At 34.8% G+C, this 63,307-nt stretch overlaps 13 protein-coding genes, 1 long non-coding RNA gene and 1 pseudogene across 16 annotated transcripts; 5 read left to right on the top strand and 10 right to left on the bottom strand.

Moving 5' to 3' along the window:
• Positions 1-5,224: 5,224 nt before the first annotated feature.
• Positions 5,225-6,607, bottom strand: LOC9302129 (21.7 kDa class VI heat shock protein). The gene is made up of 2 exons (XM_002864304.2): positions 6,173-6,607; positions 5,225-5,627 (listed from the first exon to the last, which is right to left on the bottom strand). Exons 1-2 carry the CDS (start codon positions 6,489-6,491, stop codon positions 5,365-5,367), a joined length of 582 nt encoding a protein of 193 aa, XP_002864350.1. The 5' UTR covers positions 6,492-6,607; the 3' UTR covers positions 5,225-5,364.
• Positions 6,608-8,706: 2,099 nt separating this feature from the next.
• LOC9300426 (formin-like protein 5) lies at positions 8,707-13,327 on the top strand. Its single transcript, XM_021030467.1, has 6 exons — positions 8,707-9,366; positions 10,146-10,770; positions 10,862-11,477; positions 11,570-11,769; positions 11,863-12,098; positions 12,224-13,327. Exons 1-6 carry the CDS (start codon positions 9,193-9,195, stop codon positions 13,079-13,081), a joined length of 2,709 nt encoding a protein of 902 aa, XP_020886126.1. The 5' UTR covers positions 8,707-9,192; the 3' UTR covers positions 13,082-13,327.
• A 116-nt stretch (positions 13,328-13,443) lies between these two features.
• Positions 13,444-14,726, bottom strand: LOC9302128 (histone H2A.6). The gene is made up of 2 exons (XM_002864303.2): positions 14,292-14,726; positions 13,444-13,859 (listed from the first exon to the last, which is right to left on the bottom strand). Exons 1-2 carry the CDS (start codon positions 14,478-14,480, stop codon positions 13,656-13,658), a joined length of 393 nt encoding a protein of 130 aa, XP_002864349.1. The 5' UTR covers positions 14,481-14,726; the 3' UTR covers positions 13,444-13,655.
• Positions 14,727-16,688: 1,962 nt separating this feature from the next.
• LOC9300425 lies at positions 16,689-18,767 on the top strand. Its single transcript, XM_002866007.2, has 2 exons — positions 16,689-17,781; positions 18,004-18,767. Exons 1-2 carry the CDS (start codon positions 17,010-17,012, stop codon positions 18,654-18,656), a joined length of 1,425 nt encoding a protein of 474 aa, XP_002866053.1. The 5' UTR covers positions 16,689-17,009; the 3' UTR covers positions 18,657-18,767.
• Positions 18,768-28,582: 9,815 nt separating this feature from the next.
• Positions 28,583-31,199, top strand: LOC110225687 (ankyrin repeat-containing protein BDA1-like). Its single transcript, XM_021015593.1, has 4 exons — positions 28,583-28,998; positions 29,390-29,673; positions 29,937-30,681; positions 31,092-31,199. Exons 1-3 carry the CDS (start codon positions 28,686-28,688, stop codon positions 30,633-30,635), a joined length of 1,296 nt encoding a protein of 431 aa, XP_020871252.1. The 5' UTR covers positions 28,583-28,685; the 3' UTR covers positions 30,636-30,681; positions 31,092-31,199.
• Positions 31,200-33,285: 2,086 nt separating this feature from the next.
• LOC110229429 (ankyrin repeat-containing protein BDA1) lies at positions 33,286-35,498 on the top strand. The gene is made up of 3 exons (XM_021029585.1): positions 33,286-33,696; positions 33,811-34,094; positions 34,513-35,498. The coding sequence occupies exons 1-3, from the start codon at positions 33,384-33,386 to the stop codon at positions 35,200-35,202; spliced, it is 1,287 nt and encodes a 428-aa protein (XP_020885244.1). The 5' UTR covers positions 33,286-33,383; the 3' UTR covers positions 35,203-35,498.
• Positions 35,499-35,749: 251 nt separating this feature from the next.
• On the bottom strand, positions 35,750-37,287 carry LOC9300424 (50S ribosomal protein L24, chloroplastic). Its single transcript, XM_002864302.2, has 4 exons — positions 37,003-37,287; positions 36,512-36,550; positions 36,149-36,379; positions 35,750-36,072 (listed from the first exon to the last, which is right to left on the bottom strand). The coding sequence occupies exons 1-4, from the start codon at positions 37,114-37,116 to the stop codon at positions 35,860-35,862; spliced, it is 597 nt and encodes a 198-aa protein (XP_002864348.1). The 5' UTR covers positions 37,117-37,287; the 3' UTR covers positions 35,750-35,859.
• Positions 37,288-37,301: 14 nt separating this feature from the next.
• On the bottom strand, positions 37,302-40,518 carry LOC9300423 (calcium/calmodulin-regulated receptor-like kinase 1). Of its 3 annotated transcripts, none has more exons than XM_021029579.1 (9): positions 40,332-40,518; positions 39,977-40,232; positions 39,437-39,807; positions 39,011-39,164; positions 38,635-38,761; positions 38,368-38,453; positions 38,206-38,277; positions 37,919-38,122; positions 37,302-37,834 (listed from the first exon to the last, which is right to left on the bottom strand). In XM_021029579.1, exons 3-9 carry the CDS (start codon positions 39,751-39,753, stop codon positions 37,481-37,483), a joined length of 1,314 nt encoding a protein of 437 aa, XP_020885238.1. In that variant the 5' UTR covers positions 39,754-39,807; positions 39,977-40,232; positions 40,332-40,518; the 3' UTR covers positions 37,302-37,480. The 3 variants fall into 3 exon arrangements, with proteins under 3 accessions (XP_020885238.1, XP_020885230.1, XP_002864347.1); XM_021029571.1 differs by having other exon boundaries at positions 39,982-40,232; XM_002864301.2 differs by lacking the exon at positions 39,977-40,232 and having other exon boundaries at positions 40,332-40,517.
• Positions 40,519-47,116: 6,598 nt separating this feature from the next.
• On the bottom strand, positions 47,117-48,429 carry LOC9300422. Its single transcript, XM_021016247.1, has 2 exons — positions 47,750-48,429; positions 47,117-47,298 (listed from the first exon to the last, which is right to left on the bottom strand). The coding sequence occupies exons 1-2, from the start codon at positions 48,085-48,087 to the stop codon at positions 47,241-47,243; spliced, it is 396 nt and encodes a 131-aa protein (XP_020871906.1). The 5' UTR covers positions 48,088-48,429; the 3' UTR covers positions 47,117-47,240.
• Positions 48,430-52,011: 3,582 nt separating this feature from the next.
• LOC9302127 (glycine-rich RNA-binding protein 4, mitochondrial) lies at positions 52,012-53,686 on the bottom strand. The gene is made up of 4 exons (XM_002864299.2): positions 53,357-53,686; positions 52,661-52,729; positions 52,452-52,558; positions 52,012-52,342 (listed from the first exon to the last, which is right to left on the bottom strand). The coding sequence occupies exons 1-4, from the start codon at positions 53,538-53,540 to the stop codon at positions 52,232-52,234; spliced, it is 471 nt and encodes a 156-aa protein (XP_002864345.1). The 5' UTR covers positions 53,541-53,686; the 3' UTR covers positions 52,012-52,231.
• A 218-nt stretch (positions 53,687-53,904) lies between these two features.
• On the bottom strand, positions 53,905-56,968 carry LOC110228204. The gene is made up of 3 exons (XR_002331787.1): positions 56,494-56,968; positions 56,217-56,307; positions 53,905-55,474 (listed from the first exon to the last, which is right to left on the bottom strand). It is a non-coding gene; the product is annotated as an uncharacterized LOC110228204 (long non-coding RNA).
• Positions 54,190-56,997, top strand: LOC9302126 (putative beta-glucosidase 41). Its single transcript, XM_002866006.2, has 12 exons — positions 54,190-54,359; positions 54,451-54,517; positions 54,608-54,666; positions 54,837-54,912; positions 54,994-55,153; positions 55,238-55,493; positions 55,575-55,690; positions 55,780-56,003; positions 56,088-56,119; positions 56,226-56,328; positions 56,411-56,519; positions 56,600-56,997. Exons 1-12 carry the CDS (start codon positions 54,213-54,215, stop codon positions 56,838-56,840), a joined length of 1,590 nt encoding a protein of 529 aa, XP_002866052.1. The 5' UTR covers positions 54,190-54,212; the 3' UTR covers positions 56,841-56,997.
• Positions 56,998-57,705: 708 nt separating this feature from the next.
• On the bottom strand, positions 57,706-58,952 carry LOC110228194. The gene has a single exon (XM_021024819.1). It carries the CDS (start codon positions 58,890-58,892, stop codon positions 57,822-57,824), a length of 1,071 nt encoding a protein of 356 aa, XP_020880478.1. The 5' UTR covers positions 58,893-58,952; the 3' UTR covers positions 57,706-57,821.
• A 595-nt stretch (positions 58,953-59,547) lies between these two features.
• LOC110228190 lies at positions 59,548-60,896 on the bottom strand. Its single transcript, XM_021024801.1, has one exon. The coding sequence runs from the start codon at positions 60,819-60,821 to the stop codon at positions 59,733-59,735; it is 1,089 nt and encodes a 362-aa protein (XP_020880460.1). The 5' UTR covers positions 60,822-60,896; the 3' UTR covers positions 59,548-59,732.
• A 904-nt stretch (positions 60,897-61,800) lies between these two features.
• The window catches only part of LOC9300419, a 3,887-nt pseudogene continuing 2,380 nt past the window's right edge, over positions 61,801-63,307 (bottom strand).

Below are 63,307 nucleotides of genomic sequence, written 5' to 3'. Positions count from 1 at the left end.
TAAAATGGTTTGTAATATTTTTGAATATAAATAATTTTGTTTTAACATAGAAATTTTTTTTTAATGAAAATTTGATAATGACCCTTATTTTAAGATGGAATCTTCTTGTTTGGTTTCAACAAAGATGTATAAAATATCTAACCATAGGATGTATCGGTAATCTCACAGATTAATAAAATAATTAGGAAAAGCTAACTATAACGTGTCGGTAAAATGAGATACGTCAGCAATTTTTTAGACGAGAGATTCTTTTCAGAAAAAGTGGATATTTTAACTTTCCGAAATTACCCTTAGCATTAATCCAAAGATTGTTATATGCAGTCACGTTAACTTTCTGGTTTCAAAAGGTATGGGCTAAAATTGTCCGAATGAAAAATTGTCTTTTGTCGTGTAATTCTTAGATTCTGTCTCTACCCCTGACGAGTTGTCAAATTTCATGTGAAAAGAAACAATGTTAAATCTAATGGTCCGAGCTGAATTAGCCGTTGAAATATCGTCGTTGATGTGGTTAAGCAAAATTGATGATTAAATTCACATTGTTGAAACATTATGTAGTTTAACAAATCTTTTATTAAAAAAAAAAACATTAAGAAGTGAATTTATATTGCAAAATTTATTATTATCTTTGCTATTTATACCAGTGAATACGATTTAGTTACATATTTGGGGATAAAGCTTATTTATTTATTATTTTGCCAGAAAAAATATACAATGTACATGCAGTTATCTTTATATAGGACCCCGAAAAAAATAGTGATTGACGACATAGAAACATTTAAGTGCACATTCTACTATTCTAGACGCATTAAACATCTTTTAGCTTTATACGTACTCTAAATATATTTCTAAATTGGATCATGCAACAAACAAAAATAAATAACATTTTCTTATATTTTCATGATTGGAAACTTTATGATTCACCTTGTAACCGTTTTGTAAATGAATTTGTGATTATTGAGATGGTTTTGGAACTTTAAGAATATATTCAAATATATTATTACATATTATGTCTGGATAAAGCAAATACCACTTTATGCAAAGGGTGATTAATTAGGCGATGCAAGGATCATGCCAAATTTGATTTAGTCAAATTAAAGTATATAATTAGAATTAAGTATTACTAAAAATTGTATTAGACTATGTGTTTTTCTAAAAATCGTGGCGTCGAATATCAAGTTGAACAAGTCTGAAATTCCGAGTTAACAAAATGGTATAATATATAAATACAAAACGCGCATTTCATAGTTTATTGTTATAATTTTTATGATTTGTGGTCTGCATGTAGCTTATATCTGAACTTTATTGTTAGACGAAGTGGTCTCTATTGGAAATTTAAATTGATTAATTAAAAGGACAAGTTAATTAAATTCCGAAACCTATTTTTGAGAACTATCTTAAAATATTTAAAATATTCTTTTAAAATGAAGTTGATATTAAAAGAGTGCGTTAAACTATTGAAACTGGATATAGCTGCGACTCAAAGTTATAATAAGTCATGCAGGTTATTTATAAAGAATCCCCTATATATTAATAGAGAAACATTTAAAAAAAAACTTTACTATCATGTGTTACTAACAAGATTGCCACGCTGATGTGTCGCTCTCACAATGATTTGGCTTCTATTTAGATAATTATCCAAGATTTATTAGACTATTTACAGAATTTGCCATTAGTCTCATACATCCATATATCCCAATAATAATTACAAACATACACTTTTTGTTTATCTTATATTACTATATTTTTATATTTATATTTTTCTTTATATATATTTATATAAATTTTCTTTAGCAGATGGGTAAACAATCTTTTTATTTATATTTATATTTATGTTTACATTTAATGATAAAATATATACATTTGATTCAAGAATCTCGAATTCAAAACTACAAAATCTTAACATCTTTCATAATTTTTTTAATTAAATAAATAAGATAATCTCCTTTCTATATATGTTACAAATACTTAAAATCCTATTTTTTGGAAGAGTTCTAACTTTTCGAAGAAAAACATTATAACCACATTTGTATATAAACTAAAATCTGGCCACATTATAACCACTTCGTAAATAATCCATTCATAATCTAAGAATCTTAGATTTGGAACACTACAAAATCTTAGCTTGGAAACTATCAAATCTCATCTTTGCTAAATTTTAGACTTATTAAAAAAAAAATTCTTTTTATACTACAAAATCTCGAAATCTTTAAAACATACGGAAAGACATATTGCCATAAATGGTAACATTTTGTCAATACTTTTTTATCACGTTGAAGTTTTATTCAAGGTTCAAATATTTCACGGATAAAACATATTCTTATATGAAATAGTCCCAAATTTGAATAAAACAAAAAAATTTGTAACATGTTTCGTTTTACACAAACAGATCTTGGATCCCGGATAATAATTTTACTTGAATCACTTCATCCCACACATAGTGCGGATTGTTATCTAGTGAAAATATTAATTCCCACGTCGTAAGTTTAATCTCAATATCTCATGACCACAAAACATGTATATTTAATTTTCTCCTTAGTTTAGGAATTGTTTCGTATGATGTTAGTCCCTCACTTGCGTCAAATGGGTGCCAAGTATTTTATTTTATTTTATTTTTTTATCAAAAAAAAAGTATTTTATTTTATTTTTACTTTTTTTCTTTGCAACTTTATTGAAACAGAATTAGTTCATGGGAGACTTCAGCGTTAAGCCATGATTTTTTACTCACCCTCATCTAAGTGAATCACATTATATAGTACTAAAAACAATTTAGATATTAATTCTTAATACAGTGTTTTCAAATTAATATATGCAAAATATAGGTGTAGAAACGTTAATCTATTGACCAACTTCTAGATAGTGATATGTTCAGACAATGTAATTATCATTTTCTTCAAATGAAAATTTTCTATATAAAAATAGATGTTGAGGGAATGCACCAAACACTTCCCATGAAGAAAAAGTTGTTGCCAGATCTATTTTCTTATTTATGGTAGAGAGCTCCAAATATTTCATCTAAATTCTTTCTCACATCAAACTTAGACCTACTTCTTCTGTTAAAAGAATAGTTTAATACTGTTCTGTTCTGTTACATATATTCTTAGCTTGTTCCACTAACACACTATGATCAAAGCCATTAAAGAAAAAACACTAAATTAACAAATTCTTTTTCATTTCCCATTAGAGCCATTTGAAAATCAAGGAAAATTTTCAGAGTGTTGAGATCTCTGAAAAAACAAAATCTCAAAGTCGCATTGTATGGACAATTCAATCTCATTCTTTTAGAAAGAAAAAAACTAAAAATGTCGAGAATTATCATTTATACCTATACACCAATGGATATATATGTATTTCATACTTTTTCTTTTGCCTTTTTTTATATATGTAAACACAAATAAGTGGTCCACTAATTTGGAGGTTTTTTTTTCTGTACCTGTACACAATAATAATTATTTTTATTCACCTAATCGGTAAATCGACCTCACCACATCTATTATATAGAAAGTTATAATTGGGTCATTGCGTTAGACATCATTGATGTAAGAGGGATCAACTGCTAATAAAGGTGAAAACTTATATAGACTGGAAAGAATGTTCAGATTTTTATCAAAAAAAAAAAAGAATGTTCAGATCTGGGATGGTATAATATAAATTTTTTTTTTTTCTTTTTTTTTTTAATAAACCCTATCGGCTATCCGGTCGGCCCCGGTAGGAACGCACCGAGGTGCTACATAGTGGACTGCTCCACCGTTTTAACGGCTAGGCCCTTCGGGCTACCACTCTGCCTATCCCGAGTTTGGAATGCCTTCCGACTAAGCCAGGGGTAGTCAGGCCGCCTGCATTTCTGACTACCAGGTAAACCAATTGGGCCAAAGCCCAACTAACAGACTACCCACAATAATGTTGATAACAGCAGGTGGAGTCGAAGCCAGGGTGGAGGAAATTTCACCCAAACAACCAGAGCCCACCAACCACTCGCCCACCACCATATGGGTAAATTTTCATATTTTAATCATAAATATAGAGTTTCTTAAGTTTAGCTCCATCCTTCTGATCTGCCCAAACACTTCATGCTTTGATTTAGATTCGATGACTTTTTAGAGTTCCCGAATTCTTATGTGTGTGTGTATCTACAAGACTACAAGTAGCTAGCTATTAGTTATTGGTATGAGACAATAATTCGTTAGGATTTTGTTTTGTATTCAACCCGAGAATGAAAAATGCCGATGAAGATTTGAATGTAGTCACATTTTTGTGGAAACAAGGGATACAGTACATGATGCGAATTACTTCAATTGGTGATGACAAACCAACGTTTTACGTTTACTATGTGAAACTAACTTTTACAAGATAATATTTCAAGAGGATTTTCAATATATATAAAGCAAGAAGTTAGAATCCTATGACAATACATTAATGTTGTCTAACCAAAGAGAATGTACTTTTGTGACATAAGGAGTTTTTCTTGCGTCGGTTACATTGGTAATGACTAGTCTACCTTTGTGTCCAACACATAAAATCATTCTGTGAAAAAAAAACAAAGAAAATTATAAACCTAATATATATTCAGATTAATTAAACTTGTTCTTGGAGCTAATCTTGGGATTCGGATCTCCTAGAAAGAGTAGTCGTTGTTGTTGGAGGGGAAAGCTTCGGAATTTATGGTGTCAGGGTCACCGGGGTGCTCGAGACTATGGACGACACGTAGCCGTATTCCACCACCGGCCGCTTCTCTAGTCGTTGTTAACAGCAGATTTAATTTCTTGCTGCTCCATTGGCCGCTAATCATAATTATTTATATGATACAGACTATGGATACACCACATCATCCACTTAGTCCAATTTTCACTGAATCCTAGTCTCAATAGAGCATCTATGGAAGTTCTACTTGATCCATTATCATAAGTCTTTCTCATGTCTTTTTGGTAATGAATTTATTAATTATTACCTGACCTTTTTTCTTTCTTTTAACATGACTTATTGGTTTGAAGCTCATGAAAACAATATTTCATGGGAGATGATCACACGCGCCAGACAATAAACCTATTGAGTCTGATATTACGTACATTCGAAAACACATTTTTGAGCTGAAATAGTCTTCAAAAGTGAAATTAGTGCAATTTCCGTATATACATACACTAAAAACATCTGCATTAACGTATTTGTGTGTAATATCAATAAATTATTTGTATATCAGTATATGGTATACTTGATATATTATATACTATGTATATATATATATATCATATCATTCATCCATTGTGTCTCCACCACAGAAATTCATCACAGATCATTTTACAATAATAGTTAAAGAAAACAAAATCAAGATAAGAATCTAACGTTAATACTCATCAAGCCCACATCAGATTAAAACTTGTTCTTAGAATTAATCTTAGGGATACGGATCTCTAAGAAAGAGTAATCGTCGTTGTTGGAGAGGAAAGCTTCAGAGTTTTTGGCGTCGGCATCGCAAGGGAGCTCGAGCCGGCGGACGTAGCCATGTTCCCACCACCGGCCGCTTCTCCAGTCACCGTTAGCCGCCGCTTTCTTGTTGTTGTTCCACTGGCCACTAATCTCCATCACTTTTCCGTTAACGTCCACATACACCTGCACGTTATTTTTTCCCACCACTAATATACAAGTACCAAAATTTTAATCAGTTTTTTTTTCCTTCTTGAAACATCAAGAAAAGGATTACATAATTTATTTTATACCAGTTTTAAAATATTATTTGATAATTTTATATTTCATATTATATCATGTTTCTCGTTACCATAATAAGATTGTCCAATCCAAGTTGTGGTTCGATCATTTTGATATTTAAAGTAAATTTGACAAAAGAAATCCTAAAATTGAATGAAAAAATTTGTATGAGTTTGGTATGTTTTGAGATTGGTTCATGTTTAATTACACTCTTAATCAAATATATCCTCACTTTCAAAGAAACTTAGGTTTCTGTTCATATTTGTAGTTGTACTATATCTATTCATCAGTTCACATGTTAAATTTTGATCGTTATGAATGTATAACAAATTATTTGAACGAAGATTTAGTATATATTTTTATTTTTTTAAAGTTCCGATCTATCCTATTTTTAATTTTATTCTAATGCAGAAAAAACGTTTTCCAGACAAAAATAAATAAGAGAATTGTGGCGTGAGAAAAACGTATGTACCGGGGATATCAGATTTAAGGACATAAGCTAGATCGGTCTGAGACCAATCGACTCTACACTGTCCTCCTAAGCTCCTAAGGCTCGCCAGCAAAACCTCAGCCTCAAACTCCCACAAGGGAAACGCATCTGATGGATCAAAGTACTTCCCGAACAAAAACGGGCTAAAAAGAGATCCCTCACCAAACACAGCCTTCTCGGAGCCTCCTCCCCCGCTCAAGAACCTTCGGAAAACATCATCGCCGAGAGGTACGCTCCACTTTCCCGGCGTCTTGTCGTCGGTGTGGATCTCTAGTTTGAGACTTCCACTACAACTCGTCATGAGAGAAATTGAGACGAATGAAAAAAAAAAGGGAAAGTGGTTGATTGTGTGTGTGAGTTTTGGAATCAAGGTTTGTTCTTATAGTATGATTTTTGAGATAGCTAACAAAAAAGGATATAAAAAAGCTAATCAAAAGAATTTAATTACAGCCAGGTCCATAAATAAATTTTAATGGGAACATAAAAATTAAAATTAATTAATATTTTACACAAAGTAATATTGTTTTTATTTTGTGGAGGTACATTTGTAGCATATTTAAAAATATATACTTAGATTATTGACATGATAGGTCCAAAAGTAGATTAAAGAAAGAAAAAAAAAAGTTAAAAACGAAGATTATGGAAAACTAGTGGGGGCTCAAAATTATTTGATGATAAGAGAAAAAGTAGGGAGAGATTCTTATTTCTTTGTGACTATACTTTAGCATGCTTTAAGTAAAGAGAGGAATGAATATGTTCTCTTGACGTAGAAATTGCTCGAAGGGTCACAAAGAAATGTGTCTTACTTGCTTTGAGCCATACCACTTTGATTCTTCATCTTCATAGTTGAATTGATGTCAAATAATTCAATAATAACATCAATTTTAATAATTGATGTTAAACCACTTATTTTGTATCATTTATTAATAAGCAATTTAAATTAAAATCACTTGTTTTTGTGATACTATTTAAGTGATACAATCTACTCTTTTTTTTATAGTATACTATGATAAGTTGATAAACTAATATTTATAGAAATTTTTTTTTTTAGTTTCCATGTATAATATATATATATATATATATATATAAGTATTTATTACTATCAAAAGATGTATCAGAAATTATATTAGGATAAATTAAAGACCTACACCTTAATTATCGTTCCTCTTTTATAAAAACAATAGTAAATCAATATTTTCACGATATTACTTATTAAAAATTCTTCCTTCAAAAGTTTAGTTAGAATTCAAATTTAGTCATTATGATCTCCTCTCGTTGAGGCAACGTGAACACTTTAAATTATCATGAATAGTCGGATTTTCTATAGGCTAAAGGTTAGTTTGTCCATGTGTTTATCTTGGAAAAAATTTCTTACAAAAATGGTATTCTAGTTTATACAATTTTTAATTTAGGTTAAGTTATTCTATTGATTATTTATATTAAACCTACACTACTTTTTTGAGGTGCAGTTTTATTGGATTCCAGGTACTGTTATACATCATTCGATTCACTGGCTAAAGCTCCGATGCTAATGGAATGGATGTGATTATGTTTTCCATTATTACAACGTATTATGGAGAAACTACATAAATAAAACTATGGAAAATTATTGATTTATTAATCAATGACATTCAAATGTTTTTTTTTGATAAAAAATAATCATAAATAAAAGTTATTTCTATAATAAGACCATACATGTGGATGGCTGAGGTATAAACAAATTTGACTCAGTACGAAACTTAAAACTTATACGCATTTGAGTTTTCCAGTTTCAATGATAAATGGAAAAGGATAGTTGTCCTCATGGAAGAATCTACAATTTACTTTAAATTCATATTATTTTTTTAACTTTCGTAAGAAAATACTAGGTGTGCAAGGAATAGCGTAAATGCGTAATGCAATAGATCAAGATTCTCTAAACAAATTGAATCAGTCTTTATTTATTTTAATTTTTAACTCTTTGCTTTCCCAAGCAAATTGAATATTGAGAGATATCCCATGCATCATGCATGCATCTCTAATCATGGAATAAAATGATTTATCTTCAGGGGTTAAATTTTATTTGTTTCTATTGCTATTTACTTAGTTAAAATATAATCCGGTTTAAAAGTTGTATTATATGTTGTTACAAAACAAAACAAAACAAAAACTAAACATGATTATTTGTTCAATTAACTGTAATTTCTATATATATTTTTTGGTTGAAAATATGAAGATGAAAAAATCAAAATAAATTTAATGTTTTCATTTCTATATTCAAAAAAAAAAACTTAATAGTTAATACACAGGCGGACAAAATAAGACAAAATCAAATTTCATAAAACTGAAGTTTTAGTATTAGATTTTAAAAGATTTGCTTGCTTTTAACATTATTTCTATATAGGATACATTAATATCAGAATAAAATAAAATAAATAAAACTGCGATTTTAGTTTACCTTCTTCTTTTTTTTCTTCCCCTGAGAAATAAAATCAAGAAAAAACAAAATAATCCAATATATTAATAACTCTGCGTAAATTTCGCGTGATTGAGTTTGGAAGAAAAAATGAACTAAAAAGCTTCGAGAAAATTTGATGAAGCTTGAGAGCTAATATCTCCGTGAATTTATCTCGTCGACTTTTCTCGGAAAAAAAAAGGTTGAAACTTTTTTTGGTCTCTCTCTGGTCAAAATTTTGGTTTTGGTAGAACGGACCGACGACAAATCGCATTGTCAAAATTGGATCTGGCCAACAATCATTAGCACCAACTCTTCCCCTTTTGTGCTGTCTCTTGTTTTCTCGAAACGTGTAATTGATCTCGTCGCATTGTAGAAGAAGCTTTATTAAATTAGTCTTCCAAGGAAATTGCATCGAAGTCAGCTCCAAATTTCGATCAGGGTTGTTGAGTTTTTGTGTTAAAGTTTCGATCTTTATCGAGTTTCAGCCAAAAGGGTCTGCTTTCAAAACCTGTATAATCAGCAATTTGATTCTATTGAGTATCTGATGAAATGAGAAGCAAAAGATATGGTTGGAATGATTCAAGGAGGAATGGGTGATCAGAATTGGACTCGTTTAGTTTTCTGGTTGATTCTGCTTTCTGGGTTCTTGGTGATAACATTGGAAGAGAATTCAGATAAAGATGAGATTTTTCTTAGTCAATTCATGGCCCCATCAACAGGGCAGGTCAATGAACAAATGGTAAAGATTGTTTTTTGCTTTCAAGCTTGTTTGATTTTTTTTTTATGAAAGGGTTTAAAATGTAGAAGCTAGGAGATCCTGTAGCTCTGTAGTGTACATTTGAGGGGAAAGTTACGAGACACATAGCTTGTTTCTTGCTGAAAGCTATGTTTTAGAGACTGAGATTGCATTTTTGGTTTTGATTCATGTTCCCTGCAAGAATCTAGGTGTCTGATTGTGATCATTAGCTTGTATCCTGCTATATAAAGTCTATGGTTTTTGAATGTGTCAATCATTTAATGTTCTTAACTTACGTTTTAATCAATGGGGTAATTTTCAGAGAGCATTTTGTTGCTGCCAACTTTCAGTTCACGCTTGTCGCTATCTTGATATGTTTTAGTTTGTAAGGCATTCTTATGGTCTGTGTGTACCAAAACTAGAAGATTCTGTAGCTCTGTAGTAGACTTTATCCAGAGAGAGTTGTACCAAAACTAGAAGATTCTGTAGCTCTGTAGTAGACTTTATCCAGAGATAGTTGCGAGTCATAGCTTACTTCTTGCTGAAAGCTTAGGTTTTTAGAGACTAAGATCGCATTATTGGTTTTGATTCATGTTCCCTATAAAAAAGCTAAGATCGTCTCAGAACGCTTATATTATATGATTCTTGCAAAATAGTTTGGACTCGCCATTTGAAATCATGCTTGGATTTATAGTTGGCTCTCTCTTAGTGATTGCTATGCTTTTCAAAACGTTTTGTAGCTCTAAAAGTTGTTTCTCTCTTGTTTGTACAATGTTTGGCAGGAAGAAACATCATGGGCGCAGCGTTGTTGGCAAGATTCAGATTGTGTGAAGGAAGCTGTCGCAGCATTCAATTTATGTTTTCCAGGATCAAAGGATAGTAGGGAACTATTTGGTTTGAATCATTCCCATCTGAAGCAGGCTCTTCTTGATTGTATCCAAGAAAAAGGAAAGTTAAATGCTCATAACCCTAATTATCTCGAGCTCCTATCATCTATGCTTGATATTCCGAGGAGAAATCTAGCTACTAGACCTGGCTCTTCCCCTTCTCCTTCACCTTTACCTTCCCGTCCTCCTAAGCATAGTCCGGGGACTCGGCGCCCACCTACTCGATCAAGATCCCCACCTCCGCGGAAATCATCTTTTCCACCATCAAGATCCCCCCCTCCGCCTCCTGCTAAGAAAAACGTTTCTAAAAATTCAACTTCTGCACCTGTTTCACCTGCGAAAAGAAAAGAGGATCATGAGAAAACAATCATCATTGCTGTTGTTGTGACTGCAGTTTCTACGTTTTTGTTTGCTGCATTATTCTTCTTATGCTGCACCAGGGTTTGTGGAAATGGTTCAGGAGGCAGGAAAAACGATGAACGGCCTCTTCTCAGTTTAAGCAGTAGCGATTACTCTGTTGGTAATAATATCTCCACTTTCTCACGGTACTAAACTAACAGGAAATTTCTTGAATTTTAAATTAAGATCAAAACACTTTTTAATGTTTTCAGGTTCCTCCATCAATTATGGTGGTTCTGTCAAAGGAGACAAGTTGGGTCATCAATCTTTTAATATTTACTCAAACCAAGGAAAAATGTCATCTTTCGATGGAAGTAATTCTGACAATTCAGATTCGTTAGAAGAAAGGCTGTCACACGAAGGAATGCGAAATAATAGTATTACTAATCACGGGCTTCCACCTTTGAAGCCTCCACCTGGAAGAACAGCTTCTGTACTCTCAGGGAAGTCTTTTTCTGGAAAAGTGGAGCCTCTTCCACCGGAACCACCCAAATTTCTGAAGGTATCCTCAAAAAAAGGTTCTGCTCCTCCGCCGCCAGTTCCAGCACCGCCAATGCCATCTTCTGCTGGTCCTCCACGACCGCCTCCTCCAGCTCCGCCACCTGGTTCTGGTGGGCCTAAGCCACCACCTCCTCCTGGACCAAAAGGACCACGTCCGCCTCCACCGATGAGTCTCGGCCCAAAAGCACCCCGACCGTCTTCTGGGCCAGCAACCGCATCAGATGATGATGCTCCCAAAACAAAGTTGAAGCCATTTTTCTGGGATAAAGTGCAAGCAAACCCAGAGCATTCAATGGTTTGGAATGATATAAGATCAGGATCCTTTCAGTGAGTAAAGTTGTTAGCTTTTTTCCCCAATATTCTGTAACCATATAACTTTCGCAGTTACTGAATACAACTTATTTGTGATGCTTTTCCAGGTTCAATGAAGAGATGATAGAGTCGTTATTTGGATATGCAGCAGCAGACAAGAATAAAAACGACAAGAAGGGGTCCTCTGGACAAGCTGCTTTACCTCAGTTTGTTCAGATTCTGGAACCAAAGAAAGGACAAAATCTATCAATTCTTTTGCGTGCTTTGAATGCGACAACTGAAGAAGTGTGTGATGCACTCCGCGAAGGTAACCTTCTTTTCTACTAGGTGGATTAAAAAGATTTTGATTTTCTGGCAACATTCTCCTATGTATTTTCTAACATAATTTTTGTTGAATTAGGAAATGAGCTTCCTGTAGAATTCATTCAGACTCTGTTAAAGATGGCACCAACACCAGAAGAAGAACTAAAGCTTAGATTATACTGTGGTGAAATAGCCCAACTGGGATCCGCGGAACGATTCCTGAAAGCAGTCGTTGATATCCCTTTTGCTTTCAAGCGTCTAGAGGCACTTCTATTTATGTGTACACTCCATGAAGAAATGGCCTTTGTTAAAGAGTCATTTCAGACATTGGAGGTACGTTTCTAATCTTTAACAAAAACTTTGTACTGAAAAGAAAAATATATTACAGTTTCTTAGTCTTTCTCAAGAATCTTGCTTCTTCTCCAATCTAAATGCATCTTCTTTGGTGTATATGAAAGGTTGCTTGTAAAGAACTTAGGGGAAGTCGGCTGTTCCTGAAGCTCTTAGAGGCGGTTCTTAAGACCGGAAACCGAATGAATGATGGTACATTTAGGGGTGGTGCGCAAGCTTTCAAGCTGGACACTCTTTTGAAATTAGCAGACGTCAAGGGAACTGATGGGAAAACAACGCTCCTCCATTTCGTTGTTCAAGAGATAATTAGGACTGAAGGTGTAAGAGCGGCTCGTACTATCAGAGAGAGCCAAAGTTTCTCAAGTGTTAAAACAGAGGATCTCTTAGCCGAGGAAACTTCTGAAGAGACAGAAGAGAATTACCGTAATCTTGGACTTCAGAAAGTTTCAGGCTTGAGCAGTGAGCTTGAACATGTAAAGAAATCTGCAAACATAGATGCTGATGGTTTAACAGGGACTGTTCTTAAAATGGGTCATGCTTTGTCGAAAGCTCGAGACTTTGTCAACTCAGAGATGAAGAGTTCAGGCGAGGAAAGTGGGTTTCGTGAAGCGCTTGAAGATTTTATTCAAAATGCTGAAGGAAGCATCATGTCCATACTCGGGGAAGAGAAGAGAATAATGGCTTTGGTGAAAAGTACAGGGGACTATTTCCATGGCAAAGCAGGAAAAGATGAAGGGTTGCGTTTGTTTGTGATTGTGCGCGATTTTCTGATAATCTTAGATAAATCCTGCAAAGAAGTCAGAGAGGCACGAGGAAGACCCGTAAGGATGGCCAGAAAACAGGGCTCAACAGCCTCATCTTCTTCAGAAACTCCAAGACAAACGCCTTCGTTAGATCCTAGACAGAAACTGTTTCCAGCTATTACAGAGAGACGCATGGATCAGTCTAGTTCAGATTCAGACTAAAAAGTACAAATCTTTGGTTTCGTTACCTGTTAGGACATAATTCCTCTGCGGTTTTGCTGAGAGCTTCTGATTAATCTTTTCCTACTGGGAGTGTAATGGCATTAACCCTCAGACATGTCAGGTTTTAGTCACTGATGATTATATGAGTTTTTCAGATGTAATTTAAAGAGGCATAGACACTGTCACTCACTTGTACCAACTTTTTCACATTTAGTTTTAGAAACACTTCTCTTTCATCTTTTTCAATCTTGTTTTCACCTTTTTACAATCTTGTTTTCAATAGAAGATAACCTTTATAGTTATTTCGAATTGACTTAAAAGCTACAATGCGCAGGGTTTGCTTGCTGAATAAGGTATTAACATCTTTGAAAGAGATTACCATTCTGATTATGCAAAATACTTTCATATATTCACACAAACTGAAACAACATGTTCAAACTGAAACAGAAAGAAACAAATCCCTAAAGGAATTAAAAAGCAAAGATAAAAAAAGTGACCATCTATATAGCTAGTTATTAGGTTATTAGATCTAAAGCCAGAGGAGAGACGTGTTCTATATCATTGTGTTAAAGACCTAATCTTCCTGTGGCTTTGAAGCACCAGCCTTCTTAGGGAGAAGGAGATTGTGGATGTTAGGCATCACTCCACCGTTAGCAATCGTCACATCTCCAAGAAGCTTGCTTAGCTCCTCATCGTTTCTAACCGCGAGCTGAATATGGCGAGGAACAATACGTGTCTTCTTGTTGTCTCTTGCTGCATTCCCAGCTAATTCAAGAACCTGAAGAAATTGAACATCCCAAGTAAGATTAAAAACACCCAATTCAGGAAATGGAATGATCAAACTTCCCAAATTTGACAACTTTTAACAACTCAAATGAAATTGGTTTCCATAACTGACCAGAATTTAGAATCTTGCGAGAAAACTACAAAGATTTAAATGATTTCGATTATAATCAACTAATCAAAATAAAACCCAAAATTAGGTTCAATTAAAGAGCCATGACAAATCAATTAAAACACCAATCTAAGCCAAATTGAGAAATTTATGGCAAATTTCAAAATTTTAAGTAAAATTCCCCAATTTAGCATGTCAAATTCGGAAAATGTAAGAACCCTAGATTCGTCAAGGAAAAATTCAATCACGCGAAAAACAGCGACAGACCCAATAAAATCGGAAACGGAGAAAGAGAGAAAAGACGATGTAATTTACCTCGGCGGCCAAATACTCAAGAACGGCGGCGAGATAGACCGGAGCACCAGCACCAACACGTTCGGCGTATTTACCGGCTTTCAAGAATCGAGCGATACGACCAACCGGAAATTGAAGACCAGCTTTGCTACTCCGAGATGTGGCTTTCTTCGCCGCACCGGATCCAAGAGTTTTTCCACGACCAGCCATTTTTCAACAACAACCACCAAAAGAGCTGTTTTACCGCAAAAATCGAAAATTTTCTTGACGAATTATTATTATCAAGAAGAAGAAAGTTGATGTTTGTTTATATATGTTGGAGAATTAAGTTATTGACCAATAAGAAGAGACTACGCGGATCGAAGATTTTTAAACCGTCGATTATAATTAAATGAATGGTTACGATCTGAAAGTTTTTTCTCCCACCGCTTGACTTTTTTTCTTTTGGACGAGGGAATTTCCAAAAAATTTCACGTTAAATTAATTTATGTATGTAATTCCCTTGGAAATATATTATGGGCTGGAAAAATCGAATTAAGTTTACGAATTAAATGGGCCGCTTATGGTTTTATAATAAACCCAACTTTAGGCCCACCAAACATCATAATCGTAAGAAAGAATTTTGTTTTGATAAAATAATTAAAAAAAAAAAAGGTATTGGGACTTCGAATATCTATTAATTTATAGTGATTAGTACTGTATATCCAAATAATGATATAACATAGTGTTATATATACCAACGACAGAAGTATACTCCAATAATATTTTTTTCTAAAAGGTACTGACCTACTCATTTCATTTTTTCATTGAAGAACCATTGTGGCATTTGATTACTAAATAACTTTGATGAATTACTAGTCATATAAAAAATAACGCTGGATTACTAAAAATGTCACTATAAAAAAAATACTAAAGTAAGAAAATAATATGGAAAAAAAAGAGAAGAAGTTTCAGAGTAAATTGTGTTCACCAAATCTATTTCAATAGTTATAGATCCAAGTCATACGAAAATTAAGATATATCATAGCTAGATTGGGGCAGACCAGTGAATGTGGTGTGGTCGAAATGATGGTCCTGTTGGTTTTAGGTTTTAGGGCGAAACTGGGAAACCCAGAAGAAGGACATGATCTATCAATATGTTTCAAAATTCAGTTTCTAAATTTAATGTCTTCCTTTTGAATTCAATATGGCTATAACGACACCCACACCTACTTCCATTATCTACCCTTTGCGATATCTACAATTCATAATAAATGCACTTTCAAAGTTTGACAAACTCACTAAAGATTAGAGTTACTATATTTTGATCATTAAAACAAACTGTTATTGTCATCCATTCCTTCATGTTTTGAAGTCGATATGATGTAAATACTAAATACTATAGTGTTACTTTATTATGAACAGAGATAATGCAAACATGCATATTGATGTAATATCCGGTTTTAGTTTCGTTTATACACATAAATCTTATATTACATCGTCCGCTCGTATAAAACTTATGTATAACTATTGTTATCTATCAACTAGAGTCATAAAGTTACATGCATCGTGTATATATAAGAAGTTTAGTATAAATGTTAATGGTTTGTTATATGTGTGTAAACTTACATGGTGTATCTATAATTAAGAATATATAGCTCTGAACATATACACATGTTCTTCAATATATACAATGTTTAGCATTGATTAATGTATATTGATTACTATCTTTCCAAGAAATGTCAGAATGTTTCATTTGCTCTTATGGGGCATTTAAGTGTGTGAATTGACCGATGCAAGCAGAAAGAAATGAATCAATGTTCTTTTTAGTTCCTATAGCTCTGCTATTAATTCATTAGTAATTCTCATTTAGTTGTCACTGACCAACAATTTGTCATCATCATTGCTTGGATTAACTTATTTATGAAATTATGAATAGTGAGTGAATACATAGTTTTAGCCTGACTAGGTTTCAGACATCATAGAAGCATAATCCAAATAGAATCAACTCTTTCACCATAAAATCTGAAAAGTAAATTTTTAAAATAAAAAAAACTTCTTCTTTTTGCGAGTAATTTCCTTATTAGACCGGTGAACCTGCCCACACACGATCTCATTGATTGACGATCGTATTAACTGTTATTAAATTTTGTAAGAGACAGGTAAAGGAAATTCCAAAATTTTGGAAGTATGACATGAATTCAAGATTCTCTACACGGTAACTATAGGAAAAAGATATTTTATGTACCTTTTTTAAACCCAAAATAATCGAACTAATTACGATTATGGTTATTATTAATTCTCTTCTTTTAATAAAAACTCCAATATTCAGCTAATCTTGAATTCATGTCAATCTATAAAACGAGTATACTATGATTACTAGTATTTCATAATTCATGATACATGAACATGAACATTGAACATGTTGTGAAGTCTTTTCAGTTTTTACACTTTTAAGATTCGTAAAACAGTAAATGAAAGAAACATTCTCTCGTGTTATTACATCGGTGAGTTGAGACATTATATAGACCTCCTTCAGATTCATTTGCTCGTACATGCTTCTATTAAAAAACAAAAAATTAAATATTATCTCATTTAATAATTCAACTGTATATATCTTCTCATAAGACAAATTCACTTACCTATTTTGCTTCTTCAATATTTTTATTTATATTTATTATAGTATCACTTCCAAAAAAATCCCAAAAAAAATTCAGAAGAAGATAGAGAGAGACAGAAAGAAAGAGAGAGATATCAACAATGGAAGATTCAAGCAAAAAAAGCCAAAAGAACAAGAAGAAGAAGAACAAAAACAAGAACAACATCCCAACCGTTTGGTTCTCACTCAAGAAATCTCTCCATTGTAAATCCGAACCATCTGATGTCCACGACCCTAAATCCACAACTAAACAACAACACCTCTCCACAATCTCCACCAAGAAAATCTCCGGCGTATCCTCCGGTGGCGCAGCCGTATGCGGTGGTGGTTTATCAGGATGTTCAAGATCAATAGCAAATCTTAAAGACGTTATCCATGGAAGCAAAAGACATTTCGAGAAACCACCAATAAGTAGTCCTCGTTCTATTGGAAGCAATGAGTTTCTCAATCCTATAACTCATGAAGTTATCCTTAGTAACTCAACTTGTGAGCTTAAGATCACTGGAGTTGGAGACATGGCTTCACCTGTCGGAGCAGCAGATTCCGGCGGTGGAGGTGGCGGCGGAGGAGGAGGAAATGGTCGGTCTACGACTTATGTGGGGATGCTTAGACCAGGAACACCGATGCATTATCTAAACCATTCAGCTTCTTACCGGAGCCAAACGAGAAAGGGTTCGTTTGCTTTGTCGGAGAGAGATCGAGGAGGAGGAGGAGAAGGGTTAGGGTTTCATACAAACAGAAGAGTTTCATTGGAGATGAACAGAGAAAACGCCGTTAATGGAGGCAACAATTCCTCTGTTTCTTGTCATAAATGTGGTGAACAGTTCAATAAACTTGAAGCTGCTGAAGCTCATCATCTCTCTAAACACGCCGGTAAGTAAATTTATCAAATTATGCAATTTAGGTTTCAGAATAACAAAAAGTTAGGTTACAAAAATCGCAACTTTATAAAGAAAACACAGAGTCTTGAAAAAAACAGAGTTTTGCTATTAGCAATTCAAAGCTAAAGTGTTGAACTTTAAACAACATTTACTCTAAATTTCGGATTTTGATTAAAGGCTTCTCAAATTTATCTAATTTTCATCCAAATTGCAGTAACAGAGCTTGTAGAAGGAGATTCATCAAGAAAAATAGTGGAGATAATCTGCAGAACAAGCTGGTTAAAATCAGAGAACCAATGTGGAAGAATCGATAGAGTTTTAAAAGTACACAACATGCAAAAAACACTAGCTCGTTTTGAGGAATACAGAGAGACAGTAAAAATCAGAGCAAGCAAACTCCAAAAGAAGCATCCAAGATGTCTCGCAGACGGTAACGAGCTACTTAGGTTCCACGGAACCACCGTGGCTTGTGGTTTAGGTATAAACGGGTCAACGAGTCTTTGCACGGCGGAGAAATGTTGTGTTTGTCGGATTATACGAAACGGGTTCTCGTCGAAACGGGAGAAGAATAATGGGGTTGGTGTTTTCACGGCGTCGACTAGTGGAAGAGCGTTTGAGTCGATTTTGGTTAATGGTGGAGATGAGAGTGGAGATGTTGATCGGACGGTGAGGAAAGTGTTGATTGTTTGTAGGGTTATTGCCGGAAGAGTTCATCGGCCGGTGGAGAATGTGGAGGAGATGAATGGGTTGATGAGTGGGTTTGATTCTTTGGCTGGCAAAGTTGGTTTGTATACAAATGTGGAGGAGCTTTATTTGCTTAATCCTAAAGCTTTGCTTCCTTGCTTTGTGGTTATTTGCAAACCCTAAAAAAAATTAGCATTTGGGAAGAAGAGTGAATTTTTATTTTTTTGTTGATAAATTTATGTTTCGTATAATGAGAATTGAAATCAATAGAATTTGGAATCTTGATTCTAAATATTTCTTATTTTTACCATTTCGTTTCGAATGGTAATGAATCGATTTATTTGTAGAGTTGCCATTTTGTTTAGCCATTCTACAAACACATTCCATGATCACTTTACTAAAGTTTTTTACAAGTGCATGGTTTATATAAGTAAGGTTTACCAATAAAAATCTGCATTATCTTTTGCCAAACTTAGTTTAGTTCTGAGTTTTTAACCATTTTACTTAGTGTAGAATTAGGTAAAGAACTTGCTTGCTTTTCATTGAATCCCAAACTTGGTATTTATACAAGATGATCTCAACAAGAGATAAACATAAGATCCTAAACTATAGGAACTAAACTTAATCTTAATAATATACGATATTATCCTAATAATATACGATATTATCTCAATATTCCCCCTCACGTTGGAGTGTGAAGATCCTGAATACCCAACTTGGACATTAGATAGAGAAACTGGGAACGACCAAGAGCTTTCGTGAAGATGTCTGCTAGTTGTTCCTCCGTACGAACGTGATGTGTAGTGATAATGCCGTCACGGACCGCATCACGAACCGAATGACAATCAGACTCAATGTGCTTGGTACGCTCATGGAACACCGGATTATCAGCGATATGAAGAGCGGCTTTATTATCACAAAATAAACGGGCCGGCCCAGATTGTTCAATGCCTAATTCTTTCAACAACTTTCGTAGCCATTTAATCTCCCGAAGAGCAACTGACATAGCTCTATATTCGGCTTCTGCGGAAGAGTGAGAGACTGTATCCTGCTTCTTTGTTTTCCAAGAAATAGGCGAACCACCGAGCAAAACCACATAAGCACTAAGAGACCATCGAGTTAAAGGACATGTTTGGAAATCAGAATCACAATAAACGTCGAGCTGCAAATCCCGATTTGCTTTCAACAAAATACCTTGACCGGGAGATCCTTTCAAAAAACGAACAATTCGCATTGCAGCCTCTAAATGAGCCTCTCGAGGAGCTTGCATGAACTGAGATAACACATGGACTGAATAACAACTCTGGCCGTGTGTTAAGGAGATAAAGCAAGCGACCAACAAGTCGACGGTACGGCTTGGCATCCTGAAGTAAGGGACCGTCGCTAGAGGGCAAGGTGATGGTTTTGTTCCAACAGAGTGTGGGCTGGTCCGGGAGCCAAGATTATCACTGTCGGAAATAATGTCAAGAGCGTACTTACGCTGTGATAAGAAAATACCTTCAGGCCCACGACTTACTTCAATGCCTAGGAAATATTTTAGCTTCCCCAAATCTTTCATGGAAAAGCAACGCCCTAGATACTCCTTGAATTTCTTAAGCATATACTCATCATTACCACAAAGCAAGAAGTCGTCAACATAGACCAACACGCGATAATATACTAAACTTAATCTTAATAATATACGATATTATCCTAATAATATACGATATTATCTCAATACTTAGATTTTTAACAGCAAGGAGAGGCAAAAAAAATACTAATATTTTGTTCATATTATGTTTTAGATTAAATTTGCATGTAGTGTATTTAAATTGATGTGAAATCAATGGTTAAAGATAGATGTCGAAGTTTGTCAGAGTGAGAATTTAGTTTCACGGGTGGCCTGTTGGTAAAAGTGCTACTAAATGCCAAATTTGATTCAGTAATTAAAGGTTATTGAAAAAGAATGGGCACAAGAGATTTTTTCTTTCTTTACGACGAGAAATAAAAAAAGTACTATGTTAGGATTACAAAATTTGGATATGTAACAAATAGAACAATACAAATTTGACCAATGAATGCCTCGCGTTGGGTTTATACTACAGTTTGCAAATTTTTTTCAATTTTATAGAGCACTAATGAATGTTTATTTTCAAAAATTACATGAACAATTGATGGAATGTTGTTTCAAAAAATTAAATATCAATTGTGAACAATGTTTTTACGAAGTATCGTATACAATGTTCATTGATACTGATATACAATAGACGGCACTGTTTAGAATACTGATTTACTATCAGTTTCAAATTAGTAAATTATTAATGATAAAAAATTATGAAAAACTAGATTGCTATACGTAAATAGTGGTGTTTCATTGTTTCATGTACTATTTTTTTTCAAATAGTGTTCTATAAAAAAACAATTTCGTTTTACTTTTCCTTCAAATTTTTTTTTGGAACCATCCCCTTTTAGTCCTAGATTATGTACAACATAGTTTTATATAAAAGGCATGGCAAATAAGAACAAAAATAACATTGATGACAATTAGGCATTTTGTTAAAACGAATAAAGTAAATGGTCCCTTTATTCGTCAAAGATGGCAGTGAGACAAAGCTTACGTCAAAGATGACGACAAAATTCTATCCCATGCAAAAAATATTATTTGGAGCTTTAAATATATCTATCTGCAAAAGCCACCCACTCATAATTATCCGCTGAGAAAATGAAAAAAAAATCTGAATCTGTGAGCCCAATAATAAGCCGAAGTTTCAAATCTTAAGATTTCGGATTCTGAAAAGAAATATATAGTCGATAGTTATATATAATTGTATATATAATGTGCAATGCAAAATAATTGTGATATTCATTTTGATTCATTAACAGTTAACTAACAACTAGTAACTACTAGCTAGTCTACTAGTATTGTTTTTTTTTGACAAAAATAAATACAATTAATATGTGTGACAAACATTTTGGTTCATGGCGGATATATAGATGTGAAAAATGTATTTTTGTTTGTCTCCTTTCATGATGCAAATTGGTATCTAACAGTATGAATATGTAAAATTTAGCGGATATTTACCTGTATACCGTATATAATTAATCATATTAACTTTGGACCGAATATGAATCGTAAATGTGTTAATGCAGAAAAAATAAAAATCATTGATAATACAAAAAAAAATTGGATATTGTTGTGAAACTTATTGTTATCTTATTTCATTCCATGATTAACGATACATATATATAGGCATATAAACCTAGGGTTTTAAAGTACATAATGAATAACCCTGATGGGCTTATTGGGTCCGGTTATAAGTCCAATATGATGTATTATAACACTCCCCCTTGGACGGAGTAACCGGACCTGATGGTCAATCGGGATTTCGATAATACGCTGGGGAATGTTGCCTCATTAAAACCTTACCAGGAAAACCCAGTGGGAAAAACCATGGTGAAGGAAAAAGAGTACAACACGCATTACTCCCCCTGATTAGAGCATCACCGTAGATCTCTAAGTCTACGCATTCCTATTTGTTGGATGAGCTTCCGGAGTGTTGAAGCGGGCAATGATTTGGTGAAAAGGTCGGCGGAGTTATCGCATGATCGGACCTGTTGAATGCTGATCGTACCATCCTTCTGCCAATCCGAGGTTGAGAAGAATTTCGGTAGGATGTGCTTCGTCCGATCTCCTTTGATATAACCTTCCTTGAGTTGAGCAATGCAAGCCGCGTTGTCTTCAAACATAACCGTGGGCTCCTTATCTTCTTTCATACCACAATCTGATCGGATGTGCTGAGCCATGGATCGTAGCCAAACACATTCTCTGCTGGCTTCGTGAATGGCCAAAAGTTCTGCATGGTTTGATGAAGTGGTAGTGATTGTCTGCTTTATCGATCTCCAAGAGATAGCTGTTCCTCCATGCGTGAACACATAACCAGTTTGAGACTTGGCATTGTGCGGATCTGATTGATATCCTGCATCAGCAAAACCAACTAGTCCATCCTTGTTGTGGTTAGTGTAAAACAGTCCTAAGTCTTTAGTACCTTGAAGGTATCTTAGGAGGTGTTTGATACCATTCCAGTGCCTCTGAGTTGGACATGAGCTGAAGCGAGCTAGGAGGTTCACGGCAAAACAAATGTCTGGTCTAGTGTGACTAGCCAAGTACATTAACGCTCCTACAGCACTGAGGTATGGCTTTTCTGGACCGAGAATTTCTTCATCGTCCTTCTTGGGACCAAATGGATCACTGTCCAATCCTAGGCTCCGGACAACCATTGGGCTGTTCAATGGGTGGGCCTGGTCCATATTGAATCGCTTGAGTACTTTTTCAATGTAAGCTGCTTGATGCACAAGGATTCCTCCTTTAACGTACTCAAGTTGTAAACCCAAACAGAGTTTAGTTTTACCTAGGTCTTTCATTTCGAATTCTGCTTTCAAGCAGTCGACTGTTTGGGAGATTTCACCAGATGTTCCGAGGATGTTTAGATCATCCACGTAAACTGCTATGATTACAAATCCTTTGTTTGAGTATTTCTTGATGAAAATGCATGGACTGATGGGATCGTTTTTGTAGCCTTCTCTGATGAGATATTCGCTTAACCGGTTATACCACATACGTCCACTTTGTTTCAGTCCATACAAGGATTTGTTCAGCCTGATGCAGTATTGATCTCGAGATGCATGCTTATCTTTAAGCTCTATGCCATCTGGTAATCTCATGTATATTTCATTGTCGAGGGGCCCATAGAGATATGCGGTGACAACATCCATTAACCGCAAATCTAGATTTTCTCTTATGGCCAGACTTATGAGGAATCGAAAAGTAGTTGCATCCACCACCGGAGAATAAGTCTCCTCATAATCGATTCCGGGTCTCTGTGAGAATCCTTGTGCTACAAGCCGTGCTTTATAACGAACGACTTCACCGAGTTCGTTTCTTTTACGCACAAAGACCCATTTATGGCCCACTGGTTTGACATTGAATGGTGTCCGGATGATCGGACTAAACACATTCCTGAGTTTGAGACTCTTTAACTCCACGTTTATGGCTTCTTTCCATTTTAGCCAGTCTGTTCTATGAGTGCACTCTGTGATAGACGTGGGTTCTAGATCCTCTTGCGTGTTCGCAATATCAAGTGCTACTTTGTATGCAAAGAGTGCATTTAAGTCGACTTCTTTTCTGTTCCATTGGGTTCTAGACATGTTGTAATTGATAGAGATCTCATTGTTATCGATCTCGTCAGAACCTAGAGATTCGGCGTCCCGAACCTCTTCTGGTGGTTCATTAGAGTGAGTCTCAGCGCGCGCTATGTCTGTTATATTGGGAATCCCGGTTTCAACTATTGCACCTTTCTTTGATTTCCGTGGATTCTTGTCTTTGGAACCTAGAGGTCTGCCACGTTTATTTCGTGATGCAGACTCTGTAGCAACTTGAACTTGTCCCGTTGGAACAGTGATTCGTACTGGTGCATTACAAGCTGGTATGTACGATTTGGTTACTTTGTTCGGGTCAGCAAAGGAATCTGGCAATTGATTAGCTAGCTTTTGATAGTGTATAATCTTTTGGATCTCCGAATCACATTCTAGAGTCCGAGGATCTTGCCAATTTAAGGATGTTTGATTCCATGATAGCTCTTTGACCAGCTTGTGTTTCTCTCCACCCAATGTTGGATATACCGATTCATCAAATTGGCAATCCGCATATCTGGCCTTAAATAGGTCTCCAGTGGTCGGCTCGAGATATTTGATGATGGTGGGAGAATCAAAACCAACATATATTCCCATCCTCCTTTGAGGTCCCATTTTGGTTCTATGTGGTGGAGCAATGGGTACATAGACTGAGCACCCAAATGTTTTGAGATGGGAGATGTCTGGCTCATGACCCTGTAATAATTGGGATGGGGAATATCTATGCTCACTAGATGGTCGGATGCGTATTAGTTCAGCAGCATGTAATACTGCATGTCCCCAAGCTGAGACCGGGAGTTTCGACCTCATGAGTAATGGTCGAGCAATCCATTGGATTCGTTTAATGAATGATTCAGCAAGTCCATTCTGAGTATGGACATGTGCCACAGGATGTTCAACGGTCACCCCCATGGCCATACAGTAATCATTAAACGCTTAGGAAGTGAATTCACCAGCATTATCAAGACGTATAGTCTTTAGTGGGAAGTCTGGAAAGTGGGCTCGTAATCTGATGATTTGAGCCAACAACCTAGCAAAAGCTTGGTTCCGAGAAGACAACAGGCATACATACGACCAACGGGTCGAAGCATCTATTAGTACCATGAAGTACCGGAATGTCCCAGAAGGTGGGTGAATGGGACCACAGATATCTCCTTGGATTCTTTCCAGAAAATGCAATGTCTCTTTGGACACTTTTACTGGTGAAGGCCGAGTGATCAACTTCCCTTGGGAGCAAGCTGTGCACATGAGGTGCTGAGGGAAGACTCGGTTTTCTCGAAGGGTGTGTCCTTGAGAACTTTGGATTAATTTATACATCATGGTTGTACCGGGATGACCAAGCCGGTCGTGCCAAATAGTGTAGTCTTGGAACCGGGCTTTGAGAGCATTATTAGCCTCAATCATACTGACCTTGGCATAGTAAAGGCCAGTAGATAAAGCGGGTATAGTCTCGAGGACTTGTTTATGGCCAAGTGTGATCTTAGTGATCAGTAGGGATTCTTTATTCCCTTCACCCTGAGTTTCTATGTGGAAACCATTAAGTCTGATATCTTTAAAACTTAAAAGGTTTCTTTTTGAGCTGGGTGAGTATAATGCATCTGGAATGTCCAGATGTGTGCCGTTTGATAACAACACATGGGCCTGGCCGTGGCCTTCTATTAAGTTCGAGCTACCCGCTATTGTGCTAATATTCGCGGTTTGCATGATTAAATTTATGAAATAGCTCTTGTCTTTGAGGATAGTGTGGCTGGATCCACTATCCACCACTATGATATCCTTTTGAGTGTTCATATCTTCAATTTAAACAAGAGGTATGATTTAAAAATGAGTAAATCATAAGATTCATAAATTAATAAAATATCAAAATGTCTGAAAATAAATAGCAAATGAAAATAAAACAAATCCCCAAAATGAAAAGAAACAAAATAAAAATAAGCAAGTGTTCAGATGATAGAATCAATCGAGGAGATCTGAGGTCTCGTAGTCCATGAGATCGGTCGGCTCGGTGGTGGTGTCGTTAGCATCAACTTGCTGGGCCATGTTAGCTTCAGCAGGTGCTTTCCCATGTTTCTGATACAAATCGCAATGAAACTTGGGAGTACGACAGTTCTTTGTCCAGTGATTGAACATTCCGCATCTGGTACAGGCAGACTGATTGGTTGGGTGGGCAGGGCGGTTTGGTTTAGAGATACCACGGCCTTTACCGGAACCATAACTGAGGTTATGTCGGTTGCCACGTCCGTTTCCGCGTCCACGCTTTCCACGTCCATTCCCACGTCCATTCCCATGTCCATGGCCACGATCTGAGGATCTGTCTCGCTGGACATTATAGGATTCTTTGCGGGAATCTGGTACTGGAGCCGATCCCGGGGGCCTCTGGGCACTGTTCCTCATTAACAGGTCATTGTTTTTCTCGGCCAAGAGCAAACAGGATAACAAATCTTCGTACAATGTATGTTTCATTGCACGATATTGTTGCTGAAGCACAATATTTTGGGTATGGAAGGTGGATAATGTTTTCTCGAGGAGATCATTATCAGACACCTCTTCACCACATAGTTTCATGATTGAAACTATCCGAAAGAGTTCGGAGTTGTAGTCATCCACAGATTTGTAATCTTGGAACCGGAGTTCCTTCCAGTCAAACTTGGCTTGTGGCAAGAGCACCGTTTTCTGGTGATCATACCGTTTTTTCAGGGCCACCCAAAGTTCGAGTGGGTTCTCAAGAGTGAGATATTGCTGTTTGAGGCTTGCGGCCAAATGATGGCGGATATGAAATATCGCCTGGGACCGGTCTTTATCAGATGCGGTGTTATCCGCTTTGATACACTCACCCAGTCCCTTTGAGTTGAGGAAAATCCTGGTGTCCAGGGCCCATTCGAGATAGTTTTCACCGGAGACCTTGAGGGCCTCGAACTCGACTTTCTGAATGTTTGACATCTGAAACATGAAATTGATTTCATTAGGGGTTTCTTAAAAGGATAGTTATATGAAAATAATTAAATTTTCTATTTGAGGAAACTTTATATTTGAGGAAAGTTTCTAATTTGGGAAACTTTCTAAATGAGGAAAGTTTTCATTCCGGGTCATTTGCTATTTGAGGAAAGTTTCTATTTTAGGAAACCTTCTAAATGAGGAAAGTTTCTATTTTAGGAAACCTTCTAAATGAGGAAAGTTTCTATTTGAGGGAAGCTTTCTAAATGAGGAAAGTTTCTATTTGAGGAAAACTTTCTAAATGAGGAAAATTTCTATTTGAGGAAACCTTCTAAATGAGGAAAGTTTCTAATTTGGGAAACTTTCTAAATGAGGAAAGTTTTCATTCCGGGTCATTTGCTATTTGAGGAAAATTTCTATTTTAGGAAACTTTCTCGGGAATCGTAAATTTTAAGGATACGGAACATAAGTTCGGTTTAATGGTTTAAAGTTGGACCGGAATATTAGATTCCGGTTTAGGCCGAATTGATTTCCGGTTTAGAATAACCAGTTTGAACCGGTTTACCCAGATTGAGATCCGGTTATTATTTTTTTTGGAACCGGTTTGATAATCGGTTTAACCGATGAACCGAATTGATATTCGGGTTTAGGAGTTAACCGAGAATGATTTCCGGTTTAGGGGATACACGAAAATTGCGGTTTTGGATTTGATTTGATTTAGGTTTTAAGATTTCGGCCATGGCTTAGTGTTTTCGATTTTGAGTGTTAGGTTTAAGTAATACAAGGTTTTTGATCTTTAAGCTTTTAAGGTTTTGTTTTTACCTTTCACCAATTGGGGTTGAACGGATTGAACCGGGAGCTTAAGACCTCGGTAACTCAAGCTGTCGATGAACAGTACCGATGAACAGTGTCGACGTGAACAGTATCGGCGAACAGTGTCGATGAACAGTATCGATGAACAGTGTCGGCGTGAACAGTATCGGCGAACAGTGTCGATGAACAGTATCGGTGAACAGTGTCGATGAACAGTACCGATGAACAGTGTCAGCGTGAACAGTGTTTTGCGATTTTTAGGGTTAGGGTTGTTAAGAGCAAACTCGTGCTGATAACGTGTTGTGAAACTTATTGTTATCTTATTCCATTCCATGAATAACGATACATATATATAGGCATATAAACCTAGGGTTTTAGAGTACATAATGAATAACCTTGATGGGCTTATTGGATCCGGTTATAAGTCCAATATGATGTATTATAATAGGTTTTTCTCTAGATACTTTTAAAATTATAAAATATTTGTAAAATATTGGAATGAATGACAACGAGGCCTGATATGGACAGTGTATCTACTTCAACCTAAGTAACGTTGGGATCATACCACATGACATCTCAAAGAGAATTAATTTTGATTTTGATTTTTCAGTCGACAACAATCTTCTTTCTTTTGGTCAGAAACACTCGACAAAAATATATGTCGTCATATTCGGATCCTTTCTATAATGACCGAAACGTAATCCACTTCTAAGAAGTTTACTACGCTCAGTATGTGAAATATATATACGATGGTAAAATATTTGAAATGATGACTAAATATGTGACGTTAATCGTCATGTGACCTATAAGTCTACAAGTCTATAACTATTATGCATGTGTTCCTAATCAGGTATTTATGAAGAAATACAGATGATTAAGCACTGATAAACTATATATAACAAAAAGACTTATATAAGTGATCACTGATAAAAATTGTGAACAGAAAAAAAAAACTTTTTCGTTGGCCAGTTTTATGTTTGAAGAGCGAATCCATCTTTGTACACACGCATATATATGCAACTAAAGCTAATTGCAGTTTTAAACATTGAACATTAAGCATTATATCTCCTAGAAAACATCTAAGTCAACTGTTTGTATAATAAAGTACACTTATTCTTCCATTACTAAAAGCGGTCCTTGTCGTTTTGCCAAGCAACATTCTGACTAACCAATTGTATTGAATTGATTAAGTCAATACTTCTTAATATTCTTTCTTAATCTATATAACGACGACGATGCTTTGATTAGTTCATTGTTGAAACTGTTCCTTGGAATTATTTTTCTTTCTTTGTGACTATGGATCGAAGGTTGCTGTGGGTTGCTGATTCGGGTAACGTTGATGCTTTATATGCTCTAATTCACAAGGATCCATATATTTTACAAAACATTGATGCTTTACCTTTCGTCCACACACCTCTCCATGAAGCTTCATCAACCGGAAAGACAGATTTAGCGATGGAACTGATGGTTTTGAAACCAACTTTTGCCAAAAAACTAAACGCGGATGGGTTTAGTCCTTTGCATCTTGCTGTTGAAAATCACCAAGTTCAGTTAGCACTAGAACTAGTCAAGTTTAATCCTGATCTCGTTCGTGTTACTGGGAGAAAAGGTATTATTTGCTTCCCGTTCTTGGTTTCTTAATTATTCGGTCACTCAGAACTTTTGATTGTTTATTATGTTTGTCTTTTGTGTTTATATGTTTAAATGTTGTGCTTGTATTAAAATACCATGTTGTTAAAATGAAACATTCTATAGTTCATATATATCGTTTTTAATATATAAATATTTTAACTCAAAATTTTCCAAACTTTTTTTTTGGTGAGACAAATTTTTCCAAACTTAAAGATTTGTTTTTGAAACCATCAAATCTGATACGCTATATGAGAAGAATTGTCGATGCATTTATGTTGTAGGGGATACTAGATATAAAAGAACTTAAATTCCATATATTAAAAAAGTTTGATATTGTCAAATTTCTTTGTTTAATCACCAAACTACAGGTCTGACACCACAACATCTTGTAGTAAAAAAAGGTGATGCCAACCTTCTTACTGAGTTTTTACTGGCTTGTCCTGAGAGCATCAAAGACACGAACGTGAATGGTGAGACTGCTCTACATATTGCGGTTATGAATGATAGATACGAAGAGCTCAAAGTGCTCACAGGATGGATACATAGATTGCACAAAAGCGATGCTGCATCTACTGAAATTCATGTCCTGAACAAACGTGATCGCGATGGCAACACGATCTTGCATCTTGCGGCATATAAAAATAATCATAAGGCATGTTATTACCCGTCTTTATAACTCGAAATGCATTCTCGATATTCATCATTGATTAATGGTTCTTCAAATTTTCCAATCTTATATTAAGAAGAAGATAAAAAAACCAATTAAGTATGCAAAGATATAGGTTATATCCATCAATATTGTCAATTGAATCTAGATTAATATAAAAGTCACTAAAATTTCATACTCTAATCTTCTCTGGACCATTTATGTGTTATATGGTTTTCTACTGAATGGTTGTCGTGAAGATTCTACAGGTAGTCAAACAACTATTAAAATGCATATCGTTGAACCGGAACATCCAGAACAAAGGTGGTATGACAGCCCTTGATATCTTACGTACTAATGGATCTCACATGAACATAAAAACAGAGAAAATGATACGAAACTCAGGCGGTAAGAGCGGGGTTTCTCTATCAAAAGTTAAGACCGCATCAGTCTTCTTGAGATCGCCCGTAACTTTTGTAGAATATTGCTCCACGGCAATGACTCGCTATAAGAACCGTATGTCAGACGGAACAAGAAATGCCCTTCTAGTAATAACAGCTCTGATTATTACAGCTACATATCAAACTGCTGTCCAACCGCAAGATAAAGATGAAATATTTTACAGGGGAAATATCATAATAAATGTGTTGTTTGTGTGGGGATTCAATACTATAGCATTTTGCTTGGCTATTGCCTTGACATTTATACTCTTACCGGTTGGTAAAGCATATAATTGGTGGTATATCTTCATTTCGGTCCCTCTCGTTTGTTCTTACGCGCTTTCGATGTTTCTCAAGTATATAGAGTTCCCGATATTATTTATGCCCTTATACTTGATGACGGCATTCATACTCGGATTTCTAATCTATGTATTTGTACTATACGTGAGATGGAAGAGGGCTAAGCAGAAGAAGGTACCAGAACCAAAAAGTGAGCTGACTTTTGAAGGCTTCACGTCTATGATCTAAGCCGCTGATCGACCTTCACATGAGGTTGGGTTATTCATGTTTGATTGTAAGTTTATTCATGTTTGGGCACTTTTCATATTGTAAAATAATCAGAGAATTGTATTTTTGGATACTCTGCTTCCACATTGTGCAATCACTGCGGAAAAAAAAATGACGAGTTCCGACAGTTCATATTGTGCAATCACAACATTATATGAAAAGAAACGAACGATTACTAGTTTACTTATAAGATCGAATGATATGTTTTTGTCAACAGTCAATAATAATGTAGCATCACTTATTGGCTAAATATGAGAAAATTATCAACTTAAAAATATATATATATATATATATCATTTAATCAAGGATGTTTGATGATTCTAAAAAACATTCTTTTGTCATTTCAATCTTTTCTTTCTTTTCATTGGCTCATTTTTTTTTTCTAATTTATTTGATATCTTTTTTTTTGTGCACTAGGTGAGAAGCAGCCTTTGAGCCAATTGAGTACTTTTTTCCAGTTTCTTGGCAACATCTCGAGTGACCAAAATTTAATTGGTGCTAATTAAGTCAATGTACTTTTGAGGTCCCTACAAAAAAAGGTACTTTTGAGGTATAAAATGAATACAACTAATACAAAATTATAATAAATATTTAAAACTTAAAATCATTATTTTTATAGGATAGTTTGAAAAAGGTAGTTTAGTTAATGTATAGGATTTTAGTTAAAAATATATATAAGAAAGTAATGTTTTTAGATGTTTTTCTATTACATGTAAGTTGGTTTTTTGAGTCTTTTGGGGTCAAGTTCAATTGCAAATTTTAATCTGGCATTACTAATAATATGGGAAATATCAATGGATATGCTCAGACGATTGGAAAATTAGTTCTTTTTCCTCCCTAAATATCTCATCTACTGTTTAATAAATTTGGACTTTTTTGCCCCTATCTTCATTATTTCATTTCTCTTTCTTGCTTGTGTTTGATGTCAGAAGAAGAAAGTAAAAAAACTGTAGACAATTTTATTCTCTGTCGATACTCATGACGGACGTCAACGTTGAACTCGAGACCAACTCCGCCGAGACGGCATCTTGACCCAACGATTAACTCCAAACAAACTGCGCCGTGACGGCTCAATGACCCATGTGTTCGCCAACAATTGATTGAAACCATTGTGGTTGTTGTGAAAATTGAGTATTAGGAGGAGTATTGAGTATAAATGATCCTCAGGAATCAATGGTTATAGTCATGGACGATGAGGAGGACAATTTTTTTGTCTCTGTTTGTGTGGTTTTGAGTTCTAATTAATATGGAATTCCAATTTGTGAACACGTCTATGTTTAAGTTTCAATTTGTGGTGTGATGTATCTAATACTTCAATTGTTATCGGAGATTATGACGGTGGAATTAGAAAAACTGAGATATTTTGCTAAACTAAAGATAAACTTCAGTTGATCCGATAATTTATAAATTAACGATTAAAGAATGTAATATTCCGTTAAATAAACTATTAATTCGTTATAAATATATGTAATATTAAAGAATTAATAACTCATTTTTTTAGTTGGGTAAATAAATTATTCTTTTATTATTGTTAACAATTTATAATATTACTTAACATGTTATTATTATTGTTATCGTTTATAATTATATATACCTGTTATTAGAAATTTTTATCGAGTTAGTTACATTAGCAAAAGAGTAATTATGCATAAATATATATTTTATTATAATTATGCATAAATAAGATTACTGGTTTTAACATGATAAATATGCACTGAACACATTAGATATGAATTTACTATGAAACTATACTAATTAACATGCTAATCAAATAATTATACACACAAATACTATACTATATGTAACCCGTTATTTTTATATCTAATATAATATATTTGTTTACATGATAAATGTGAATTTATCACATAAATTATAAACTTATCGCAATATAATATAGTTTAACTCGGTATATTTATTTTGTATTCATTGTTTAGGGTGCTAGTACTCCTAAAGTTGGTGAAGTTATTGGAATTCAGAGTAACGCAAATGCTAATAAAAAAATTAGTCGATACCTAAGTTATTCTGTAATGTTTTCGTTACTTATAGCTCGTAATTTTTATCTTTTGCTCTGTCTTAAGGTGTTGCTAATACAGATGTTGGTAATGATATTTGGCTGAAAGACAAACGCGGACAATAATAACGTGGTCAGTCCATAAATTGCTTAACTCGGTTAGCCTCTGTATCTGTGCTATACAACTAAAGATCTTTATGTTGTATAGGGGTATTTTTGTCTTAATTATTTAAGGTGAAGAGAGAGAACTAAATTACTAATTATGAAGCATACATACTTAATTTTTCTTTCGTCTGAGCATAGATATTTAACTCACCCAAAACTTTTTAAAATTATATGAACAGAACCTGTCTCCAAGGACATGACCTGTCCGGTTGGTCATCACTAAAGCTTACATTACTATACCAGTCCAAGACAACTTTTTTGTATCCTAGCGATGATTATATCCTGCAATAAGTGAGAAGCTACATGCCTTTGAGTTCTTTCCTTCCAGTTTCTTGGCAACATCTCGAGTGACCAATTTAATTAAAGACAGTACTAATTAAGTCAATAGACTCACTTAAGTGGTGCTAATTAAGTCAATAGACTCACTACTCAGAAATGAAAAACACTATATAACTATGCTCCCCATAAGTTAAATTAAAGACAGTACTACTACTCTCTTGGTCCTTACAATTATTTTTCTTTCTTTGTCAAGTATGGAACAGAAATTGCTTTTGGTAACTCACTCGGGTAGTGTTCATGATTTATACTCTCTTATTCGAGAGGAGCCAAACATTCTTCACAACTTGGATGTTTTACCTTTCATCCACACACCTCTCCATGCAGCTTCTTCGGCTGGGAAGATAGATTTGGCAATGGAACTGATGATACTGAAGCCATCCTTTGCAAAGAAGCTAAATGCGGATGGTTTTAGTCCGTTGCATCTCGCTGTTGAGAACCAGCAATTTGAGTTAGCACGAGAGCTAGCCAAGTTTGATCCCAGTCTTGTTCGTATTCATGGAAGAGGAGGTACTGTTCCTGTTTCAAAATCTTTAACAAAAAATACTTTAAAACATACATATAATATAGAATTACTTGATGAGAGAATTTTTGTTTTTGTTTTTTATCTTATAACGACGACAGGTATGACGCCGTTGCATCTTGTGGCAAGGAACGGTGATGTCGAACTTCTTACTGAGTTTCTTCTAGCATGTCCTGAAAGCATTACAGATGCAAATGTAAATGGAGAAACTGCTTTACACATCACGGTTATATATGATAGATTTGAAGAGCTCAAACTTCTCACAGGGTGGATGCAAAAACGCCGCAATAGTGCCGGTGCATTCACCGAGATTCGCGTTCTGAACAGACGCGACCGTAATGGCGACACTGCTTTGCACCTAGCCGCAAACGCGAACAATCACAAGGTATGTACTTTCCATTTTTTTTTTCTCTTAAAATTCATTCATTCAACTTCTTTGAACTTTTGTTTTATCGTCTGTAATCATTGTCAAGGTGTTTAAGTGGTTGATCTCTTTAAGCTAATAAGTTAATTACTATCCTGGTCTATTTGGGATGTGGTCCAATATAACCCACGTACTATCAGAAATAGACCTAGAAACACTGTTAGATCTTAAATTGTAGTGGATTCTATCCTAACAAACTCATCATTTTATGACGACATTACATTTAATTTGTAGAGTGAACTCTTTCAAATTCACACGTTCTCATTCTAAAGGTCAGTCCAAACATTTATAGGTCTCTAAGGGAAATAAAAAAAAATTATGATCATATTTATATTGATACTAATTAATAAACTAGATATAAATCCATATTTATATACAGGTAGTGAAAAAGCTGTTAAAATGTATGACACTGGACCGGAACATCCAGAACAACAATGACATGACGGCCCTAGATGTCTTACGAGCCAATGGACCTTCCATGAGTAAAGATACAGAGAAAATCATTAAAAAGTCTGGTGGTAAGACTAGATGCTGTCTATCCAAAGTTGAGAAAATGTCTGAGTTTCTGAGAAAACCGGTCACATTTAGGGAATATTGCAAAACGAAACTGATACGTTACCGGAGTCACGTGACAGACGGATCGCGGAACGCTCTTCTAGTAATAACAGCTTTGATAATCACAGCTACTTATGAGGCTGTATCCGACCCGAAACCTATGAAGGGAGAAGTTACTTGGCATGCAATCATATTAGACGTTCTAATGATATGGGGATTCAATACAACAGCCTTTATCGCATCTATCGTGTTGACATTTATACTCTTACCAGTTGGTAGAGCATATACTCGGTGGTATATGTTTATTACGGTGCCTCTCGTCTGTTCTTATGCAATTTCGATCTACATGATGTATGAGTCAGTGGAACTCATCATCTTGTATCTAATGATCCTATTCGGATTCCTCGTGTATTTACTGGTATTCTATGTGAGGTGGAAACGGACTACGCTGAAGAAGGTGTCGAAACCCAAAATTGAACTGATTTCGCAGGACTTCACCAAGACCACGGTTTAGCAATTTCAAGCGTTGGTTTGTTCCCTGTAAAACTTTTATTGTTATTGTTAGTGATAATTGAGTTTGCTCATTTGTTACTTTATATAATTAAGTGTGGGTGTGTTAAAGTTTTATGTATTAAGAGTCATGATCCGTATAAGTTAGTTATTTGTCAAGAGTCGTAAACAAAAAGAAGAGACACAATTCTTCATGTTGTTTTGTTTTTATTGTTTCACGTCTATATATAAAGACGTTGTCTTTGTATTGTAACTACATCATTCAGATTTTCAATAAAACAAAGTTGTGTGTTTCGTGCATAAGAGAATCGTTTATCCTCTGTTATTGACTATATGAACAGTACCAATTTAATTGGTGATGATTAAGTCAATATAGACTCAACACTCAGAAAAAATTATGCAATCATATTTATCTACAAATTTAATCAACGAAAATGAGTGTTTATTTTCCAAAACACTCATTTTGGAAAATACTCTTAAAGATTATATATTTTGAATAAAGTACCTGTTTTAAGGTTCAACCTAAGGTTACTTAAGAAAGCAAAAAGGTGTTTTATGAGGAAGAAAATTTTATAATTTACCTTAAAAGGGATTCAATACTTCCATCCAATGCATAGGTCTATTATATCAAAAGTGCACTGAAGAAGAAAGAAATGAGACGCTAAGATGCGGAGGTAACTGCAACTTGAGTGGTTTCTTTATCCTTAGCCTCCTTAAGTTGCTTCCACTTCTCAATGGTGTCGATAAGTTCCCCTGTTTTGATCAGATATCTTACCTTCTGTCCATCTTCAAGCACCTTGTGACCCACCCGGCTTACTACGTCTTTTTCTTTTGAATACAACATCACATTTGAGCTGTGGATAGGTGCTTCTATCTGGAAAGCATAATACATTTTGCACAATCTTCAATCATCACTCCAATCTTGCAAAAATAAAAATATGGTTTCTGACCTTGACAATTTGACCAGGTTCTCCCTCTTCTCTGCTCTTCATGTGTTTTGTTTTGAGGTTAACATCTTTGATCACAATGGTACTGTTGTGAGTGAAGATCTTAGTGACCTCTCCGATTTTACCCTTGTCGCGTCCAGATATCACTTTGACCGTATCTCCAAACTTGACATGCATTTTGTGGAGAATCGGAAGACTGTTTGGTTTGCATTCTTTTCGTTCCCAACGCTTGAGCTGAAAAGGCAAACACATAAATCATTGAACAACAACTCATCTTCCAATCTCATGGGTAGAAGAACTCTCAAGTTTTCTTGTGGTTGCAGAATGAAAAGTACAAAGTATGATGTAACGGATCTTTGGACTAACCTTTGCAAGAACAAGACACGGGTTCTCCGCGGGCTTGACCTGCAAATGAGTACAAGAAGATAAGCCGAGTAATAAGGAACCATCCAACTGCAGGTTGCACTCAACATAAAAGCAGTAAGCAAACTTGCAAAAACCATTCTTCTGACTCAAATAAAAACTCGCAGCTGTGTTCAACCAAAACCTTAAGACAACCAAATTTACAAGAGAACACTTTCTTCTGTAAAAAAAGTGAGCCAGTGCTAAACAGATATGTATGTTCATAACGCAGAGTAACACTAAAACATAGACAATGCACAAAATTTCATATCCCAATAAGCAGAATTCATCGATTCAATTTTTCACTCGTTTGAGAGATATTTGTTGAAATGGGTTTGGATATCAAAAGCTAACAAATGAACCTAATCTATAACACACCCATGTAAACTACATAACCTAAAAGCTTGAACATGATTAAAAACCTAAATCGACCAGGAATCGAAAATTAAAGTTACCGGAGAAGCGACGGAGAGGGAAATCGGAGAAATTAAACGCTGGCCCAGGAAAGAAGAGTTGGAGGATAGAGAAAGAGAAGTAAAAGAGCTCTGAAGAGCAGACATGGTTGCCATTTTTTTCTTGCTCTGCAACTTTCACACTTGTTTCTTCTTCTTCGTCCTATCCGTTCGACAGATGACGATAAAACATGGATAACGATTGAACGTCCTATCACTGGGCTAGGTTTGAATTGGGCCTTGAATTCAATTATTTTTATAGCCCAAACATATATGGTACATCATTGAACTCGTTTCAACAGTAAAAAAATATTTTTTTTCATTCACAAAAGAAAAATATAGACAACCTAGTACCATACATCATAGTTGAGTTTCTCCTACCAAAAGACTAAAAACCCAAAAAAAATTTGAAGATAAATCACATTTTAAGAGTTGATAATAATTTAAAAACTTTATACTTTTCTTTTTGTTGTTGTAAGAATCACAAGTCTTCAGCTATACTACTGTCCACGGAATTATCCCTCCGATGAGTTTCTGATCGTAATGATCCGTTTGCGGTTAGCTCACCTTCTGACTCCTCCACTATCGGAGGAGGCAGAGGCCGCGGAGAAGGCGACGGAGAATTCTTCTGTCGTTTTCTGCAATGTCTCACCTTAATAACACGAGTCAAAACCTGAACAATGTCCCTCATGTTAGGACGTTTTCTAGGTGCACGAGAGATGCATTTGTAAGCAAAAGCTGCAACTTCATTCACTTCTTGTAAATCAAATCTCCCATCTAATCTTGAATCCACTATCTCTTCCCATCCAACTTTTTCCTCTGCATTCATCGCCGCCTGTCATCAACAAACAGAAGTTTATTTAAGTCTTTATGTGTAAACGATTGGAGATTTCGAGGAGTTCTTGGTTTCATATATTACCAGCTCAACCAATTCCATTAGACCTTGTTGAGGATTTCTTCCTGCTATAAGCTCGAAAAGCAAAACCCCGAAGCCATAAACATCGCTTTTCTTGGTGAATGTTCTTGTGGAAATGTATTCTGGATCGAGATAGCCAAATGTTCCTCTGATGTTAGCAGCATGTTTATCAACCATTTCTTCTCTGGAGAGGCCAAAGTCAGCAACCTAAAAAGTAAAAGACAATCCACCATGAGAAACTTGAAGTGGTTAATAGAGTGAGATTTCCAGGAGAATGAAGACATATTTACCCGAGCTCTCATGGATTGGTCTAACAAAATGTTGGAAGATTTGATATCTCTGTGGATTACAGGAGGAACCGCCTGGAAAAAATTGAATGGAAGCATTGATATTGAGGTTGTGTTTCTCAAGAGATGCATTAAGATGGTGGATGGTTTCAGAAATTAGCTTACCCCATCATGAAGATACTCTAAACCTCGTGCCACATCTAAAGCAATATATACCCTCAAATCCCAGCTCAACGGTTCATGTTTTTCGCCTGTATCATAAGTAATATTTTAGTGCATCTCAGATCTTTATGAAGGCTCATCAATAGGTGAAGTCTAAACCACCAATTCAATAAATATGTCATAAAGAAACCGAATAGTTCAATATTTCATTGACAATTCATTTAGTGACAGGCAGATTTTTATGGTATGTAGAAATAGGTAGTTGCTTACTGTATAAATGTGAAGCTAAGCTTCCTTTACTCATGTAGACATATATAAGCATGTGTTGGCCTTTCTCTGCGCAATATCCAATCAAGTTCACTAGGTTACGATGATGCAACCTTCCCAATAACATAACCTGAAAAGAGTAGGCGAGTGGATGAGTTTATCAAGAAACTGAAGCAGAGACTAAGAGAGTAAGAGATATGGATGGTTCATGTAGCCTGTCTTATAGATGACACAACTTATGGATTCAGTACTAGAGATTTCAGAAAGCTTATTGTAATGCTTAAACGTCTGCCTAATGCTACATTTTACTAAACTAATTTGTTCTTTGGAAATGAATATCATACAGAATCATCAGCTACAATCCATGGATATATCTTACCTCTGTCTGAAACTCTTTTTCGCCCTGTTTAGAATCAGTGGCAAGAACTTTAACAGCCACAATCTCACCAGTAGACATTTGAGCTTTGTAGACAGGTCCAAATGCTCCTTGGCCTATCAAAGTCGTGAAATTACATGTCGCTTTCTGCAAATCCCTGAATCAATCACCAAAGAACATATATCAGAAACGGTATATAACCTCAAGAATGCAAGAAACTATCATATCTACAACACAATATCCAACTATACACACTAAAACATGACATAGATCCCAGCATTCCCCTTCCTAATGAACTTTCAAACTTGGAAACAATGACCAAAGTACTACTATAACAAGAGAAGTCTAGTCCTCAATAGTTAAGTCAATAAAAAATAACCTTATCAGGAAACTATGATCAAGAGAATCTTGTCAGAGGAGGAGACAAACCTGTAGGAATATTCCAAAATGCCAGAAGCAGAGATGACATTACTCCTCTTATTAAACCCTTCAAGCCAAACAGACCTCCCATTCTTGGAAGATTTCACAGGCGAATCCGGACCAATGGTCGAATCCGACATTACATTACAAGAATCAGCTCCATTCTCTCTGATAGGAATGGTAGCACTTCTTCTTGAACCACTATTGACAATCTGAGACCTTTTTCTATGATACCTAAAGCAGAACAAAGCTGAAATAGCTAAAGCAACACCAATCACCAAACCTAATGAGATCCCAACAATCAAACCAAATGATTCTCCTTCCATTGTCAATACTAATAATGGTTTCCTCCTTATTGTCTCAAGCTCTTGTATATGCTTCTGCAAAAAAAAAAAAAAAAACAAATAATAATGGATCAGAGATGAAGTATTTGTTTAATGGGACAATGTCAGACGAAGAGGAGGACAACAACTCATTTCTCAATTAAGAAAATTAGCTTAACGTTGACCATCGAACTCTTCAACAAAAGCTTGCCGAGAAAATTAATACCTCACCAAGATAAAATTACTGAGATTCATGAAGCTCAGAGATTGAATTCAACTTCAGAAATTGAAGTTAAAATCCAGCGGCTATAGATTAGATCCCGAGGAAGAAGGATTTGAAAATGAATCTAGAGAATCGCGCAATCTTTTGAAACGCTGCTTTGAATAAAAAAACTTTCTTTATTCTCTCTATTTCCCTAAATTTCGTCGTTTACTTTTCCATTATTTCGTCTTCTTCTTCAGCAACCAAACCCCAAAGAAGACTTTCTCAACAAAAAATCCCCAGAAAAAAAAAAAAAAAAATCACACCTACTACACAAAACAACAACAACGAAAAAAAAAACAGGAGAATCGAATTTTACCTGTAGAAATGTGTAGGATTATAGGAAACTGGTGCATTTTAACAGAGGATCCATAAGGAAGAAAAGTTATGAAGAGAAAAAATGGTCGAGAGCTTTGCTTTGATTACAGAGAAAAGAATCCAAAGAGTGAGAAAGAGACTGAGAGAGAGGTTCTGCTTCAAGCAAACGATAACAAATAAAACTTTAACAAAAAACGATTACAAATAAAAAGGTAACAAAATTTAGCTTTTTTTGTCACTTTATTTTATTTATTTATTTATTAATATTATAATGTATTAAAAGTAAAAAGTTTATGGAAAATTCAAATTTGGTTTACAAATGTAACAACGTTTGCTTCAAACTTTAAAAGAATGAAACGGAAAGCTTCTTTTTTTCTCTCTCTTTAATTAAAATGACGTTACTACTCCTATAATTGATTCTCTAGATTTTGAGTTTTTTCGATATCCTCTAAGCATATATAAAATTAAATAAGATTTATGTGATAATTTTATGTTGTTTGGTATGAATAGTTCATATATCCTTCGATTACAAAATTAGTGGTTGATAGATTTCGTCTTTTATATAGAAAAGAGTAACAAGCTCATGGTAATAAAACAAATCCTTATCTATCTACTAATTTGACTATTGACTAACGTATAAAAATTATATTATTGTCACAGAAATGTAAAAAAAAAAAAAAAAGTGGTAGACTTCAGATAAAATATTTTACGCAAAAATAGAAAGTGCATTTGCATATAAAAAATTTTAAAATGTTAATTGTGTTTGTGTCGTGTGAGTAATGGGCCCACGAATATGACTATACTTAATATGATTGGATGAATTTATCCTTCCAGATCGTACATTCTTCCTTAGTCGCGACTTTTTGGTTTTCCGCGACGAATTTTCCAGGGTTTTGATTACCTGTATCGCGGCCTATTTTACTTTTCGTATACTCTCTAGTTGTATAATGAAAAATCTATATATATAATGAGAGAGTTTTTACTCCATTTAGAGTGTTCACATAGGCGACACATCAGCGTACACGTTATCATACATTTTTAATAGGTATAAAATATTACCAAAAAGATTCGAACCCCTTACCCAATACATTTAATAGGTGCATTTCAAACAAAATTGCCATTTAAATCGTTTTGATTGATATCAAAATTTAAATTATATATATGACTTTATAAAACTTCCACTCAATTTATTTATTAAACGAAGAAACATTAAAAAAAATTTCACATACTTTTATATTATCATCTTTTAATAAAAGAAAATATTTTTTCATAAACAATAACATTGTTTAATATAATATAAACGGCCATTTTCAACCCCAACTATTTGGGGGCGGGTTTTTCCAACCCAAACTAAGACCCCCCGTCAATTTCTACCCAAACTCAAAACTAATTCAAATTCAAAACCTAAACTAATGAAAATTAGCCGATTTCAACACGACAGAAGACGGTGTTAGCTCGGGATTTAACGGCTGGTGAGTCAGCGATATCGTGGCATTGACGTGGCGGAAAAACGGCCATTTTCAACACCAACTATTTGGGGGCGGGTTTTTCCAACCCAAACTAAGCCCCCCCCCCCCGTCAATTTCTACCCAAACTCAAAACTAATTTAAATTCAAAACCCAAGCCGCTGCTATATTCATGTAATCTTGTAGTTGGGTCGTGAGAGAAAAACTATTTATATATCGAAGGTGATCTATCATTCGATAGTCCGACTGTGTATTACTTACCATGTGATGGATCTTGGGGTTGTATGATTTCTAAAACAATATGGTATTGTCTCCATTTGTGTCGAGTTGAAATTTTAATGAATGGCAGTGTGTTACCATAGCTTTAGAGTTCATGAATTGTTATGCGGATTGAAATTGTTGTGAATTATAGTGATGATGATTCAGGTCACGAGACTATAAACACAATTGATTTCAGACAAGTTTCCAGATAGAATGTATGTACAATGATTCCACTGCAGGAAGAAAGACAAAATCTTTAGACGGACACAATTATTAGACCAAACTATTCAGGAATAAATTTTGCTTTTTCTTGCTATTGCTACATTTCTTTCAGATTCCGTTTACAGTGCCTGGGAATTCATAAAATCGACGAACATTTTTCTGTTTCGAGAGAAAATGAAGGACCCTAATTTTAATTTTCCCCCAAAATTAGAACGACGTCGTTTCGTTGTTTGAAGGGGAAAAAATAAAACGTCGTCGTTTTCATTGACCAGAAGCCACGTCAGTGAAAACGACGACGTTTTATTTTTTCCCGCCCCCAAATAGTTTGGGTTGGAAAAACCCGCCCCCAAATAGTTGGGGTTGAAAATGGCCGCTTTTCCGCCACGTCAATGCCACGATATCGCTGACTCAGCAGCCGTTAAATCCCGAACTAACACCGTCTTCTGTCGTGTTGAAATCGGCTAATTTTCATTAGTTTAGGTTTTGAATTTGAATTAGTTTTGAGTTTGGGTAGAAATTGACGGGGGACCTTAGTTTGGGTTGGAAAAACCCGCCCCCAAATAGTTGGGGTTGAAAATGGCGGTTTTCCCCACAAAAATATGTGAATAGAAGTTAATATACAAATAGATAATTCAAAAATAGAAGTTAATGAATTAATAAAACACAGCACAAAAATATATAAGATAAAAATATGAATAAAAATTAGAAGCATATAGATAATTTTCAAATACATATAATTTATATATGAGAAGTAGAAAACAAAAAAATATGTTATCACGCTAGAAAGACATTAACTTTTTCAAGATTTATAAAATATTTAGATTAAAAAAAGTTTATATGATAGTAAACTATAGAATTTAGATTACACGAAATAAGAATATCTATTTTTCAAGAAAAAAGTATGTATCCAAAATCAAGATAAAATATATATAAAATTGTATAATATATTTAAGGAAAGAATTGTGATTTAAAAGTACAATTAGATACAAGATTTCTTTAAACAATAACGTTAGAGTGCAATGTTTCATGGAAAATGCAATGTATGAGAATCGGAAGAATCCAAATATAAAATTTAATATGTAGGAAAAAGAACATTTTATAATAGACAAGAAAAAATAAAATATAAAAATGAAATAGATAAAGAGCATATAATTTTAATGTAAGTTTATAATGAATCAAAAATTTAATTAATTATTTTAACGAAAAGAACGTGAAAAGAGATAAAATGTCGCGAGGTGGACGACTGCATATTAGAATATGACGAATAAAATGACAGCGAAATAATTTCAAGAGAAATTGACTAAATTCAAAAAGATGTATGAACATGACATGGTCGAGATTGTATTATATTTCTCTGAATTTTTTCAACTAATTTTTTACCACGTGTTACCTAAAAATTTGTTGTTTTTTTCAAGAGAAACATTATTCTCAATAAAATCTATGTTATATATCATTTCATAAATAGGTTTATGTCATTATAGATTTATCTTTTAAAATTCAATATATATATTTATATTCACGGCTTATATTGTTAATAGTTTATAAGTAAAATCCCGCGCATTGCGCGGGGTCACAAATCTAGTCTAACTAATGTGTCACTTACTATTCAAAAACTTAGTAAAAATACCACAAAACATAAATCTTTCCAAATGTCCCATAATGGTGGACAACATTTTTTTTCCCAAATTTTTGTATGTCGTTTCGAATTCTTGTCCACCAAAAGTCTGTTGTTTTAAAGGTTTGTCCACCAAATATCTTCCCAATCTGTTGTTTCAAAGGTAGACAATATTTTTTGTCTACCAAAAATTTTCGGTTCAAAGTCTTGTCTACTATTATGGCACATTTGGAAAAACAAATGTTTTGTTGCAATTTCCGTAAGTTTTGCTACAGTATATGACATATTAGACCAAAATTCCTTGTATAATTCTAACGTTTTCAAGAGTGAGAGTTTCATATGTGAAGTTAAATAAGAGTAAATTATTTATATTATTATAGATTGATGATAAAGATTATGTTATCCAAATCTCGGATTTATCTTATCATTTGAGAGTTTAAAGATTAGTTAATAGGTGAGATTGAGAAGATAAAATATGAAACTATATATGTCTATAGAAAGCAGTTACATATATCCATCTAACTTACCTAATGTCACATTCAAGATTATTAGTTGGAGCTAATTTTCATCCAAATTAATGAACCTAATAAATATAAAATGAAATTTTCAAACAAAATGTAACTGCTATAGACAAAATAAGACAATGTAATTAATTCGAGATGACATGAATATATTGCCTAGTTATCCACAACATTCTAACAGTTTCGTGAAATCAAATTGAAGTAGTCTGTTTAACTTGTTTTTTTTAGTTCTTCTGACATGATTCTAAACATTTATATCAATATATTGATTTAATTAAAACCAATTTAGTAAAATAATTATTTACGTTGTGTGCACTAAAATGAATAAAACAAAGTTAAAATCCCGGGATTACTGCCGCAAGTAATTCTTATATACTTGGACAACAATATTCACCACAAGCACACGAAACGAAAAAACTTGGCACACAAATGATTGACGTAAAACGACACTTCTGCTAACACTTCAATAATACAATTTATAATTTAAGAGTTAAGATTTTTCTTTCTTGTCTAGAGCTTTAAATTTTTTACCCTAAACGCTAAACGAGCTGCAATGATTTTGTGCTATTTTTTTTTGGATAATTTTTTATGCTAAATTTCTCTCTGTTATTAATATTTACAAAATATCAAATTCAGTAGAGGTTAAAACAAAGAAAAATAAATTTACAATTCACTTCTTTAATTATACAGAGTGGCTTAAGCCAAGCCAAGACAATCAAGAGAGCACGTGAAGATCCTCCATGAAAATGTATTTGATCACTTTATCTATATATACAACATGTGTGAAAGAGATCATTTATATATATACACTAATCGGATATTGTTATTTTATCGAGATTATAATGTTTCTTTGCGTAGATTATATGTTATTTTCACGTTGGCGGAGGAGAGAGTGGGATCATAAACCTCTTCTTTTTTTTTCAAGAGACGTAAGCAAGAAAAGGTTTGAAGGCAAATGTTTCTGTATATGTATTCATTTATCATTTATTAAATAATAAACTACCATGATAAAAAAAAAAGTATTAATTATGGAAAGAAGACATTTACATGGTATCTTGGCAATATATGAGAATAGAAAGGGGAAAGAAGAAAAGAGAGATCTTAAATTATATTTGGGACTTGGGAGGAAAAAAAGAAGATGAATTTGATAACTTGAGAGCAAATATTCCCCAAGTTCAAAGTTTACTTGTTCCATGGTCGCATAATCATTAAGCAAGACATGTCCTCTCCACGTGCACGGTACAACCCGGCCCATGTTCTCATGTCTCCAACTCTCCATGTATAGAATACATAAGTCGTATATGTTGCATTACATTTATATATATAACCCACAAATTTGGAGATTTATTGATTATGAAAAGAAAAGAAAAAAAAGGTAAGCCTACATGCGAGAATGTGATTAAAGATACAAAAACGCGTTAGCGCCTTCTTTAGTACACTAGTAAGTACTAATATATTTTAGGGTTTAAAAATTTGAGATAATTAAGGTACATGCAAGTTGTTCAAGCATCCGTGGTCTAATGGCAGAGGAAGCTTTGGGAAAGGGTGAAATTCCCAAACCTGAGTTCGATTATCCCTGGAAACAAAAACACATTTGTTTGGGAAGTTTGTCAGTTGGGCCAAGGCCGAATTGGTTTACCTGGTAGCCAGAAATGCAGACGGCCTGACTACCCCTGGCACTTAGTCGGAAGGCATTCCAAACTCGGAATAGGTAGAGTGGTAGCCCGTAAGAGCCTAACCATTAACACGGTGGACCAGTCTACTATGTAGCACCTCGATGCGTTCCTACCGGGATCGACCGGATAGCCGATAGGGTTTATAAAAAAAGAAAAAAAGTACATGCAAATTTATTAGTATAGTCTATTTGGTTCTGCTGGATTGACGTCGAATAAGGAACTCACTAAAAGAACTAAATGGGCTTTGGCGGTTGGTCTTGCCCATAATATGGCCACACAAAAAAAATTCACTCAAGAAATGAAGAAATTGTGACTCTCACAATACAACATTCAAATCTTCAAAGCCCAACAAAGATTTGGATGGAGAAAAAACATATTAATGAACCAACCATTCAAAATCAATAAGTTTGTACATGTCAATATGTTTAGAAAATCTGACATAAATCAATATGTTGGTAACTAAAATAAAACAAATTTTACAGACTTAAATGTTTTCTTTAAATCATAGTATCATACATTCACTGAGTAGTACTTTAAAAAAACCTACATATTAACACTACCTAATCAAAAAAATATTTGGATACAAGATTTTCGTAACTACCAAACATTGTAACTTGTAAGGTTTGATTACTAATTTTAGAGGATCAAAAGATTAGCTGGCAAATATTATAAGTTTGGAGAAAATTTGGAATTTTTTTTTCTAAATTGGCTAGTTTGCCACTTAATGCTTTTCTTTTCCTTAACAACTTTGTAAAGATTTGTAGTGATTGATATTTGAAACAAACAAATAAAGTCATGTTATTCTTTTCCTCGCAATACCATAATTTGTTTGTAAATCGTCATTTTTTTACAACTTTACTCTTTACCTCTAAAATATGAAAACAAAGTCGTCATTCAATTTCTGTTTGGATGTATGTGTAATGTGTTCGGTTGATGCAGTACTCTGACATGACTTAGTCATATTGGTACTCTACGCGTTGCATAGCCCAAACTCGGTTTGTTTGAGTTTTGCATAAGTTTAGATTTCGGTGGTAGTAACTAGTAATATCAAAGAAATATATACATTAATGATACATCTTTCCATTAACATTAACATATTTATTAATATATATATAGTATATACACATAAATTTCACCACAAACTTAAACTCAAAACATGAACGGAGTCGGTGAGAATGCCGGAATCACAGGTTCAAAAGCATTTCTCCTGCAAAACCCATAAAACAATTAAAAACGTCAAAACATTAATCGCTATACTATGTTCTTTTGCCATTTTATAATCACATATTTTAATTATATTATTATGGTTACCTTCCCATTTACGACTACTTCTATTTACTCAAATAAACAACAAACATACTGATGTTGACTTCTCAACTATATCGAATCTTTATCCACAAAATAGCATCTTAACTCGATCTTTATCTTCTATTTTATCTTTCATAATCTTCATACTTATCTTTATAAATTACATTGACGTTGTTATAATATTTTTGTTAATAACAACTAGATACTCGACAAATTATTAAGTTTCTACATTTTTTAATCACCATGACTAAACTTTTTGTTAAAACCATGGCTAAAATTCTATTATCGTAAATATACCCTAACCTTAACTAACACAAAAGCATCATATAAATTTGCTAGAAATGTGTTACCCGAAATCGTCACTACAGAAACGAACATGACCACCGCCGGATAGCGACGACGCGTCACCGCCGCCGTTGCCTTCACTTTTCCGACGAACTTTCTTCTTTTCTTCGTCCTTTTCCGATATCTTCGTTATTGCCGGTTTGTTCTCAGAGATAACGCTAAGTGACGGTCTCCACTCTGCCACTTGTCCAGGTTGACCAGCCACTCTAACGCGTTTCCGTCGCCTCCGCTGTTTCATTAGCGTTTGCGTTTCGTCTGAAACCGAATCTTCTGCGGTTGCGGCGGATTCTTGGAACTGTTGCGAACCAAAACAAGGCACGACGAGCTCCAACAAGTATTTCATATCCTACGCGTCACCACACGTGATCACTTCTCTTCCTTTTATCAAAAAAAACTTTTGAGGTTTTAATCTTAAAAAGATTTATGTATGGAACTGATTCTTAGAGAGGCTAATATTTGAGGATATTTATAGATCATGTCACAGGTTAAGAAATTGGAGTGATGATTCTCTATGTGGAACAAAAGCAATTTATAGAAAGAAGTTGAGAATCTTGACGTTATGACTCACTTGATTACGTGGACATGATTTGTTATATTATTACGAAACTGCCTTTGTTTGGTCTTATCTTAAACCGGAGTTGGTTTATAGTTGGTTTACCTAGAAATCGATAGATGAACTGAAATGTTAATTAGCCTAATTTTTTTTTTTTTTTTTTTTGCTAAACTAATTAGCCTAATTTTATTGACTGGTTGATGATTATAATAGTTTCCAAATGCAATTTAAATTCTTTTTTTTTTTTGTAATAGAGAAATCTTATGAAGAATACGGTTGTTTTTTTTGTAATAGAGAAATCTTATGAAGAATACGGTTGGCTTCACTGGAGCAAGCAACGAAATGCCAAAGGATTCATGTAAAATGATATAGCGATAGAGAGAAGAAGAGACAATTAATTAAACGATCGTTTTTTGACGTAGAATCATATAACATTGTCGACGTGAATCACTTTTGTTTCCGTAACTGGAACTTGTATTCTTCCTATACAAAATATTTTTATTGATAATATTTCTGGACCACTTATTATTAATATTGTCGACGTATACAGCATTATTTCAACCTTTTTTTTTAATTTTTTTTTTTGAGGTTCAGAAATGATTTAGGTTTGTGGTAGCCTTGTAGAAGAAATTAACCCAACTAAAAACCAAACTAGAAACAGTTTTTTTTTTTTTTTGAATTTGATGTAGTTTCTCTTAAATTTGGTTTAGCTTATGATCAATAATTAATATTTGTTATTGAGTGAACTATAGACGTATTCTTGGTCTAAAACTAACTAAAATCATTCAAAATCAATATCACTATCAATTTTCTTTTGGGGACTTCAATATCGTTCCTGTACAATTTATCAAAAAAAAAAATGGTTTTTATTCTCAAGTACGTAAAAATGATATGATGTTACTTATATCTGCATGTGCTTAATTATTTATACGTGGCAATGAGAAAACCTTATAATAAAATGAATACTAGATAAGTAATGTGAGAGAAATAATTAGTAAATAAATTTAATATTAGGGTTAACTATATAATCTATTGTAATGGTCAAAATGCGTAATGACTTTAGATTTTATATGGAAATATGAATAGTCTATAAAATGATGATTATTTTGATATTATAACTTATTATTAATAGGATAAGTAATTCACTTAAAATTAGAATTACGATTTTTATGTATTGTTTGTGAATTTGACTGTGTTTTGATTCAGAAACAAAGTATATGTGATTGTGATTTTTTGAATCATTGTGGATGAAGATGATATTGGCACTCTATTTATAGGAAAATATGGTTTTGGAATTTTTTTTTTTGAACTTTTACAGATTTAATGTCGTGGTTGCATTTATTTAAGATTTCGTTTTGAAAACAGATTAATTTTAAAACCAAAATGAATATATTTAGTGATTGTTAATTTCATTTTGAAAACAAATTAATTGGAAGAACAATACATATAAATGAATTTATTATATACTTATATCATTTGATGGAGGCATGAAGCTGTGCTTATGGCTCGTTCGGTGTTAATAATATTATCATGATCTCAACAACTATTTTCTAAAGTGGATATAGGGAATAGATCTAAGATTAAAACCATAATAGCATTAAAAACACAGATCTTCTGTTAGGATTTATTTATTTAAAATTAATAAATTAGATTAAGAACTGAATTCGAACCTTAGTGCTAGTGTAAATAAATCCAAGAAGTATTCTAGTTTAAATTAAATCTATTTTTTTTTTTTAAAACACATAAATGATTATTTTAATAATAATGAGTTTTACTTAAAATAAATTACTTACAACATAGTATCCCTTATACAAATATATATATATATATATATATATATATATATTTGTATAAGAGATACTATGTTGTAAGTAATATATATATATATATATATATAAATATCTTCAAATACAAAAATATACTATTTAGTGTTTTAGTTAATTTGAAAACGAAAATAATAGTAGTTTATTAAAATATTCATATGAAGTTGTACTATTATTTTCTTTAATACACTAATAATCACTTATGACCAATATCAAATACAAAAATATGTTAAATAGTGTTTTAATTAATTTGGAAAACAAACGAAAATAAAAGTAATTTATTTGAAATAATAATTATGTAAAGATTAATTGCTTTTTCTATTAGAATTTTGTTTTTCAATTTGTGTGATATATGTAATGTATGAGACTAATGGCAAATTCTGTAAAATTTAAATAGGAGTCAAATCATTGTGAGAGCGACACATCAGCATGACAATCTTGTTAATAACACATCATGGTAAAGTTTATTTTTTAGAGTGTTTTTCTATTAATATATAAGGGATACTAAGAACTAAAATAGAAACTCCCGTAGATAAGAACTATATTAAATATAGATCATCAGATCAGGCTTATATCTCCTAACGATATAGAATATGGAATGGTCCAACTTAATTCATGAAACGTATAATTAAACAGCTTCGTTTTAAAGCCATAATTCAACCACAGAGAACGACTCATCTAAAATGATGTCACATTTGAAAGTAATCACTCATGCGGCGCAACAAAAACGACGATGACTCATCTTGCTATAACTTGTTTTTACTAAACTAAAATAATATAAATATGCATGCCTTCATTTTCTCATTAATACCACGACTTTGTAGTTTATATGAAAAATGAAACTAATCAGTTTTGTTATGTTGCTACTTGCTAGGTGTCATGGGCCAACGAATGTAATCATAAGATATATTGATGGAACATTGATTTGAATCTATAATCCTAACCCACACGATCGAATAGAATGAGAAATTACAAGAAAGAAAAGAACTGATACGTTATCCGATTGGAAACATTACCATTTGATTAGTTTAGGTAGTTAAATTTGACTTGTGCCCACTTCACAAAACAAAGAAACATTTGTACACGTTGCGGTCGACATATGTAATTACAACTAACTTTTAATTGCGTCTAAGGATTATAGATCAAAACAACAAAACATATCACTATTACCATTATAAGCTAAGAACAATCCAAAAATGGGTATCGTTATGATTTTGGAGTAATATGATGAGTTGTGAAATTAAAATACAAATTTGGTTGCATGAGAAAGAGGGAATTGTCTCACCAAACGTAATAGGACAGCGAAGGAATGTTATAGTATGAACGGTATCTCTTTGCATAATTTTGTTTCCTTTTTTTGTCTTTATAACATTTATTGCATAAATTTATGTACACCATTAGTATTTGGGATGATATTTCTTTGTGTTTTTTTCGGTCCACATGTTATACAAAAATGTTCGTATAGATTCTAGACATCTCCACGTGAAATTGTGAGAACTCAATGTTGTTTTTGCATGTTGTGGCCCAATGACTTATTCCCATTTGTTATAATCATCACTTTTAATGTTAAGTGGTTGCATCTAAACGAAAATTGTGAGTTAATGATTGGCTAATGGTTACGGACCCATTGAGTTTTATGAAAACGATCAATTAGATTGGGGTCTAAATTTTTTTGGTTCACAAAAAAAATTCATAGTGAGAAAAATAATAAAGAAATCAAAACAAAAGTAGAAGCATATATATTGAAAGATATTGTGGTAGACCAAAAATCAACAAAAACCGGATCTGAATTTTTGAGAACCCTATCAATAACAATTTAAACCGGTCCAATCAAGAAAACCACAAACAAAAAAAAAACGGTGACGTTTAAAGTCTTTGAGACTTAGCCATATAAGCAAAATCCTGATCTCTTTCTCTTAAAAAGCTATTATACTTAATACTTTTTCTTGTAAATGACAGTTTCTGATTATTCCTTCAAAATATAATTTGAAGTTTTTGATCTTCTAAGGCAATAACAAGAGACGAAGCAAAACAGTTCGATCATAGAAGAGGATACAATGAAGCATAAATATGAATATAAAGATTCATAAGAATCGAACAAAGCTGTTTCTCTAGCGGTTACCATAGTATGGAGGACGAGACATGTTGTTCTGAGGTTGATATGGCTGCGATTGCTCTCTTGGTCTTGCATACTCTGCGAATATGACCCAGCCATCAAGAAACTGCAGAGAAGCACAAAGAGGAGATTAGCCATTTGGTAACTGTCAGTGTAAATCTCTTAATAGATTTTGATTTGAGTAATCGAGGAATGGATATTAGAATGAATAGTACCTTCCCATCCATTCCAGCTATGCCTTTTGCAGAATCTTCTAAGGTGGCATATCTAACAAATCCAAACCCTTTGGAATATCCTGAGACTCTGTCTGTGACAACCTTAGCTACAAAAGCAATTTGAGAGAAAGGAATCATTACACTTAGTTTTTTTCAGGACTAATCTGATGCGCATAAAGTGGCATAAAGTGTCATAACAAGGAACACACCATCAGCAACTTCTCCAAACTGAGCAAACGCGGTCCTAAGTCCTTCAGAAGTGGTGCGCTTACTAAGCCCTGAAAATATCCAGCGGCACAAAGATAGTCCTTTAGCTATAAACTTTTCAGCTTCATGAATAAGTATAACATGACTAAAAGACACTTGAGGAAACTGAGACACAGCATCTAAACTAAATAGGACTTAGGTGGCTTACGAAAAGATAGTAATCAGACATAACATGTACGTATTAGATGTGCTATATACATGGCACTTGACCAAACTTTCAGATATTCAATGACTATGTGATCAAAGTGACTAAGTGAGAAACAGAGTGTATATGCATCAAAGCCCAATGTTAAGCTGCATATCAAAACGAATTGACACTAGGAAGAAATTTAAATCATACAAAACCATCTCTCGTTGCAAATACATAAATCAAAATCTAAATCTAAAACATTCAGTTCTAATCAAATGTTCAAAGCTACTTATACTTCATAGGTTATATGATTTTGGATTCTTCAGGGGAAATTAAAAAAGTAAGTAGAGATACATCTTCGTTGATGTTCTAAGAACCTGATAGTCTAAATCTCAATTCAAAAGGAAGGATCTTTAAAAAAGCATCAAATAGAAACCCACATAGACTCGAACAACGATAAACCCCAAAAACCCAGAAATGAATTGAGAGACTAAAAGGGGTTTGTTACCGGAGACGAAGAGATTGGTGCTAGGTTCAGCCTGAGGACGAGCCGGTGTTTGGGATTCAGCTTGTGGAGACAAAAAAGAGAACCTTGAAGCATTTGAACAGAACAGCCGTCTCAAACCAACCGGAGCCGAAGCCACTTCCGTCACCGCTCTAGATATCGCCGGGAGTCTCATAGCCATCGCCATAGATTCAATTGATTCTTCTTCTTCGGATTTAAGGAAAAAAAGGTTTTAACTTGAAAAAGCTAAAACCCTAAACAAACAAAAAGCACAATCGATTGAAGAGTTTAAGCAAAAATGAGTAATTTTACTAATGGAGTGAGAAGATGACCTAAAATTCAATTTTAACAACACAGAACAAACCCACTTAACATTTGGGCCTTAATTAAACAACATGGCCCATAGGCCCTTGTTAGCTTTCTCTTGGTATCCTCTTACATAGGTTTTAAGAGAAAAGATAGACTCTAGAGTCGGACTCAATTCAGAAAAAACTAGACTATATACAAAAATAACAAGATCATCGACAAATAAAATAAAGAACATCGGTAAGTTAATTAGGTGAATCAATGTCTCTAGTAACAAACTTTTTATCTTAAGAGTACACTTTTCTTTTAAAGTTTTTGGCACAAGTATAAGAAACGTGTACTGTAAAAGTAGAGTGAACAAATCAACAACAAATGTCAACACCAAAGAAGAGCCTTCAAAAGACGAGAGCTTTTCTTTTGCACTCTTCCTCTTTCTTCTTCAACTTTACAAATTAAAAACACACACAAAAACTTGCCTCCAAATCTTTCATTCACCAAAAAATTGCTTCCCTTTATCTCTCTCTCTCACTTACTCTATTCATGCGACCCAAAGATGGAATCTTTAATGAGACTAGTCCTGGTTCTGCTTCCGTTCTTGGTCGTCTTCTTCGTGCCTCTTGATCATGTTTCGTCAGAATCTATCAGCAGAGCAGATTTTCCAGATGGGTTTGTATTCGGAACAGCCTCTTCAGCTTACCAGGTGACATTCTTCTTCTCCAAACTGATCCAAGAAAGAAAGAAGATTTCAAAAGATTTTTGACAATCGCAACATTTTCTTGCAAGAAAATTAGTTCGAAGGAGCTGTGAAAGAAGGAAACAAAGGACAAAGCATATGGGACACTTTCACGAAGAAACCAGGTATCAAAGAAACAAACCCAGAAAATGTCACAAAGAACCCAGAAAAATCAAGATTTCATTTAAGTCAATGGTATCGTTCTTGATCAACAGGAAAGATACTGGATTTCAGCAATGCGGATACTACGGTCGATCAATATCACAGGTTTCATGTAAGTTTTACCTAAAAAGAACACATTTGTTGACTTCAGCTTGAAGATAAATGTCGGGTTGCTTCTTGACAGAGCAACCTCATCCAAACAAATCTAAGATAAGACGCAACAGGACACAAATGAGACAATCTAAGAAGCAAGAACCTTTCTTTGTTTTTTTGCTATCACAGAGTGACATAGACCTGATGAAAGATCTGAGAATGGATGCTTACAGATTCTCTATATCTTGGTCAAGAATATTCCCTAGTAAGTCTAGTTCATTTAGCTGTGATAAGAGTATTGTTATAACCGAGTTTCGACGAGTCTATTAAACTCAGGTTTTAACAGATGGAACAGGGGAAGTGAACCCAGATGGAGTTAAGTACTATAACAGCCTAATAGATGCTCTTTTAGCCAAAGGAATCAAACCTTACGTGACATTGTATCACTGGGATCTCCCACAAGCTTTAGAAGACAGATATGAAGGATGGCTAAGCAGAGAAGTCGTGTAAGTATATGATCTTTGGATAAAAATGTGAAATCTTGATATGGTGAGATGGTTACGAAATCATAAGCTAAAAAAATGGTGCAGGGAAGATTTTGAGCATTATGCATTCACCTGTTTCAAAGCATTTGGAGATAGAGTGAAGTACTGGATCACTATCAATGAGCCTCATGGGGTATCGATCCAAGGCTATGACACAGGGATACAAGCTCCAGGGAGGTGCTCACTTCTAGGACATTGGTTCTGTAAGGAGGGGAAGTCATCGGTCGAACCGTATGTTGTAGCTCATAACATTCTCTTGTCTCATGCTGCTGCTTACCACACCTACCAGAGAAACTTCAAGGTAAGAAAACAGAACGGAACAATCTTAATATCTTATAATTCATAGTGCAGAATAAAATGTGGGAAATTTTCTATATGCAAGGAGAAACAACGTGGTCAAATCGGGATATCATTAGATGCAAAATGGTATGAGCCAATGTCTGATTGTGATGAGGACAAAGATGCAGCTCGTAGAGCAATGGATTTTGGGATTGGATGGTAAATATAAGATCCTTTTATCTGAACATTTGCATATAAAAGTCTAAAAGAGAAAAAAGACCAAATTGACAGAATGAGATTTAAAATAGGTTTATGGATCCTCTAATCTATGGAGACTATCCAGCTTCAATGAAGAGTCTAGTGGAAGAGAGACTACCTAAGATAACACCAGAGATGTCTCAATCTATAAAAGGGGCATTTGATTACGTGGGAATCAACCACTACACCGCATTATACGCGAGGAATGACAGAACTAGGATAAGGAAACTGATACTGCGGGATGCTTCTTCTGATTCAGCGGTTATTACAAGCTGTAAGAAACACCAGTTCTCATATCATTCTCATTACTGCTACAACACAAAAGAACAAAGCTAATATTTGCTCCTAATTGTTGTAGCTTTTCGTGGAGGAGTAGCTATAGGAGAAAAAGTATGTATTTCTTCTGACAGAAACCCGAAGATGTTCCCTAATCCATACTGGCTCTTCAAAGAAACTAAACAGTTGTATTTGATGAGAAACAACTTACTTGAAACAGGCAGGATCAAGCTGGCTACACATTGTCCCATGGGGAATCAGGAAACTGGCAGTGTATCTTAAAGACATGTATGGAAACCCACCTGTATTCATCACAGAAAACGGTAAATATCTCAAACCCCCAAAATGTGATTCACACAACCATCAATCAAAAATGTAACATCAAGTGGTTGTTGATATTCGCAGGCATGGATGAGAAAAACAAGCCATTCATAGACATGGAGAAAGCATTAAAAGATAACAAGAGGATTAGCTTCCACAGAGATTACCTCTCAAACTTATCAGCTGCCATAAGGTAAAGTGTTTCACTTTGCAAAAAGATTCATTCTTTCACAAAAGTCTTTTAAGTTAAAAAAAAAAAATGTAAATTTGCAGGACTGATGAATGCGATGTAAGAGGATATTTTGTGTGGTCATTGCTAGACAATTGGGAATGGAACTCAGGATACACGGTCCGGTTCGGGATCTACTACGTTGACTACAAGAACAATCTCACAAGGATACCTAAAGCTTCTGCTCGATGGTTTCAAAGAATACTTAGCGGCTCTACTTCATCAGATTCCAGCAAGCTACAGGAGGCAACAGAACAAAAAGAGTACAAATTTCAAGAGAAATGAGAGAGAGATCAAAGACAGAACATAGTGTAGGAATTTATATACTTCATACAATAGCTCAATTTTCATGATTTTTGTTACTGTCGCAGAAATCAAATGTAATTGATAAAAAAAAAACGAAACATTTAATAGAGGAATTAAAAGCTTTGTCTTACAACAATGGCACACGAGTTCGAGAGACGCCATCCATGGCTCTGGAGCAAAAAATCGCCGGAAAACTAGGATTGAGAGATTTTTAAATTGCATAAAAAATCCTCAATGTTTTGTGAATCGCATAAAAACCCCTCAATTTTCGTGGGAGAAAAGTTGGACCCATAATATATTTTTGTCAGAATTATCAACTGTAACTAAGTTACTTCTTTTCTTGCTTGGTTTCCAAACACAGAAGAAATATTCCATGATCGACTTTTGATGTCAGTGAAATTGATTTGCTGATCACTTTTCTCTATCTTTAGTTAAGCATGAAGGCGGTTTTACTGAGACAAACTTTCACTTTCCAGTGACTTACAATACAAGGTAAGCACCAAGTTGAAAATGTACTAGTCGTAATTAATTAGTGTGTAACTATGAGATAAGATGTGGCATTGGTGTATCTACGATATGATCGGCGTCCTACTTTCTATTATAATTTTATTCAGCAGTAGATTTGATGTGTAATGTATGCTGATTGATAGCCACTGCATAAAGAGGTGTCACACCATTCGATTAAATGTTCATATATCTATCAAATCCTACATATATGAGTTATGGAGGAAAAGAGCAGCATGACAGATGAGGGATTGCTGCTAACTGGATATAGTTTAAGCATAACTTACTTGGAAATTAGTTGGGAGACTAATGAGAGAAAAAACCTCCACTTCTCCAAGACCAAATGCATATCAATCAATCTCAAAAACCATAGACAAAAACAGGTTTGATGTTTCCAAGGTTTAATTAAGAGAAAAGACAGACTCTAGACTCAGACTCTAACTCCCAAACTAATAGCTAGACTATATTTTGAGGTGGAATATGGTAAGGTGCTCGTTTTGAACAATTTCCACCACAGATGGAGGAATCAGGCAGATAGAAAGAGATGCTTTCTTCGATATCCAAGACTCGTACCCAGTTAGGGCACAAGCCAGGGACAGCAAACGGTTCAGCCTGTGAGATGAAAATGCAGAGATCTCCGATGTCTTTAGTGTAGACCGCGTTTCCTTCTTCGTCAAGCTTGAAGACCATTAGAGCTTTCGTTTGCATTTTCACGGTACCACTGGCCGTGACCTTCCGGTATAACTTAACCAAGAACGTTTCATCGGTGGATCGTGACTCCACCAAGTGTTCACTCGTGCAACACGATTGCAAAAGCTCCCGTTTGGTCTTGGTCAGCTCGGGAAGGTTCTGGAATCGCAACCTCTGGAACTTGGGTTTGTGCTTGTGTGCCCGAGGATCCCATGATCCAATGAGGTGGCCTCCAGATCCGGGAAAGCGAAACATGTCATGTTTCTTGGAAAACATGACAGGGGAGGAGTAGAAGCAGGGGCTAGCGATCCTGAAGTTGAGCCACTCGGAGTTAGCTTGAGCGGGTCTGCAAAAGCTGAGTTGAGACCCCAAGAACTTGACAGCCACAACACAGTCCTCATCCTCCGGGGAAGACGAGGACATGGCCACGTTGGTCACAACTTGTGTTTGGCAACCAGGCAGAGTCACAAGAGGAGGCAGCGAGATGCGTTTCGGATCTGTATCCGATGCATATGGGTTTAGATCGTCTTGGAGACGCACGATTCCGTCGTCTTTCAAAGTAGCTACCCAGCCATGTGATGCCCCTATCGTCACCATTGGATCACTATCCACCAACTCCAGAGGCACCTTCTTTTCCAATTTAATGCAGTGACGTGCATCAGCATTCGAAATCACGAGTTTTCCGAGATCAGCTCCACAAGGAGTGACGTAGAGGATGGAACAAGGAGGAGTTTGCAGCGAGGAAGATGAGAAGCCATTAGAAAGAAGAACCGAGGATCTTACCAGCAAAGGTTTCCCAAGGCGGAGCCTCGAGAGCCGTCTTAGAAGCAGAGACATGAACTAGGATGTGTTCTTATGGAAAATCAAGAGATTCAAATAAAGAAGCCCTAATTGAAGAAATGGTGATCCTAAAACCCTATATTTAAGGCCTTTCCCACCAAGTTTTTTTATCAAAAAAAAATGCAATATGTTGAGATTTATCCTTTTCATTATTGATATTTATCACTTTTATCTTCGTGGAGTAAAAAATTGAAACAAATCTACTTTACTAAATATTTAAAAATTGAAACAAATCAGCATTTCGAGAGTTTTAATATAAAGCTCGTTTGTCAGAAAAAATCGATTTCTCCTTAAAAATGCAATGGTAAATTCAAATATATATATATATATATATATATATATATATATATAATATTGATTTGCTGATCAATTCTCTATTTTAGTTAATAATGCCGATTTTTATGATACAAATATTCATTTTAAAGTGACTAGCAATTCAGGGCAACCATGATTAGTCCAGAGTTGAAAATGTATTATTAATGAAGGTAACGCTATATATGTCTAATGTGAGTGAATCATAGTTCAAAAGAGATCTTTCTTCTAATACTATGAAACAAATGTGAAAGACTACATTACTCTTAAACTTTCAAATGTGAAATAATAGAGTCCTTATGAGAATTTTCAAATGTAAGCATTTTAGGTACTATATTAATGTATCGAAGCAAAAAAACATAAAACACAGTCCAATCTGCATTGCTTACCTTTCTCTTATATAAACACAGAAGATTTTATTTTTGAAAGGTTTAATAGAAAAGACAGACTCAAACAATGGAAGACTCAACTCAAAAGCACTAGTAGACTCAATTCCAACCAACTAGTAGACTCAATTCAAAACCACTAGCCTATGTTCTGAGGTGGAATCTGGTAAGGTGCGTTGAATGTACAGTTTCCACCAACGATGGATGAACGAGGCAGACTGGCGGAGATGCTCTCTTCGACGTCGAAGAATTGGACGTAGTTAGGGGCCATGCCAGGGAAGGAAGAAGCAGGGACAGCGAACGGTTCAGACTTTGAGATGAAAATGCTGAGATCTCCAATGTCTTGAGTGTAAACAGCGTTTCCTTCTTCATCAAGCTTGAAGACCATTAGAGCTTTCGTTTGCATTTTCACGGTACCACTGGCGGTGGCCCTCCGGTATAACTTAACCAAGAACGTTTCACCGGTGGTTCTCGACTCCACCAAGTGTTCACTCGTGCAACACGATTGCAAAAGCTCCCGTTTGGTCTTGGTCAGCTCGGGAAGGTTTTGGAATCGCAACCTCTGGAACTTGGGTTTGTGCTTGTGTGCCCGAGGATCCCATGATCCGATGAGATGGCCTCCGGATCCGGGAATGCAAAACATGTCATGTGTCTTGGAAAACATGACAGGGGAGGAGTAGAAGCAGGGGCTAGCGATCCTGAAGTTGATCCACTCGGAATTAGCTTGAGCGGGTCTGCAAAAGCTGAGTTGAGACCCCAAGAACTTGACAGCCACAACACAGTCCTCATCCTCCGGGGAAGACGAGGACATGGCCACGTTGGTCACAACTTGGGTTTGGCAACGAGGCAGAGTCACGAGAGGAGGCAGCGAGATGCGTTTCGGATCTGTATCCGATGCATATGGGTTTAGATCGTCTTGGAGACGCACGATTCCGTCGTGCTTCCGAGTAGCAACCCAGCCATGAGATGCCCCTATCGTCACCATTGGATCACTATACACCAACTCCATAGGCACCTTCTTCTCCAAATGAGTGCAGCCATTTTTAGTAGCATTCATAATCACGAGTTTCCCGAGATCCGCTCCACAAGGAGCGGCGCCGACGATGGTACACGGAGGAGTTTGCAGCGAGGAAGACGAGAAGCCATTAGAACGACGGAGAACCGAGGATGTTACCAACGCAGGTTTCTCAGAGCTGAGCTTCGAGAGCCGTCGGAGAAGCAGAGACATGAACTAGGATGTTCTTGTGGAAAAGAAAGAGATTAAAATAAACAAACCCTAATTGAAGAAATGGTGATCTTATTCTCCTAAAACCCTATATTAATACAGATTAAGACCTTGCCCACCAAGTTTTTTTTATCAACGACACAAAAAAATCAAAAATCAATATGTTGAGACTTATCCTTTTCATCATGATATTTATCACTTTCATGGAGTAAAAAATTGAAACAAATCTACTTCACTAAATATTCAAAAGGTTTTTTTTTGGTCCCCTAAATATATGAATTAAGTCAATCCATGAACATTTAAATCCCATTATTCGAGTGTGAGAGTCAAAACAAGTAGACATTTTAGGATAAATTCTTATTGATTGCATCTTTCAGATCTTTAGTGGCTTCCTTCGCCTTTTGCTGAAAACAGCCCTAGGAATTGGCTCTTATGTACAATAGCTGAAATTTTGATGAAAAGAGTGTGGATTATAATATAAAAAGAGTGTTATAACACATTTGAAAACAAGAAGAGCTAAAAGACATAAAATGATAGTTGGTTCAAGGGACAAGGAGGGATCTACTATTGCCAAAAAAGAATTGAAGATACGCCACTGAAGGCTAGATGTTGTTAAGAGATGATTGTCCAGGAATACAAAATTGTTGTGAAACGGAGCAGCTCATAGTAAAGATTGGAAGATATATATGAATTCTGATTCTACATTTAACCGGTGAAAAAATGAAGAAACGACAAGAATGAGCAATTTTAATTTAAGAAAGACACATTAGTTTACTTAAGCCTTGAAGATAAAAGTTGGGTTTCTTCTTGGAAGAGCAACATCATCCAAACAAATCTAAGATAAGACGCAACATTGACACAAATGAGAGAATCTCAGAAGCAAGAACCTTTCTTTGTTGTTTTGCTATCACTGAATGACATAGACCTGCTGAAAGATCTGAGAATGGATGCTTACAGATTCTCGATATCTTGGTCAAGAATATTCACTAGTAAGTCTAGTTCATTTAGCTGTGATAAGAGTATTGTTATTACCGAGTTTCGACTGGTCTGTTAAACTCGGGTTTTAACAGATGGAACATATATAGTGTAGGAATTTATATACAATAGCTCAATTTTCATGATTTGTTAACAGTCGCAGACGATTCAATCAAATGTAATTAAAAGCACAGTTACAGGATTTGTCTTACAACAATGGCACACGAGTTCCAGAGACGCCATCCATGGCTCCACCAAGAAATCGCCGGAAATCTGCATCGGAGAGGAAGTCGACGCCGGTCGGCAAATGCATCAATTTGAACGCCGGCCGGTCGGAATCAACCACTAGGATAAGGAAATGCTTCTTCTGATGCAGCCGTTATTACAAGCTGTAAGGAAACTCAAGACGAATGACAAATTAACATAAGCCAAACAGGAAGAATAGCGAAATTGTATACAAAATTGGAATCTGAAACGAAGATAAACCTTAATGTTGAGAACACCATCGATGTAGATGCTAACGTTATCCTTTGTGGTCGCAGTCTGATTACCAATAGGAATCGCTTCTTCACATAAGCAATACAATCCACAAGCGGAACATGAAAGTGAATCCCCGCCGGCAAAGTCTTGCGGAATTTACCAAACCGCTCAATCACACAAGCTTTCCTCTCCGGCACGATTCGGATTCCCCAGTTAGACGGCGGATTAATGTTGTAGCTACAAAAAGCGAAGATCCGTTAAACCTAACCGATCAAATCCATAGGTTTCTACTGAAAATCTGAACTCAAATCGAAACTTCACAAAGCTTTTAACGAAATCATTAGGTTTTAAAATACCTGTTGAAATCACTGCTGGGAGATGAGAAGTTACGGACGCCGGAAAGTTGTTGCAGAGGAGAAGCAGCTGAAGATTGGTGGAGATATCCGGAGGCGAAGGATTTTGACGGCGTCGGTTTGTTGATTTGGTAACTACAAAACAAAACATGAAATCTGCAGTCAGATCCGTTCAAATTTCACATTATTATACAGAGCAAGAGAAGAAGGAAGCATTAAGATTTACTGTTACTCTTTTGACCTTTGTCTACCATCAGTTCCAGTTAATTCAGGAGATCCCAAATTTTTATTTCGATCAAGCTAGAGAGCCCAAATTGCGATTCATATCTTTATAACTTTCTAAATTCTATGATTACTAATCATAAGAAACTTCCCCTCCATATCATTAACATATTAGACAATAAAATCCAACTGCTCTCAGATTATCAGATCAACCAAATTGCATAAAATTGGAGACGCACACAAGAGATGATCAATGAACAGCCAAATATGATTGAATGGTTTTTTTTTTATCAGTAACAAAAGTGTATGAGAGAATGAGAGGTCTCTGTGGCTACGTACAGGTCCATCGATGTTAAAAGATGAATAGAACGTACCTGGTAGTAATATATTTGACATACTTCTGATTCGAAAAGGCGGCTTTCGGTATATGTATTTTATAGATATATGTATCCTCAAGTT

The sequence above is a fragment of the Arabidopsis lyrata genome, assembly GCF_000004255.2.
Source record: "Arabidopsis lyrata subsp. lyrata unplaced genomic scaffold ARALYscaffold_8, whole genome shotgun sequence".
NCBI classification, from domain to species: domain Eukaryota; kingdom Viridiplantae; phylum Streptophyta; class Magnoliopsida; order Brassicales; family Brassicaceae; genus Arabidopsis; species Arabidopsis lyrata.
This window is presented reverse-complemented; position numbering and strand designations above follow the sequence as displayed.

Excerpts from the sequence above, each read along its gene's own strand:
- LOC110229429 (XM_021029585.1), top strand. The coding sequence starts at position 33,384 with ATGGAACAGAAATTGCTTTTGGTAACTCACTCGGGTAGTGTTCATGAT. Across the intron at positions 33,697-33,810 it reads TCGTATTCATGGAAGAGGAG|GTATGACGCCGTTGCATCTT; the intron begins GTACTGTTCCTG and ends TAACGACGACAG. Across the intron at positions 34,095-34,512 it reads CAAACGCGAACAATCACAAG|GTAGTGAAAAAGCTGTTAAA; the intron begins GTATGTACTTTC and ends ATTTATATACAG.
- LOC9300425 (XM_002866007.2), top strand. The coding sequence starts at position 17,010 with ATGGAAGATTCAAGCAAAAAAAGCCAAAAGAACAAGAAGAAGAAGAAC. Across the intron at positions 17,782-18,003 it reads TCATCTCTCTAAACACGCCG|TAACAGAGCTTGTAGAAGGA; the intron begins GTAAGTAAATTT and ends TCCAAATTGCAG.
- LOC110228194 (XM_021024819.1), bottom strand. The coding sequence starts at position 58,892 with ATGTCTCTGCTTCTAAGACGGCTCTCGAGGCTCCGCCTTGGGAAACCT.
- LOC9300423 (XM_021029571.1), bottom strand. The coding sequence starts at position 40,005 with ATGAATCTCAGTAATTTTATCTTG. Across the intron at positions 39,808-39,981 it reads ATCTCAGTAATTTTATCTTG|AAGCATATACAAGAGCTTGA; the intron begins GTGAGGTATTAA and ends TTTTTTTTGCAG. Across the intron at positions 37,835-37,918 it reads TAATGGAATTGGTTGAGCTG|GCGGCGATGAATGCAGAGGA; the intron begins GTAATATATGAA and ends TGTTGATGACAG.
- LOC9300426 (XM_021030467.1), top strand. The coding sequence starts at position 9,193 with ATGGTTGGAATGATTCAAGGAGGAATGGGTGATCAGAATTGGACTCGT. Across the intron at positions 9,367-10,145 it reads GGCAGGTCAATGAACAAATG|GAAGAAACATCATGGGCGCA; the intron begins GTAAAGATTGTT and ends AATGTTTGGCAG. Across the intron at positions 11,770-11,862 it reads GTGTGATGCACTCCGCGAAG|GAAATGAGCTTCCTGTAGAA; the intron begins GTAACCTTCTTT and ends TTGTTGAATTAG.
- LOC9302128 (XM_002864303.2), bottom strand. The coding sequence starts at position 14,480 with ATGGCTGGTCGTGGAAAAACTCTTGGATCCGGTGCGGCGAAGAAAGCC. Across the intron at positions 13,860-14,291 it reads TTGAGTATTTGGCCGCCGAG|GTTCTTGAATTAGCTGGGAA; the intron begins GTAAATTACATC and ends CAATTTCTTCAG.
- LOC9302127 (XM_002864299.2), bottom strand. The coding sequence starts at position 53,540 with ATGGCGATGGCTATGAGACTCCCGGCGATATCTAGAGCGGTGACGGAA. Across the intron at positions 52,730-53,356 it reads CACCAATCTCTTCGTCTCCG|GGCTTAGTAAGCGCACCACT; the intron begins GTAACAAACCCC and ends GGATATTTTCAG. Across the intron at positions 52,343-52,451 it reads TAGCTGGAATGGATGGGAAG|TTTCTTGATGGCTGGGTCAT; the intron begins GTACTATTCATT and ends GCTTCTCTGCAG.
- LOC9300424 (XM_002864302.2), bottom strand. The coding sequence starts at position 37,116 with ATGGCAACCATGTCTGCTCTTCAGAGCTCTTTTACTTCTCTTTCTCTA. Across the intron at positions 36,551-37,002 it reads CCCTCTCCGTCGCTTCTCCG|GTCAAGCCCGCGGAGAACCC; the intron begins GTAACTTTAATT and ends ACTCATTTGCAG. Across the intron at positions 36,380-36,511 it reads CGTGTCTTGTTCTTGCAAAG|CTCAAGCGTTGGGAACGAAA; the intron begins GTTAGTCCAAAG and ends TTGCCTTTTCAG.
- LOC9302126 (XM_002866006.2), top strand. The coding sequence starts at position 54,213 with ATGGAATCTTTAATGAGACTAGTCCTGGTTCTGCTTCCGTTCTTGGTC. Across the intron at positions 55,494-55,574 it reads CCTACCAGAGAAACTTCAAG|GAGAAACAACGTGGTCAAAT; the intron begins GTAAGAAAACAG and ends TCTATATGCAAG. Across the intron at positions 55,691-55,779 it reads ATGGATTTTGGGATTGGATG|GTTTATGGATCCTCTAATCT; the intron begins GTAAATATAAGA and ends GATTTAAAATAG.
- LOC9302129 (XM_002864304.2), bottom strand. The coding sequence starts at position 6,491 with ATGACGAGTTGTAGTGGAAGTCTCAAACTAGAGATCCACACCGACGAC. Across the intron at positions 5,628-6,172 it reads CCTTAAATCTGATATCCCCG|TGGTGGGAAAAAATAACGTG; the intron begins GTACATACGTTT and ends CTTGTATATTAG.
- LOC110225687 (XM_021015593.1), top strand. The coding sequence starts at position 28,686 with ATGGATCGAAGGTTGCTGTGGGTTGCTGATTCGGGTAACGTTGATGCT. Across the intron at positions 28,999-29,389 it reads TCGTGTTACTGGGAGAAAAG|GTCTGACACCACAACATCTT; the intron begins GTATTATTTGCT and ends ACCAAACTACAG. Across the intron at positions 29,674-29,936 it reads CATATAAAAATAATCATAAG|GTAGTCAAACAACTATTAAA; the intron begins GCATGTTATTAC and ends AAGATTCTACAG.
- LOC9300422 (XM_021016247.1), bottom strand. The coding sequence starts at position 48,087 with ATGAAATACTTGTTGGAGCTCGTCGTGCCTTGTTTTGGTTCGCAACAG. Across the intron at positions 47,299-47,749 it reads TTCTGTAGTGACGATTTCGG|GAGAAATGCTTTTGAACCTG; the intron begins GTAACACATTTC and ends TGGGTTTTGCAG.
- LOC110228190 (XM_021024801.1), bottom strand. The coding sequence starts at position 60,821 with ATGTCTCTGCTTCTCCGACGGCTCTCGAAGCTCAGCTCTGAGAAACCT.